The sequence below is a fragment of the Phodopus roborovskii genome, unplaced genomic scaffold (genome assembly GCF_943737965.1).
Source record: "Phodopus roborovskii unplaced genomic scaffold, PHOROB, whole genome shotgun sequence".
In the NCBI taxonomy this organism is placed as follows: Eukaryota; Metazoa; Chordata; class Mammalia; order Rodentia; family Cricetidae; genus Phodopus; species Phodopus roborovskii.
This window is the reverse complement of record NW_026125120.1, coordinates 16,741-88,829: the sequence shown is the minus strand read 5'-3', so window position 1 is coordinate 88,829 and position 72,089 is coordinate 16,741. Positions and strand designations below refer to the sequence as shown.

At 46.6% G+C, this 72,089-nt stretch overlaps 2 pseudogenes; one reads left to right on the top strand and one right to left on the bottom strand.

Annotated features, from left to right (window-relative positions):
• The first annotated feature begins 24,862 nt into the window (after positions 1 to 24,862).
• Positions 24,863 to 50,715, top strand: LOC127226040 (delta(24)-sterol reductase-like; annotated as a pseudogene).
• An 11,315-nt stretch (positions 50,716 to 62,030) lies between these two features.
• Positions 62,031 to 72,089, bottom strand: part of LOC127226046 (lymphocyte expansion molecule-like) — a 22,325-nt pseudogene continuing 12,266 nt past the window's right edge.

The following is a 72,089-nucleotide window of genomic DNA, read 5'->3' as shown; positions in this document are numbered from 1 at the left end:
ATATGGGGGACATTTGTGTCTTGGGTAGCTACGGAGTATAGCTAACTTCTGTGTTCCTGTCTGGGTGGATCCTCTGGAAAACAAAACAAAACAAAAAACAAAACAAAAAAAAAAAACAAAAAACAAAAAAAAAAAAACAAAAAAACAAAAACAAAAACAAAAAAACTGGAAAACTGGGGCTTGTTTCTAACTACCGCTAAGAACCAGAAGCTTGCCTAGTCCTAGAGACATAAGCATTCCTTCCAAGAGAGAAGCAGTTTTTCAGTCTACCCAGCCCCAAATAGATGACCTTACATTAAGAGGGGGTCCTACAACCCTAGGGTTTCCAAGGAGATGCTTATAGGAGGCCAGACAAAAGCTGCCTCCCTCACCTTCAAAGGCAAAGACAGTTCCTTTCTCATCCATCCCTCACCTGACACAGACAATGCAGGTGTAGATTTTCTTAGCCTTTATCCTTGTGCCCTTGGGGGTGAGAACTGGGAATCCAGCAGTAGTTCTTCGCTTTTTAAAAATTTTCTCTCTGTATTTGTTCTATGTATATGGATGTTTTGCATGCATGTATGCCTGTGCAAGCAGTGCGCATGAAGGCCAGAAGGGGGCATCAGATCCCCCAGACCAGAGCAGCCATGTACAAGTTGGGACTCAAACCCAGGTCCTCTGGAGGAGCAGCCATTGCTCTCTGACAGATGGTCCATTTGGTCTGTTCTATTATATCTTGTGTGCACCATAGATTAAGATCAATTGCCTTGATTATGAAAGTCCAGCAGCTGCAACATCCAAAAGGCTTTTACTGTACTACAAAATTCCAACCCCAAGGAGTAGACAGGAAGCTCACCAGGAAGTTGGCAGCTCTGTTCAGCTTCGAGTATGGATGGATGCATCCTGAGGGTAACCCATAGCTGTGACCCTGGGCTGTGCCTTTGAAAGGGTGACACCCAAATGTCTTCTTAGCAGGATTTATTGCAATCTGGTGCCAAGGTGTCCCACTGCCTTGCAACAAATGTTCAGTTGACAATACCAAGGTAGCCTCCTTGCCGCAGCCACACTGCACAGCAGGCGTTGGCTATCGGCTCCCCCAAGGCATCTCTTCCTCTATCCACTCTCTGCAGTGAAGATAAACAACACTGGTAATATAACCTTGGGCATGTCCTTTCCCTGGTCAACAACATGAGTCATGTGCAGTGTGTGTCATCTGGCAGTAGGTTGCATTCTCCCTACTGTCAGGTCAAACTGTTTATGTCCTCAGGACATCGGGAAATCAGCTGGCTGAGAGGAACTCTGTCACAGGAGACCAAACCAATGCTGAAGTTCATTGGCCAAGGCCGGTCAGGATGCCAAGTCCCCTCTCCCTCACCCTGTCCAGTTCACTCCACCTGGGGTGGTTGGTTGGGGAGGGTAAGTGTCACAGATTGCCTGGTCCCCTGCCTAAGAGCAGTGGTTCTCAACCTTCCTAACGCTATGACCCCTTTATATAGTTCCTCATGTTGTGGTGATCCCAACCATAGAATTATTTTCATTGCTACTACATGAAATGCTGCTCCTGTTACGAATCATAATGCAAACATCTGTGTTTTCTGATGGTCTTAGGAGACCCCTGTGAGAGGGTCTTTCAACCCCTGTAGGAGTTGTGACCCACAGGCTGAGAACCACTGTCTTCATGGTATCTCACCAACCACAAGTCCATCCTGAAATGCATTCACCTGCAACTCCAAAAACAAAATGTGTGTCTCTCCTCTGTGCCACTGTATGCTTCTGTGTTGATGTGGGCATCATGTAAATGCCTGCAAGTGTCATAGAGGGCTGTATCTCCAGCCGCTACACCATCCTGTTCCGCTAATGTCGTGCAGCAATGCTGGATGACTAAAGGAACTGAAGAGCAGCGAAGTCTTCTCACTTACCAGACGAAGAAACAAAGAGAAGCAACTAACTTTCTCTGGGCTGTGCAGCAGGTCCATCGCTGGTAGGGATACATGTGGCTTATTGCCACTAACACTTGTGTTGAACTGAAGCTTGGTTGCCAGTGTGGCTGTATTAAGGCATGGAGCCTTCAAGAGGAGTTAATGTCTTTCTTGCTACATTGGCCAGTTCTTGGAAGAATGGGTAAGTTTCCAGAAAGCAAGTGGGCCAGTTCTTTGGCTTTTTTTTTTTTTTTTGTTTTGTTTTGTTTTGTTTTGTTTCTGTTTGTTTGTTTTTTCAACCCACACCTGCCTGCCACACTCTCACGAGTCTCCCTCTCCATGTGATGTCACCAGCTAGATTACAATAATGATACAGTCGAGGCCCTTGCCAGTGATAGCCATCAGATCTTGGAATTCCCTGCCTACAGAACTTTGAGTTAAAGAAGCCTCTTTCCATGTAAATTACCCAGACTAGGCATTCTGTTACAGCCACAGAAAATGAACTAAGACAGGTGCAGAGTTGGGATTTGAACCCAGGCCTGCCTGAACCCAGAGTCCCATGCCCATCCATGTCTATGCCTTCCCTATGAGCACCTTCGTTATGCTCACTATCAACCCTGTCGCCACCTTCACCAGTCACTCCACATTGTGACCACCGTCATCACCAAGACTACCAACCACTAACAACCAGCACCCCATCTCTACCACCACCTCAACTGTGGGCCACCATTACCATAGCCATCACCACCTCCTCCTGTATCACCACTACCATCATAACCACAACCATTACCATTTCCCAAAGCAGAGTCGGCGGCAGCACTACGATCATCAACAGCCCTAACACCATCACTGTTGAGTGTTACAGCTTGAATGGAAAGGTATCCTGGCAGCCGGGAGCCAAGGAATACCACAAAGCCACACCACACAACAAACCTCACACAAGAGATTGATTGGGGTGAGCCAGGAGAGTGGCTGCCTCTGTCAGGGTGGAAAAGGACAGCCCCAAACTGAACAAGATACAGGGCTTATATAGAGTTTCTGGCAACTTTCCAGGCGGAACTTTCCAGGGTGGAGACTGGTGGAATTTCCAGAGATTGGGCTTCTTAGTCTATTATGATGGGGGCAGGGTCCAGCAGTTAGGGCAGTTTGAATATTCTGTGGGAGGAACCTGGCAGTTAGAGGCCCTCAGGGGGAGGAACATGGCCACTTGTGTGACCATAGCTACCACCACCTCCTCTACCATCACCAACTCCATCATAACTACAAACAGTGTTTTTCTACTCATCACTGTCACTCCATCAGCATCAGCACATCCGTCAACACCACCACCATGACCACTACCAGCTTCTCCCCCAAATAGTATCACCTTAACTACCCCCAATTAATACCCCCTACCACAATTATCATCAACACCTCCATTCTGGTGCTATCATTGTCATTGTGGTGCAAAATGCATTCCAAGGCTTTAGAATACTGATAGAAAGTTCCTTCTACTCTATAAATGCCTGTTGTTTCACTCCTCTGATGGCTACTCATATGACTTTGTGGCTGACACAGCCACAAAACCCATGGGAAGCATGTCTGGGATAATAACCTAGGACCATGTCTGTGAGGGCCACATCAAAGCAGCTGCGAACATCAGGTTGAGAACAAGCACTGAGGCAAGGTGGGTCCTCGCGTGGCCCAAAGGGTCTTCCATTGTGAGTCCCGAGGTTATAGGGAGCCAGGTTCCACCCTGCCTTTGCCTCTACATAGCTCCAAAACTCCTAGTCAGCCCCCCTAACACTTCATCTGTCAAACCAGCTGACAGTCTTATCTTTCAGGACAGTGAAGACAACGGGCACTGCACGGGGGTCAATCACAGTTACAAGACTGAGATGTCGCAAGGTTTTTTTTTTTTTGGGCCACCAGCTGGCTCCCAAATCATGAAATGGAGACTTATCAGTGTTTAATGCTCAGCCTGAGCTTAGCTCTTATTTTAGTCTATCTTTCTGTACCCTTTGCCTCAGGGCTTTTTACCTTTCTTTCCTTCTGTGTATCTTACCTTTACTGCTTTTCTTGTCTAGCTTCTGCCCCAGGCATGTCCCTCTCCTTTCCCTCATCCTCTTCATTCTTCTTATCTCTTTCAAGTCTAGATTTCTCCCCTATTTATTCTCTCTGCCTGCCAGCCCTGCCTATCCGCTTCTGCCTAGCTGTTGGCCATTCAGCTTTTTATTAGATCAATCAGGTGCCTTAGGCAGCAAGGTGAAACAGCAACACATCTTTACATAACACAAACAAATTTCAACCACCTTTATACAGTTAAAGCAATACACCATTGCACAAACAAATAGAACACATCTTTACATGGTAAAAATAATACTCCATAGCACTGAGCCTATACTACCAACTTGCCTGCCCAGAGTCCCACAAAATATGTAAAACATCTGGCCTCTAGTGCCCTGGTCTCACCATAGCGTGGGGACAATTCCTGACCAGCATAACAGAGTGACCAGGACCCAAAGAAGTGGCTAACCTGTCTGAAAGCTGGAATAGGGCAGGAGCTGCTGGTCAAAGGGACTTTGGGGAGAAAATGCAGAGGGGACTCACTATGAGGAAAAGGCAAGGTTTCCACTGGCTGGTGTGAATAGAGAGAAAAGGTGAATTGGTTCACTCTTTACTGCCTTTGAATTCCAACTCCAGCATGACTTGTGTTTGCAGGGTACCTAGCCAAGAGCTGAGGCCCTAAAAGTCTAGGTGAATGGATACATGGAAGGTGATCTTATTCACACATGGCCTTGATACCCTGCTGCACTGTGGATCGCTGAGATACATACACACACAGCATTGTAGTGTCTACATCCTCAGCACCCTGGAGGAGACAAACACACAGGCAGAATGGTTTGTTTGCGGCAGCACCCCCTTTGACAGGCACAGAAACAGAGGAGACAAATGCTGGGGGTTTGGGAGTACCTTGTTGCATGTTGGAAGGACTAGAGAACCTGCTGAGAGGCTAGGCTAACCACAAGGCCACTGGGAGTCCCCTTGAAACATCTGCCACTGGGCATTGACTGGTTAGTGTGGCAAACACTGTGACAGGCCTAGTGCTGTCTCAAAGAACCTAATGGAACCACTACGGTCACCGCCATTATCCTCCCACAGCACATCTGTGCACCTACACCCTCCTACCTGCTCCTCTAGCCGTCACATGGAGTCCAGTCAAAGTGTCAAATTCTAGTCTGTAGCTTTGAGGAAAGCTGTGAAGACAGGACATGGCCTTGTTAGGTTTTGCTTGTGGTACTACCCTTGAGCCATGAGCTCCAGCTTTGGAGCTTCCCAGATGTGGGAATGGGCTGCATGTGTGCCCACAATAGGTGTCTGCCCATGGAGAACACCGCCTTGGCTGGCCCACTCAAGGGCATGCGTAGTGAGAATTTGAACAAGGCCAGAAAAGGAGGACTCCACATGAGAAAGACCTCCAAGACTAGGATACACTGGTGTTTGATTTTATGGGTGAGAGAGCCATCGGGTTTCTAAGCAACTGTGTGACATGAGGGCAAAGGACAGCAAGAAACAATTTGGGTGGTGGGAATATCTGAGTATTGAAGTCAGACAGACCCAAAGATAGGCTTTCCACATGAGAGGGGACCCAACTACTTTCTCTAACATACCCCCCCCATCTAATAAGCCACTCCCTCGGGGAGGCAAGACAGGAGTTTTCTCTCCACAAACAAAAGCTGAAGAGTAGCACTTTACAAAAACCAGTGTGACTCTTTCCCAATTTTCCTGATTATTAAGTGACTAACCAGATTTCAAAATAGATAAACAGTGCAACCACAATCATCCCACTCAACTCTCACCACAACCCCGTGGGGATGGAGATGATCCAGTCTGGGACTTAAGTCTGGTTTAGGCTGGGTCAAAGCCCCACAGGTAGCAAGTGAAAAAACAGAGTTTGGACCCAGAACCATATGCCTATTCTCAACAGCTCAGCTAATTTTGGGGGTAGAGCTGAGATCTAACAGCATGAACAGGATGGCAGTGAGTTTTTATGGAGGGGTCGGGGATGGAAAGTAAGAAAGACAGGAAGGAGGCTGTTCAAAAAGCTAGGTGTCCTCCCATCTCTACTTCCTGGCTATTGGTGACAGTTGCCCCTTACTAACTTCTGAGTTGCTTCCACCAAAGCCTGCTGTATTCTTCTTTAGTTATTATTAGTTTTTAAATGTGTGGATGTTTTGCCTGCATGTATGTCTCTGTACCACATGCATGACTGGTTTCCTGGGAGAGAACATCAGATCCTGTGAAACTGGACTTGTCACCATCAAGTGGATGCTTGGGAATCAATGTAGGCTTCTCTAAAAGAGCTGCAAGTGCTCTACACAACTAAGCCAGCTCTCCCCCTCCCGAAGCCAGCCATAATCCATCTTTGTCACCCAGCCTGGGCACAGCACCCATCATCCCACAGCAGATCCAAGCTGGATGTACTTACTGAGTTTCTGGGAACAAAAGCCCTCACTCTTCATCTCTGTTCCTCAACAAAGGTTCTGGTACAGGACCAGGGATCCATACAACCACTGGCTCTCTGTGGTTATCAACTACCTCAAATGTCCCCAAGTCCTCATAAGTGAAAAGCCTTCTCAGAGGAGCCTTTAGCCTTGGCTCCCTTCTTATCTCTACTTCATCAAAACTGGTTTCCCATTTTTCTCGTCTCCACGGATAATTTAATCGCCCTAAGTCACCACGCACCTCTTGTCCTCCTCCTCTGGAACCTGATTAGAACATCAACCTAATGTCCTTTTAACAGGTTGTGCTCTGGCAGCCATCCAACAGGTCTACCACCTGTATCTTGTTGCTGGCACTACCTTCAATGAGAAAGTGGAATAGCTTGCCTTAGATGTGAAAGGGCAGAGACTAGAGCCAAGTTCTGTTGGCTCCAAAGCCTGGAATTTTCATTCCTCGCCACCACTAAGAAGCTAAAACTGAGTGTTCCATTCAACCAGCAAGTATTTAATAAGGCCTTCTGCAGCTTAGCCTGAAGGGTAATGTTTATGATGGCTTTGTGCATCACACACACACACACACACACACACACACACACACACACACACACACACTACAGTGCATCAAGCTCTTACTAATGGATGTTAGACTCATCCCAGTGACCTAGTGGGCTGCCCTCCAGGAATTCAGAGCTGGAATGGATATTCTTTTTATTGTTAAATTGGCATGTCATAGAGTGCATTAGTCAAGGTCCAAGTACATTAACAGAGAGAATTTGAAGAGAGAAACCTAAGCTGGGTTGAAATTGTTAACTCAGCAGCTAAAAGGTCACAAAGAAAACAATGGAGACAATCCTCCCCTTCCAAGGTCTGGAAGGTGCTGGGAAGAAGGCAGAAGTCACAAACAGGGAACTCTAAAGGAGCGCCCCAGGGCATGGCAGCCAATCCTTGGAAAAGGAGCTGTGGACCTGGTGCTGGTGCCACTGAGGCTCGAGGAAGTTCTTCAAGCCCTTGGGAATCTGAAGCCTGGATCCAGCTGCTGCCAGTGAAGCTACTACTTCACGGAAGATGCGGGCCTGCTCCTCAGCCAGACCCTCTGTTGGTGGCCATCCAGCATAATGACAGTGCAACTGGTTCACCTTCCAGATGGACACTTTCTCCTTACATGTTGCAGAAGCACATGGGGAACCTGCTCCTAGCCACTCCCACCCTCTTAGTCTTCTGCCAAGACTTTCTGGTGTCTTCACCTGGGTCATAACCAGTTGATAGAATCAAACACCTTCCTCCAGGGCCACCAGTTGCAAATCTTTCTGAGGTGGTGGCAGGCCAGAGATCGTGGAAGCTCTCCAGGTTAAGTTCTTTGTGTCACAGGGAGGTGGCGATGCCCTTGGTTGCAAGCCTCCCTAGTTAAGGCAGCCTTTCTTGGAGCCTATGTGCTCTCTCTCTTTCTCTCTCTTTCTCTTTGTCTCTGTCTCTCTCTGTGTCTGTCACTGTCTCTCTCTCTCTCTCTCTCTCTCACACACACACACACACACACACACACACACACCCTCTAATTTGCTGAGAACTTTCCAGGCTTCACTTTGGTGTCTACCCCTGAAGGTCTTTGGTCTCAGGCTAACTGACCCCTGAGGCTGGGCCAGGATTGGCTTTGCCCTTAATAGTATCCATTCCCATCCTTGGCTCTTTGTCAGTCCTCTGTCCTCCCAATTTCTCCTCCTGGGAACTCTTATCATTCCAATTGGGAATGACTGGCCAAATTCACACACACACACTCTCACACACACACACACATACACACACCAAAACAAAATGAAAATCCCACCTTTTTATATGGGAAGAAACGTTCCGGGATCACAAAGATCATAGTGTTGGTTTGCTTAAGGCCATAGGGCAGAGGCCCAGAAAAGAGATTTACCTCAAGGTCTCTAGTGTCAAGGTCAAAAGCTACTCTGCTTGAGACCTGCTCCTCCCAGAGTGCAAGGCCAACAGCAGAGCCCCACACAATACTGCAGTACTGAAAGGTCAGTGCCAAGACCACTTGGCTACAAACCAGTTTCTGCTTGCCAGACTGCACCTGGGAGGCCTTACAGGATCAGCCACAGTGACCGGCCAGTGGGCTTACTCTGAGGATGGGATATCGAGCATCCAGAGATCAATGTTCAAGGAGGAGGCCTTCAGCGTAACAGCTAGACCCTGGGGTGGGAGCAGGGGGTGGGAGCAGAGCAAAGTGGGAGACTGAAGAATCAGACGTGGTGAGGAGGCCACAGAACAGAGGGAAGGGTAGGAGGAAGGGTTACTGCTGGAATTTCTTCTTGTCCTGCTTAGATCCCACCACCTGTCTCAGCCCCAAATAAGCCCACAGGACACCATATTAATTATTAAACTGTTGGCTGATGGCTAGGACTTCTTATTGGCTATCTCTGTCTTAATTGTTAACCCATAACTACTAATCTACATATTTCTACATGACCTTGTGTTACCAGAGAGCGCCTGGTGCATCCTATCCTCTTGGTCCCTTCATGGCATCCCTTTTTTTCTCGTCCTTGTCTCTTAGCCCTGACTATCTTCCTGCGTCCTACTGGCTATTGGCCAAACACTGTTTTATTCTTCAACCAATAAGAAAAACATAAGGACATCCCCCATCATCTCCTCTTTTCTGACTAAATAAAAAGGTTTTAACCTAACATAGTAAAATTATATATAACAAAACAGTTATCAAGCAAGAACTACAGTTAACAATATTTAGTTCATTAGGTTTGCCAAAATTTATAGAAAATATCCTATCATCTATTCTATCTTTGTGAGTCTACAGTTTTATGTGTAATTTATCTATTATAATAACTAAGGAAAACAGTAACCATAACTATCTGTCTTCAACTCCATCCAAGGACCTCAGAAAAATAACATATAAACTCTAGAATTGACAGAGACATCTTGCTGCCTGGACAGTTGTAAGGAGTACAGTTTTTCCTGCCGGCCACCACTGGTCTTGTCCCGCCGCCGCGCCAGCCCCAAATAATGCACAGAGACTCTGTATTTGATATAATGCTGTTGGCCAGGTACTAGTTTCTTATTGGCTAGCTCTGCCTTAGTTATTAACCCATTTGTGTTAATCTATGTATGTCCACGTGTTCTTCTTACCGGAGCCGGCTGCCGCATACTGCTCTCTCCAGACTTTCCATCTTGACTCCTCCTTCCTACTTCCTCTTCCTCCTTGTCTCCTAGTCCCTCCTATTCTCCTTTCCTATTGGCCAATAGTGCTTTATTATTAACCAGTATGAGAAACATATACAGAATGACATCTCCCATCATCTCCTCTTTTCTGTCTAAAATAAAAAGAAGGATTTTAACCTTAGCATAGCAAAATATATAACACAACAGTTATCAAATAAGAATCACAGTTAACAATATTTAGTTCATTAACATGTAGCAAGATTAAAAGAAACTATTCTATTATCTATCTTATCTTTGTGAGTCTAAAGTCTATGTGTAACTTATCTTTAATCCTAACTAAGGAACACTAACTATAACTATCTGTCTTCAACTCCTTCAAAGACCACAGAAGGATAGTATATAAACTCTAGAGATGACAGAGACAACTCACTGCCTGGTCACCCAAAGTTCTTTTGTAATCTTCCATCTTCAGCCCATAGGCCATAGTGTGTCTGGCAGACTCTTCAGCAAAGCAGGAAACTTTAAACTGTCTTCTTGTATTGGCAGTTTGTCAGTCATTTTTCTCTGTGTTCTGCAGACTGTCTGGCAGACTCTTCCATGAAGCAGGAACTCTATAGCAATGTCCATCTTGAATCAGCAGTCACTTTTCTGTGGGTCCTGCATGTCCAGTTTATACAGCATAAATTCAAACAGTCCAGACAAGAGCAGTATCTTGTCCAAATGGCTAGTCTTCCCATACTGGAGGCAAACTGCATAATATGTTTCTTTAATGTCCATCTTCCTTTCTGACATACATGGTGTTGCCAGGAGCAGTTATGTCTCATTGTCAAGAAAAACCCTAAACATTTTAAATGCCATATTCTGTAGGTCTTTGAAAGGTTTGAAGAATTCCTATCCATCTCAAATACATGTCTGTATATCTAGAAATCTTAACTAACTTAACTATAATATCTGACTATCATAGGTACTATCTATAATCTGTATTGAATCATACATTACATTTCTAAATGAGCTATATAAACACAATACCTAAACAAAAGGAGAAATATACATCTCACAAAATTGACATTAAATTGTATCAATAAATGAAAATCCATTCCAAAACAAAGTATTCATATCTATACCATAATCCCTTTTTTACCTTTAAAAAGATATTGGTTGTGATCATTAACCATTTATAACCAACCCCATATAAATGAAAACAAACATTTATAAACAATATTTGGGAATTTGGGCGTCGTTCTTTCCAAACTACTTCCTGCTGGTAGGGGCGCTGTCATGGGGGATCCTAAGAAGATGAAGAAATCCTGGCTGTGGTCTGCGAGGCTGCTTTGAATGTTGAATGTTGGATCACCAGCGACTCTGTTTCAGGGGGCCTGGCTTGATCAAGCCACATTAGTCTGGAAGGAATCCACAGCTTTTCATTTTCTGTGGAAACAAAAATAGAAATCCTTTTCCCCAGTAACTTGTCCTTGAACTTAAATGTCGGAGTCAAAGCATTTTTAAAATATATAAACTGAATTAATCCAGCAGCATTTCCTTTATCAGTTGTTGTTATTTTCTCAGCAGTCAAACAATGCAGAGACAACACAACAGCATACAGTAACCAGATTCTCTCTGAGCTTTTCATCTTTACGTGGCTTTATTATTACTCTTTATTTTACTTTTTATTTTTTTATTTTTTGAGACAGGGTTTCTCTGTGTAACTCTTATCTGTCCTGGAATTCACTCTGCATACCAGGTTTACTTTGAAATCACAGAGATCTGCTTGCCTCTGTCTCTTGAGTGCTGGGATTAAAGACGTGTGCCACCACACCCAGCTCCTCTCTGTCTTTTTAAAACCATTTTATTTCTTTTCTCTCCCAAGCCTACATATTTTTTTTTTAAAACACACTGTAAACTTTTAGCACCTTTTCTTAATGTGAATCTGTCTTTACTGTAAATCTTTATCTTTTCTGGCCATGAGTCTTTATCTGTTAAACAACAACATTGTTAAAATGAAAGTCTTTGTTGTTTCTGCTGCGGTTATCAAAGATGGTGGCTGGTACATTTACCGCCAGCAATGAAAGCTGTGGTCACTGCCCTGGTCAACACTGCTGTCCAGCAGGCATGCTGCCAGCTTGGAGATGTGGTCGCTGCCATCGCCATCTCTCATACTCACCAATAAATTGTTAGCAGTGCTTTTTTAAAGCCCTGCAGTTTTTTGCCACTTATGCTGAGTCAGGAAACCTCTCTTAAAGGAGCCGCGCAAATATCTGTTTGCTCTCCCAAAGCAGAGTTCAACCAAGAAAAATACTGCTACCAAGAAACCTTGCTTGTCTCTGTTCTTTTGTTTCTAAAACCCTTTTTTTAAGCTTTTCTTAAATTTTAAGTGGAAGTTCTTAATAGCCACGTGGGCGCCATTTGTAAGGTGTACTGTTTTTCCTGCCGGCCACCACTGGTCTTGTCCCGCCGCCGCGCAGCCCCAAATAATGCACAGAGACTCTGTATTTGATATAATGCTGTTGGCCAGGTACTAGTTTCTTATTGGCTAGCTCTGCCTTAGTTATTAACCCATTTGTGTTAATCTATGTATGTCCACGTGTTCTTCTTACTGGAGCCGGCTGCCGCATACTGCTCTCTCCAGACTTTCCATCTTGACTCCTCCTTCCTACTTCCTCTTCCTCCTTGTCTCCTAGTCCCTCCTATCCTCCTTTCCTATTGGCCAACAGTGCCTTATTTATTAACCAGTATGAGAAACATATACAGAATGACATCTCCCATCAGACAGTCACCCAACATTCTTCTGTAAAGTTGGAGCATACATCTTCAGCCTACAGGCCCAGCGTATCTGGTAGACTTCTCAGCAAAACAGGAAATTGTAAACTGTTCACTTGTATTGGCAGTTTGTCAGTCATTTGTCTCTGTGTCCTGCAGAATGTCTGGCAGACTCTTCCATGAAGCAGGAACCCATCAGCAATGTCCCATCTTGTTGTTTCAAGGTCAGCAGTCACTTTCCTGTGGTCCCTGCATGTACGCATACAGTCAAACAGTCCAGACAAGAGTAGTTCCCTGCCCAAATGGCTATTTCTGCCATGTTGAAGGCAAACTCCATAATGACTTTCTTCAGCCATCTTCCTTTCTAACATAATTGGTGTTGCCAGGAACAGTTGTGTCTCATTGTCATGAAAAACCCTAAACCATTTTAAATGCCATATTCTGAAGGTCTTTGAAAGGTTTGAAGACTATCTATCCATCTCAAATATATCTCTGTATATCTAGAAAACCTAAGTTTTGTCTATTATAGGTTATTAGCTATAATCTGTATTTAATTATACATTATATTTTTAAGTGAGCTGCATAAACATGATTACTAAACAAGTTGAGAAATATATATAACAAAATTGACCTTAAATTTGTATTGATAAACCAAAACCCATACCAATGTATTTATTTCTATATCATATTTCCTTTTTTTCTTTATAAAAAGAGATTGACTGTGTTCATTAACCATTATAACCAACCCTATTTAAATGAAAACAAACATTTATAAACAATATTTAGGAATTTGAGCGTTGCTCTTTCTAAACTGCTTCCTACTGTTTGGGGGGTGCTGTCAATACCATGGGAACCCTTAGAAAACTCAGAAACCCGGCCAAATCCTGGCTATAGTGGTCTGAAAGGCTGCATTGTCCAAGCTGTTTTGGATGTTGGATCACCTGGGCCACTGCTTCAGTGGGTCTTGCTTGATCAAACCACATTAGTCTGGAAGGAATCCACAGCTTTTCATTTGCTGTGGGGACAAAAACAAAACCCCTTTTTCAAAATAACCTGTCCTTAGTCTTAAATTTTGAAGTCAAAGCATTTTTAAAATACATAAGTTGGATTAATCCAGCAGTATTTATGATCAAATGTCTTTTAGCAGCTGTTTCTCTTTTCTCAGCAATCAAACAATTCAAAGACAACACAATAACACACCGCTCCAGGCTCTGTGTACTTTCCATCTTTACATGGCTTTTTTTTTTTTTTTTTTTTTTTTTGTTTCTCTACTTCTTTTCCTGTTATTATTTCATTTTTTTGAGACAGAGTTTCTCTGTGTACTTTTGCCTGTCCTGGAATTTACTCTGTAGAACAGGCTGACCTTGAAATCACAGATCTGCTTGCCTCTGCCTCCCTAGTGCTGGGATTAAAGGCATGTGCCACCACATCCAGCCTCTTTATTTTCTTTTGAGCCACTTTATCCTTTTTCTTTTTTCTCTCAAGCCTATGTATATTTTTTTTAACACATTGTAAACCCATTAGAGGTTTATCTTCATCTGAATCTGTCTTTACTATATATCTCTCTTTTTCTGACCACATGAGTCTTGTCTATTATAGGTTATTAGCTATAATCTGTATTTAATTATACATTATATTTTTAAATGAGCTGCATAAACATGATTACTAAACAGGATGTCTATTCTTTTAGAATCCCTTTTAAAGTTTTTGTCAGGTTTTACATGGAAACTCATGCAACCCACAATGCTGGTGCCATTTTGTTTGCTGGAGGTTTCCTGTCCCACCAGATCCCTCCACCACTTCAGCCCCAAATAAGCACAGATGTTTCCTGTTCTGACCATTCATCCCCAATGAACTGAGTCAGATGCTTAATATTACTTACGGATGCTCAGCTGATAGCTCAGGCTTATTACTAACTAGCTCTCACACTTTAAGTTAACCTATATTCCTTATTTATGCTCTGCCACATAGTGGCACCTTTATTGACATGGTATCTCCTGTTCCCTCAGCATCTGGCTAGCGTCTCCTCATTCCACCCTTCCTTGTCCCCCCCATCCTTAGTTTGGTCATCCCACCTATACCTCCTGCCTCCCTACTGACCAATCAGCATTTTATTTTACCAATTCAAGTGACAAATCTTTACAGTGTACAAGAGGATTATTCCACATTGGGGTGGGATTCATAAAAGAGAGTGCTGGCTCAGCCACCAGGTAGGAAGACTACAAAAGCCATTAGATGCGGTCACTCTAAAGCCACAGGTGATGTAGAACTGGCAGGGGAGATAGAGATAGAGAGAGAGAGAGAGAGATAGAGAGAGAGAGACCTGGAACCAAAGGAAGAGAGCAATGTGTAGAGGAGTGGAGAGATGGAGGCAAGCAGCATGAGCAAGGTCCCCCCTCTAGAGAAACAAAATGCAGAGGACAAGGCAGGGTGGGGCAGGAGGCAGGCTTTGTTGCAGCAAGGGCTCTTCTGAAGACAGGGTCCTGATAGAGAAGGGAAGGCAAACAGAAACAGGAACTGTCAGTCAGTCCCATCTTGCAGCAGGATCAAACACCCAGTCAGCAGAGAGCTCTGGTTTCCTTTAAAGAATCTCCCTAGAGGTTGCCCTTGTGTGTCAGGCCATTTACCAAGTGAGCATCAATGGTCTAATTAAGATGCCTGTCCACACATCATTCCTCATGTCTGTCTTCTTAAAAACTAGCTCAGCAGTATCCTTGAGCCAATGAGGAGGGCCAGGCTCAATTCTGGGAAAGGTACTGACTAGCTCAACATGTCTGATGAAGATAAGCAAATCAGTCTATTGTGAGCATAGACATACCCTAAAATGCAGAGAGTGACAGCTGCACAACTCCACACCTATAATAAAGTTAATTGAATTAGACAAATTGTATGGGTGAATTTTGTGATACAAACATTCTATCTCAATAAAAGTTTTCGTTTTTGTTTTTTAAGGTCTGGAGAGATGGCTCAGGAGTTGAGAACACTTGTTCCTCCAGCAGAGGACCAGGTTTAGTTCCTACCACCCATTAGGCGGCTTACAACTAGCTGTACTCCAGTTCCAGAGATCTGACTCCTTCATAGCACACTGTACACATACAATGCACAAAGCTTTCCTCACCTCGTGGCCATATTGGCCAACGAGAATCAAGAGGAGGGAGAGTTGAGAAGTGGTGTGGAGAAAGACTTTTACTAAACTATTAATATCCAATAATCTCCAGCTCTGCCGACTGCTTACACCCAGCGTTGACAGCATAGTTCTGGCTGTAAGACCAGGGCTGGGCTGGGTTTCATTACTGTGGACCAAAATTCAAAAACCCCAGCACCTGGAAGCCCATCGAACACATGGTGAGTGCAGCAAATGCTTGTTGAAATGATGGAAAGAAAGGTGCAGGTGGAAGAGAGATTTCTCATATCATAATTTAAGAAAATGTGTATAAAAAATGACTAAGCAGAGACGCCTTAGCCGGAAGTGACAGACCTGCCCCGTGCGCCTTTGCATGTCTGTAAATATTGTTCTAAGCACTGTGAGGCACAAAAATGCCCATGCTGAAAGTCACTGGTCTCAGCGAAGCATGTCACATGGGAGAAGGGAAGAAAATGAGCTGGGAACCAGGCTCCGAGCAAGGACCTTGGATTCCTTGGCCTCATTTTGTCTCCACAGATACTATGACGAGGGAACTTATCATCCCAGCTTGCTGATGAGGACATCCAGTCTTAAGGGTATGATAAGCTCATAAGGGGGGAGACTCAGAATTTGAGCCTGCGTCTTTCTAATGGTAAAAGCTAAGCTCTTTTCATAACTTCATGATAAGGCAAAGTATAAAGATAGAGGGGATAAAGAGGATCTGTTGGCCACATCTCCTTGGAAGTGGCAGAAAAAGTAATGGGTACGAACATGAGCCTCAGGCAAACAAATCTGACTGAATCTTTTGAACAATAATTAATGATGTGACCCGGAGTGTGCTGCCACTTTCTCTAGGTCTCGATTTCCTCCTGCACACAATAGTGATAATAACAGTGTCCCTCTCATCAGGCTGCTACGAACACGAAACGAATTAGCGCTTATGAAGCACTTAGCAAAGGGCCCAGTGCACAGCAAGTACCCCACAGAGATCTGTTGCCACTACTGACCGCGCACACTCAGTAATTATACTTATCACGTAGATCGGGCAGGTCTGGGCCCATGCGTGCGACAGCAGCTCCAGTCTTCCATCCTGTTACACCCCCCCCCATCTGCTTCTGTCCTGAGGCTACTGCAGTGCTCTCCTTACCTAGTTCCTACCACCAGCTTCTCTCTCTTTTACGAGATAATATTTTTCTTACTCATGGTGGGGGGAAATGTATAGAAAGCCCTTGGGGTTAAAAATTGGAGGAGGTGAGGAGGAGTGGCTTTTGGGATAAAGAGAGCACAGATGAGCTATGCATGAAGACAGGGCTGGACAGAGTCCAGCTGACACCAGAGTACACATCTCACAGCAGTGGGAGGAATTGGGCTGCTGGTACACAGACCTTAGAAGGGCAAGAAAGAAACTTGAGACTTCATTTGAGGATAGTGTTTTAGCGGCAGGTTTTAGGAAGATTAGCCTGGCCACATATGGAGGCTGGCTTGCAAAGAGAGAAATGGGGTCAGAGAGTAAGTTATCAGTGTGCTGAAGATGCCACGGGCACACAGGCAGGTATCCAGTGAGGGTAAAGGAGGGTGTTTAGGTTGCTGTAACAAGCGTGTATCTGTACCTGCTTATCTATGCAACAATTACATAACTGAGACTACACAGGCCATAGCGCTAACAGACCTTCATTGCGTGGTTGTACTCTACCTGACGCTACTACGTGCCTGTCTTAGTAAGGGTTCCTAATGCTGCGACAAAGACCATGACCAAAAAGCAACTTGGGGGAAGAAAGGATTTGTTTCAACTAACGGTTTGTTCTGTGTCACAGTCCCTCAAGGAGGAGAGGCAAGGCAAGGACTCAAGGCAGGAACGTAGAGGCGGGACTGAAGCGGTAGCCATGGACAGGCACTGTTTACTGCCTTTCTCAGTGTGCTTTCTTACAGCATCCAGTACCCCCTGTCCAGGGGGTACATTGCCCACACGGAGTGGAGACTTCCCCCATCAATCATCAGTCAAGAAAATGTCCCACACACATGTGTACAGCTCAGTCTGATGACAGCATTTTCTCAATTGGAATCCCCTCCTCCCCAGTGATTCTTTCTTGTGTCAAGCAACATAAAACTAGCTACCTCATAAGCACTAACTTATTTTGTGCTCATATCAGTCTTATTACAGGGGTGCTACTAAAACCCCCACTTTACAGAAGTGGAAACTAAGACCTGGAGAGTTTGGCAACTAACTCAAAGTCACATCTCACATTGTTAATAACACCATTGACATGAATTAACCAGGATTCGTGTCAGCCCAGAGTCCATGTTGTCCCACTTATGCTAAACACTCAATTCTGCAGTGAGCTTCCCAGCTCAGACTTGCCTAGATTAGTGATCTTTTGATAGAAATTCCAGGGCAGTCTGCAATCACGGAAATAGAAGACGGCCCTGAGGTACCACAGGGATGAGTGTAGAATCCAGGCTCACTCAAAACAAGGGACATTGGGTGTGAGTTTGTTTTGTATCTGTAACTCAGAGCTTATAGATCCATCTTCCAGGCCTGGTACAAAGAATTCAAGAGCCTATAGAAAATCTCCATACAAAGCCAATAAATAATAATTAATGGCAGTATAAATATATTGTTAGTAAGAGGGCAGCCCCCGGCTGAGGAGGTGAGTAAAGATCAAGCCAGATTAGGAGCAGTTTAGTACTGGCTGTGTTTAGTGCTGGGTGTGAAGAGCCGTACTAGTCATCTTCAAATGAATACAGTATTGTAGGTGGCGGCGACAGAGAAGACCCAGTGTAGCTCAGGACAGCAGAACTCATACGAAGGAGATTATAGAAGATTCCCATCACTGGACATAACACTTGTCAGAGCAGGTTTCTTTGGGAGGTGATGGAACACTGTCACTCAAGATTTTCCAGGGGAGGCTTGTGAGATGCATGAGAAGAAAGGGGCTGCAGTAGCCACCCTCAAGCTCAGGCATGCTGGAGTTACCTATAGGACTTAAAGCCTGGCTTTGTGCCCAGGATCTTGGCTTCATCCTGCTGGGGGCAGAGTCAGGGTGTCTGTGTCTGTGGTTGGTTCTCAGGTAGTGCTGCTGGCCCAGAGTCTGCAGCCTGAGAACCTCTGTACAGCAGCTCCTAAGTGCAGGGTCATTTGGTTAGCCTCGACAAGCCTTCCAGAAATTGTAGGGGACTGGAAAGAAAATATGAGTTGTCCCAGGTCTTTCATCTTGGTGAATGTATTTAAAAGAAGAATGGCATGTATCCTATTACTGTAAGTACCCTCCTTTCCCGATGTTTCCTTTCTTTTATGAAAAGATGATGATAGGTTTTGTTTGTTTGATTAGTTTTTATTCTTATGTTTTTCCAAGACAGGGTTTCTCTGTATGGGCCTGGATATTCTGTAACTCACTCTGTAAATCAGGCTGGCCTTGAACTTACAGATCTGCCTGCCTTAGCCTCTCAAGTGTTTGGATTAAAGGTGTGCACCACCGCCACCTTCTGGTGCAGATGGTAGTTATTTTGTTTAGTGTTTAGGGGAGGGCTGAGGGCTTCTTTTCCCTTTGGTTTTGTTTATTTTATTTTAGAGTCAAAGTCTTACGTAGCCCTGGCTGGCATACAACTTGTTATGTAGACAAGGATGACTTCAAACTCAGAAAGATGCATCCATTCCCTTCCTTGTCTGTGCTAGGGCTAAAGTCTTCAGCCACCATGCCCAGCACAGCACTTAGTGTCTTCCCATGGTGAAACAATCATCAGACAGCCACATGCTAGTCCAGAATTTACAACAAACAAACAAGGCTTCACAGAAACCCTGGAAACACTGTTTTTCAGTATGTGGGTATCTGCACTGAGCAGTTTCCAGAAGACCCTCAAGTGGTTTTTATTTTATTCTTTGTAGTAGTGGGAATTGAACCTAGGCCCTTGAGTGTTCTAGCTCAGTGTCCGACCACTGAGATATACCTCCACCCCTCCAGTGTCTTTCTAAAAGGTATTACTTTTCATTTTTGTGGGAATGAGTGCTTACACTGAACATATCAGGCCTTTTATGAATGCTTCTGTATCATTATGTACATCTATTACTATAAACTGCTCTCAAACCTTCAGCCATGCCCTCAAGGAGGATACTTACAGAAGAACACTCTGTACCTCATTAGAGCAGGAGGCTGCTGTCTTGTTTCATGGGTAACTATTATGCTGTATCTGCAGTTCATGCTCAACCCATTAGCTGTCTCTTCTCCTTGTGCAAATAGATTCTCCATCCTCGCCTGCAGAATGCCAAGCCACCAAGCACATTAAATCATTATTGTCAATGTACACATCCATTTAAATCAATGGGCTGTGACCTGGGTACCATGCTACTTACATGTATCAAGGAATGAGGGCATAGGTTTAATAAGTGCAGAGATTTGCCTCTTCTGGTAGGAATTTGATAATGTCAGCATTGTCCTGAACTTAGAGGATGAGGAAGAACATATCTATGGCAACTACTAATGATACACCATCAAGCCGACTCACAATATCCAGCAGAAAATTCCTGGGAAAGTTGAGTCAGAGTTCTTGTTTGGGCTTTTTCTCTGTGGCCAAGCTTCCCAGGACTGAACTTCCAGCTTCTCCTCCACTGTCAGTGTTTTAAGATCATGGGATAAACAGTGGTACCTCTGTTGGAAGTGCCTTATCTTCCAGCTGTTCTCAAGGATCATGTTTTTATTCTAGGGTTGTTTGATCCTTCTTTTCACGCATCACAAAGTTAGGAGGCAACCCATCCCCAGACTAGGGACCTAGATGGACAGTTTGAGACAAATATTCTTGATTCTGAAATGTGGGGTATGGGGACAATCCTACTTCTAGAGCCAGCTTCTCAGGGAGCTCCAACAGCACATGACAATTTACTAGTAGAATGTGCCTTACAACAAGGTAACAAGGTGCCCATTCCTCTTGTCTTGGCCAGTCAGACACAAAGCAAGCACTTTCTATATTTGGGGGGAACAGATTATTATCTTATGTGATTATGAGTAGGTGTGTGCCATTCCCAGCATTTTTGGTGAAGGTTATATTTGTCCTAAGTTTTGTCATGCTACCAGTGGTTCGGCTTTGTAACTTGGCCTCATGCCTCCTCCATTGATCCATGAGTGGTCTTTGGACAGACTGAGTCCCTTCCACTTAGGGCCCAGCTCAACTTGTAGGAAGCTGAAACTGAATGTACAATGTGATGGATGATCTCAATTGCCAAAATGATAAGATCTGGAATCAGCTAAGCGTCTCTGGACATGCCTGTGGGGGATATTATCTTAACTGGGCTGGAAATACCCATCCACTGTGGGTGGTACCATTCCCAGAGCTAGGATGCTGGTATAAAAAAGGAGACCTAGAACCGAGCATGAGCATTCACTGCTGGGATTATAGGCGTGTACCACCATGCCCAGCCCTTCTCCTTTTTCTTTTTGAGACAGGCTTCTTGTGTAGTCTTGACTGTCCTGGAACTCATTCTGTAGACCAGGCTGACTTCAAACTCACAGAGATCCACCTGACTGTGCCCCCAAGTGCTTGCTTGTATTAAAGGAGTTTGCTACCAACACTTGACTCTTCCTCTCCTCTTCTAGTCTCCTCAGCCTTCTTCCTCTTTCTCTGTAAGACATAGATGAAGATGGTGGCGTTCTCTACATAGTTCTGAGATAGAGCTGTTGGTGGTGATCTGGGTTAGCAAACCAGTAAGTATTTGGAAATTAGGGAAAATATTAAACTCTCACCAGTAATTGGTGTTATAGTTAAATCAATACTGACCTTGAATATAGAAGGAGAAAGAAGAGGGAGAGAAGGAGGAGGTCAGGGAGGAAGAGAACTAATGTAATTAGTGTTCTTACTAAGGGGCTGGGGATATAGCTCGATGGTAGAGTACATGCCTAGCACACAAAAGCCCTATGTTTGATTTTCATAACCAAAAAGAAAAAAGGAAGGAAGGAAGGAAGGATGGAAGGAAGGGGGAGAGAGAAAGAGAGAGGGAGGAAAGGGGATCTAAGTTATGAAGGGAGGTCATTGCTGGAGGGTTAGAGTCAAGTGAGCTGTAACAGTCCAAAGTACAATTTAGCAAGTGTTCTTATGTGACTAGTCTTCAAGCCACACATCAAGGAAGCCCCATTCAAATGCCACGGGAACTGATAGTTCACCTAACCAAGGGAGAAGGCAAGTGCTGGAGAGATCCAGACCATGAGAACAATACTCCAGCTTGACCATTTGCCAGAATAAGACAATAGCAAATTTCTTAACTTCTCAGAGTCTGAATGTCTCCATTTACTTAGAACAACCCCTTGAGCTGGTTGTAAAGACCAAATGATCTGAGAAATTGTACTGTATACATATATCCAAGAAATACCAGGACTCTGGTATTTATTAAACTAGTTAATTGGGGGGAAGGGGTGGGGAACTGCATTGATTAGGCTGTATTTATTAGGAAAAGAAACAAAGAATTGCTTGTTAGGAAGAGTGTTATGTGGTGTTGTTCTTAATTTCTGGTTAACCTGTGAAGTTGATACCCAAAGCGCCTACTCCCATATTCTGGTTGACCCTGTTTACATGCTTCGTCAACTCTGTAACTAATGTAAAGTTATGAGGAGATGCCTGCTTAAGGCACTCACTTTGGCTCTAGGAAAAAATAATAATTGGCTCAAGGTTATTTCTTCTATGATGTCATTTCTATGACCTTTGGGGTCTCTCCGTGTGTGACTGCAATCAGAGAGGTAATGCCAGGAGCTCATGGAAAGGAGACTATAATTTCAAAGAGGCAGCAGGAAGGCGGTTTTGGGGTGTCAGGAACTTTCTGTACTCTCCTTGTGTGATAATTGTGGGAAGCCTAACATGCTAAGGTAAGCTGTCTTACTGCACATTCACTTAAAGCATGGATTAACAGCCACAGCCAAGCTGGGGTTTGGGGGGGAGGTGACTGTTTTTGTTTAGACAGCAACCCAAAGGGTTAGCGCTTTAGAGGGAGAAAGAAAGAATCACAAGCTCAAGGAGGCAAGCAGGAAGGAGAGTAACGTAAGCAACTGCTCTGAGGACAAGAACATTGTTTTTATTTGACAGCTGTTCCCAAAAACGAATTTTTAAAGTCTACTTTTATGGGCTTCCTTCCTCTCTTCCCAAGGATAAAACTATCCTAATTAATAATTTTCAGGTTATCCTACAAAATGCTCAACGCTAGTTAATTTGTAAGTTAAACTTGCTGTCCAGACTACAGTATACCTGAACTTTTCTCAGAACACCTAACTTTCAAAGTGCTGTATTGACTTGAACCCCTGCTTCGGACAAGTCCAGGGTGAGACACTGTCACACACTCTCTCCTCTGACAGCCTCTCTGGACTGTAGCTTCTAGGTATACAGCATCACACAAACCTGCCTTTTTTTTAATTTTCTAGGAACTACCTTTAAAACATGAAATAGGATATGGTTCACTCAGTAAAGAGCTTGTCATGCAAGCATGAGGACCCGAGTTCAAGTCCCCAGCATCCATCTCAAAAGCCAAGCGTTGGGGGCAGGAGAGATGGCTCAGCAGTCAATCCCAGAACCCACATGGCAGCTCTGGACTGTAACTCCTGTTCCAGGGGATTTAACACCTTCTTCTGACCTTCACAAGATCCTGTACTTGTGGCACACATGAACTCATGCAAGCATGCACATATAAACATGTACACACAAAAATTTTAAAATACTTTTTCCCAAAGCTCAGTGTGTCTGTGTGCACCTGAAATCCCAGTGCTGGCAAGGCAAACAGGTAGATGACTTGCTGGCCCACCAGCCTAGCCAGCTCCAGGTTCAGAGCTTGTCGCTGCCTCAAAAAGGAAGATGAAGAGTAGTTGAGAATGACAGTCAACATTGGACTCTGGTCTACACACACACACACACACACACACACAAGCATGAACTTTATACCTGCACACACACACACACACACAGAAGCATGAACTTTATACCTGCACACACTAAGAAATAAAACAATTTAAAATGTTAATATTAACCCAAAATAATGCTATTACTTTGACAAAAATTAATATGAGTATTATGAATATGTGTTACACATTTAAAGGACAGTTAAATTTAGACAAGCTACTGATAGCTCTTCAACAGCTGTCATAGTTGGGAAAGACAGTTCAGGCCTGGGCTGCTCCCTTTCAAAGCAAACACCCCCTCACTTTGAACTTTAATTGCAATTGGCTCTCCAAACTCCCACCTACATTCTTCATTTATCCATTGGTCAATACACTGGTATGTCTACAATGTCCTGATCATTATGCTACAAACGTGAAATACAAAAGTGATGTATTAACAAGGTGTTGTTTGCCCCAAAGATTAACCTGTAGGAGTGAGAGCCACACAAAGGGACAATTATACAAAAATGGAAAGACTGTGAGCCTCTGAAGGAGGTACATAAATGTGGCTTTAGAGGTGGCACCGAGGGACCTCCAGGCTGTGTACTGTTTTAGCCCAGGATGGGGAAGGGCATTCTAGAGACAAGATTCACCAAAGGCATCGCCATAAAGAATGACAGGGTAGGGGGCAAAGGTGAAAAGGGAGGGAATCAGGAAAAGACGTACAAGGCAGAGAAGGGCCTGGTATGTGACAACGGGTTTGAAAAAGATTCTCCAAAGCTTCCTTCTGTTGGGGGAAAATGCAGATGCCACTAGGCTTAAGCTTTTGGCGAGGTCAGAGTCTGTTCATAGCCTGGGCCTGACTGCTCTGCAAAGCCAGGACCATGCACTCGTTCTCACTCTTACTCCGGGGCTGCGGTGTCCTTGAAGCCCTTTTTTTCTGTCTCCAGGCCTCCATCCACTTTGGCCTCAGCATGGAAGAATGCCACCGTCACCTCTGTGCTTTTAAATTGCTCGACAGGTGGAATTCATGCCCCATCGTGTTTAAAATGGGGATCCCAACTACCCACGGGCCAGAACTCCTAAGGGGGTACTTCAAATGCATTTATGGTAAACGCCTTGAAAATTGAAAAGATGTGTCTTATGCATATGGAGTAACAGGACCTGCCCAGGTCAAGGCCAGGGGACTTTCCTGCCAGGGCTGCTGGGTGGTTGTCTGGAGCGCCTCCCACCCTTGGGAGGTAACCCAAAGCACAACTGCTTGACCTGTGTCCGCCGGAGGCGCCACCTAAGGGGACAGAGATCAGGGTGGCCCTGCAGCCTTCAGGGCGGAAACCCTGCGTCCCGCCAACCCAGCCGCAGGCCGACCCTACGAGCGCCCCCAGCCCGGGTCAGCCCCTCCTCGCGTGCCGGCTAGGAAAAGAGGGTGGAGCAACCTTGCTCTTGCAGCCAATAAACGCAGCGGTTCCCCTGGTCCGATCCCCGGCGCGGCTCACCATTGGTCGTCGCCTGGGTCTCGGCCCACCGAACCTTGGCGACCCAAGCCAATCGCGAGGCGGCGGGCCCGACTTACAGGCTCCCCGGGCGGCGGCGGCAGCAGCCTCTGAGCCGGCGGGTCGTGCAGCAGGCTGCCGTGACCCGCGGCGCGAGCCCGCACCCTTCTGCGCGCCGCGCCGCGACACCATGGAGCCCGCCGTGTCGCTGGCCGTGTGCGCACTGCTGTTTCTGCTCTGGGTGCGAGTGAAGGGACTGGAGTTCGTGCTCATCCACCAGCGCTGGGTATTCGTGTGCCTCTTCCTGCTGCCGCTCTCGCTCATCTTCGACATCTACTACTACGTGCGTGCCTGGGTGGTGTTCAAGCTGAGCAGCGCGCCGCGCCTGCACGAGCAGCGCGTGCGGGACATCCAGAAGCAGGTGAGCGGTGCGGGGCGCGGCTATGCGCCGGGCTAGCGGTCCGCTGGGCGGCGGAGTGGTGTGCCGGGCCTGAAGAGAGGGTGTGGGAGGAGGATCGCGAAGGACCCCGCGTGTGATGGGGGAAGGGACTGCCCAGGGGATGAAATGGAACCAGCAAAAGCACTGGGACAAACAGCAGAACCTTGCTCGGAGGCTTATGGAGTGTCCGCTAGGTGTAGGGCATACGCAGTACCTGGAAAACGAGGGACTCCAAACCTTCGAGTGGTCGGCCGCAGTCAGGTAACTCATCAGGCCCTGCATTCCAGAGCAGGAATGGCCTCAGGGCGGTGGTGCTGGGGAGATGATTCGAGTGGAGAGATTGGTTGAGCAAAGGTAGGGAAGCTGAGGAGCCCTGGTACTGAGAGGAAGGTTAGAAAGTCAGTTGGGAAAGGAGCATTATGGCAGGGAAGAGGTGAAAGTTTGTTTTGCGGACCGAGGTGCTTTGGACGCCTTTAGAATAAAGGACTAAAGAGAGAAGGTGGGATCCAGCCCCCAACCACATGAGTAGCCTCAGACTCTGCTCAGTGCAGGCACTCTGTACCCAGAGGTAGTTGTCCTTCTCCCAGTAAGTAGATGATGAGTTCGCATAGACTAGCGACACCTAGACTGAGACTTCTTCACAGTGAAGCCTTCTTCCCCCCATCCATCCAGGACTGGCATGGGCTCCCTCTGCCCCTCCTTATAATTCTCTAACTGGCATCAGCTTCAGAGAGCATCTGCTTGCTGCTGCCGCCCTCATGGTAGCCACCCTCTTGTTCTATTTACTTCATGCTGTATGCTGCAGGCTGAGCCTGAAGGTGCAGGCAGACTGACCTCCAGACCTGAAGAAGTTTGAGAAGAGTGTGCAGAGGGTGCTGTGGTCAGAAACGCTTTGCACTGCCACCCTGGGCTTTGGAGCTCACAGTCGAAGCCCCACAGTTCTGCTGACCTCCCCCCGCCACCTGCTCTTTCCCTTCCTAGATCTTTCTGTGGGTTCAGATTCCGCATTCACCTGCTGAATGCCCTGGTCAGGTTGTGAGCTCCTGAAGACAATAGCCCTGTTATCTGACAGCTCCCCTTGGGGCCAGAGTATATTAGTGAGTGCTTGTTAACATAAACTAAATGGAAGGATATGCCGTGAACAGGAAACAGTGGACAACAGGCCATTCCTTGTGCCCTTTCATGTCTGGGATTTACAGTCCACGGTCACCTGATTGATGTCTGGGACCCATTTCACTAAAATTAGGTTCAAGTTGTGAGTCTTGCAGGAGAACATGACTGGTAAATAGGGCAGAGGCTCAACATTGGCTTGGGATAAAGAGCCTGAACTTTCGACTCCCTTAACCCCATCCTTTCCATCCCATCCCATGGTTCTGGCTTGGTTGCCTCATACCTGGCTTCTTACCATCGCTGCCTGAGTTGTTACCTACTTACTAGACCCTTCCTGTCTCTCTTGAGAATTTGACAAAGGATGTTTATGGGGGCTTTGCTTCTTTACCCCAAATCCAATCGATGTTCCAGGCTTGATAGTGTCTACCTGTGTGACCTACTGTCCTGCAGCACCCTACTCCAGTCATTCACATTCCCTTTCCACAGAGTCAGGCAGAGCTGGGTGGTCATGGAATTCACCTTTTGTCTTTTCTCCGCCCACTCATAGTGGTGCCCTTCTGCCAGACTGCAAGCCCTTCCCATCCTGAGCCCTCTGTCCAACACCTCCAGGGCAGCTTCCCCAGAAGTCTGACCCTTGACAGGACTCGTGCAAAACTTTGAAGCTGCCTTGAGTAAAAAGAAGGCGCATGCGCTGTGTCCCGAAAGATCCAGCAGTACAGCTGGCTGAGATGTGACTAAATCCAGGACCCTCTCTCCCGTTTATCTCCATCTTGCCTCTTGGCTCTTTTTTCCCCTGAGTTGACTTCATCCTCATGGGATGCTATTTTCCTGTGGAGCGTCCCACGGTTTCTGGTTTAGATTCAGTCACTGTTGGCCCTACCTCAGTAAAGAGAGCATGCCCTTCCTGGAACCAGACTCAGTGGTTTGACTCCTGGGATCACAGTCCTGTTCCTAAAACTGTCCAGTGGCCCGCGCCATGGAATCAGCCTCACCTGGGTGGAGGGAAGAGGAATTCTAGAAGCAGATGAAGAGGAAATGGACCGGTCCTTGGATGCCTTAACCACAGCCATGCAGTGTGCCTGCCTTGTCTGCCTGCTGGGACAAGATACTTCTTTATTCCTCCCCAGCGTGCCGTCCTCTGCACCTTGCCTTCTCTGGCATGGAGGTTTTACCAAAGTCTTACTGCCCATTGGCTGGCTGCTCCTGGCCAGAGTGGTACATGAGTTAGCATGTGTGGATGCTGGCAACAGGGTCTGGCACAGAATATGCTGCCTAAGTACCTCTACGGACTAAGCCCATCTGTCTTCCCTGCTCTGTGGCTGTCCAGTCCTGGCTATGAATCTGCCAATCATGGGTTGTATGATCTTAGACAAGTTATTTATCCTTCCTTGTGCAGTAGCAACACATTTGTCTCTTCTGTTGGTCCTGTGAGCCATGGAGACTCTACAGAGTAAGGCTCTTCTCAGGGTTTCACCACCCTCCCCAAAAGTGCCCGAGTAAAGGCATCTTTCCCAGCTCCCTTCTGAAGGAGGGCCTGTGAGCTGCTCTGGGGTCCCAGATGGAGTCGGCTGAGTCTCAGCTTCTGGTTGCAGGTACGAGAATGGAAGGAACAGGGCAGCAAGACCTTCATGTGCACGGGCGTCCTGGCTGGCTCACCGTCTCACTGCGGGTTGGGAAATACAAGAAGACACACAAGAACATCATGATCAATCTGATGGACATTCTGGAAGTGGACACCAAGAAGCAGGTGAGAGGGCTGGGGTTGGAATTCAGTGGTAGAGCATTCACAGAGCCCTGGGTTCAATTCCCAGTACTGCCTCTCCCCCAAAGGGGGGGGGGGGTGGAGAAACAACCAAGTGAGCACGTGCTGTATCCTGGCTCTGGGAGCAGGTGGACACCCTTAGTGTGAGCGACTCACGGGGAAATGAGTTCCGTCAAGGATATCCCAGAGTGGACAGGACCAAGGCCGTCAGTAAAGTCTCTATGTAGACAGAGTTCTTCTGTCCCATACTTGTTCTCAAATAAACACATGGAGGCTTATATTAATTATAAATGCCCTGCCAATAGCTCAGGTTGTTACTAGCTAGCTCTACCTGCCACTGTTGTCCTCCAAAGCATCACAGCCACTGGGAGGAAAGACTGGCCATAGACAATCATGCAAGTCCTTGAGAACTCCAAGGAATCTTTTGATCGTTTTAGTTCTATAAAAAATTAGGGATGGAGAAATCATAGGCAAACGTGAATGACAAAAGAGAACCTTCTTTCCTCCCTTCCTCATAAGAAAGTATGCTGGTGGAAAAAGGGTGTGTGTGTGGGAGAGGCAGTCGGGAAAGGGGAACTTGCCCAGAAATATGTACTCTTTGGCCCATCTACTAATTCTCCTTTTTTAATGCTTCTGGGCACTTTAGTGAAGACAACATGTCATCATTCTCCTTCTCAAAATATACCTTAAGGAAAAGGGAATTAAGCTTATGTGTATGTAATCAAAGATCCCCAATACACAGATTTTGATTATATTTTCATTTCTAATAGAACAATGCAATATCCAGCAACAAGAGAGCCATTGGATATAATGTGTCCACTTGATGGCATTTCATCACTGTGAGACCCTGGCCAGAGTACATGTACTCCTATGCCTTCTCTAAGACAGCTTTATTGATGTGTACCTGGCATACAATAAACTGTATCTATTTAAGCTGTGCAATTGGGTAATAAATTTTGACAGCATTGCACCAGAGACACCATTATTAAAACACAGAGCTTACCTGACAGCCTTAAAAGTTTGCTCATAGCTCTTACTAATTCTTTCCCTTAAACCACCTCCCTACCTGTTCCACCCACAGCCTTGGGTTAACAGTGTTCTGCTTCTGTTGTTATAAATGAATGCCAGACTTTGGAGATTAATGAAAGGACTCATTTAGTGCATACTTTTTTTGGTCTGGGTTCCCTAGTGATTATTTTTAAAAATGCATTCATATTGAAGCATGTGTGCCTGGCATGGACTGTCTGTCTGCTAAATGATATCCTTTGCATGGATAGATCCATTTGTTTAGCCCCCTTTAGCTGTGGGCGGACATCCAGGCTATTTCCACTTTGGCCAGGAACATTTCTATGCGGGTTTTCTATAACCTGCAAGGTCTTTCTTTGGAACTGGAGAGCTTACACAGTTTTTGCAAAGGACCAGAGTACAGTCCCCATCACCCACCTACAACTCCAGCTCCAGGGGAACCACTGGAGACTTCTAAGCTCTACAGACACACACATGTGCACATAATTATTTTTTAAAAAAAAAAATCAAAGGAAATTAAAATGGGGGCCCAAGAGGTAGCTCATCGGTTAAGCTTGTGTGCTGTTCCTGTAAAGGACCCAAGTTTGGTTCCTGGCATCCACATCAGAGGGTTCACAACCACCTGTAGCTCCAGGACTAGGGACCCAAAGCATCTGGCCTACAAGAGTATCTGCACACATGTACCCAGATACATACATACACATAGTTTAAAATAATACAAAGAAATCTAAAAAAAAAAATAAATCTTTTGTGATGTTTTTTGGTACGATTTTCATAATTCTTGGATTTAGAACTTGTTAGTTTTTTTTTTTCACTGAATGTAGAAATTTTGGGGGCATTATTATTTTTTTTTCCTGCCTTCTCCATTTTCTCCTTTGGAGACTGCTACCATGGGTGTGTTAGGCCTCTTCAGATTGTTTAAGTTATTTCTCCTGTTTTACTGTAGATGGTTTCCATTGCCCTATATGTCAGTCCACTGATTTTTCTTCTGTAATTCCTAGTTTGCTGTTAGCCCAGTCCACTGTATCTTTCATTCCAGACACCAGGTCTTGCTAATATTTTTTTGTAGTTTATTTATGTATGTATGTGTGAGGACGTGTGTGTGCACGCGCGCACACTGCTGCGCGTGCATGCACATGCTGAGGCATGCATGTGGAGATCAGAGAATAATTTTTGAAAGTCAATTATTTTCCCTGAATTTCTGGAGATTAAACTCAGGTCTTCAGGCTTGCAAGTTTTCTTATCCACAGAGCCATCTTACTGGCCCTCAAATGTCACTATTTGAATATAGAGAATTAAGGTGGTGCCCCTGATTGCTCTTCTGTTGTCTGTCAGTTCTAGATCTGTTTGGCTTGCTTGATTTTTCTCTTCATTATGGGCCGTAGTTTCCTGCCTCTGTGCATGCCTGTAACTGCTGACTGGACAGTTGTGACATTCGGACCTTTTCCTGGTGGGTGTTGCATATTGGCATTCTTACATATCTTGAGATTGTGTTTCCAAGAGGCAGCTAAATTCCTTGGGAACAATTTGATCCTGTTGGGTCTTGATTCTCTTAGGTGGGACCAGAGCACCATTTAATCTGGATTAATTGTTATCCTGATACTGAGTCAAGACATTCTAAGGACTCTGTCTAAGGCTCCATGAGTCAAGTTTTCCAGGCTGGCTTATGAGAATAAATGTTATGCCTTGCCCTAGGTGACCTTCTGGTGCCTTGACCTGTAATCTTTCTGATGATTCTGTTCCCTGGCCTTAGCCTCAGGAGATAGCTGTACACGTGTATATATACCTGTTTGAATGTGCCGTGATGCCCTTTGCAATTCTTCCAAGTATTCCCTCTCTGGGCAGCACTGTTCTGATGCTCTTGCTGCAAACTCTTTTCTGATTGGTCCTCTGGAACTCTGGTTTAGCAAATCCTAATGATACAGGCCCTGCCGTGGTCTCTCTCCTCCCTGCTCATTCTGGACAGATGAGGGTAATCTCAAAGCTTGCTTTGTTTGTTCCCCGTTTCTCAGGAATTGTTACCTGATTAATCAGGAAGTGCAGAGCAAACAACTTACAAAACTAAGAAACAACAGAAGCAGCTGGCTGCCTAGGCAGTCACCCAAGGGGCCTCTGCAACTTTGGGGCATCCATCTTTGCCCTACAGGCCTGGGATATCTGACAGACCTTTCTGTGAAGCAGGAATTTTGAAAGACTGTCCTACCTTGTCTTAGCAAAATTCAGCAGTCGCCTTCTTTTGTGTCCTACTCATCCAAATTGGACAGCATACTGTCAGCAAAGCAGCGGCAGTTTCTTGCCCAGTAGCTAGCTTTGCCACAACAAAAGCAAACTCTGTGTGGAGGTTCTCCAGTGCCCAACATCCTTTTTGAAGTGAATTGGTGCTGCCAGGAGCAGATGAGTCTAACAATCATGAAAAGCCTTAGGTTATTAAAACATCTTAAATGCCATATTCTGTAGGTCTCTGAAGTGTTTGAAGACCATCTATCTCCCTAAAATATTTGTTTAACCTTGAAAACATATCTAACATGACTACAAGTTTAATTATTATAGATGACTAACTACTAATCTGAATTTTTAATTATACATGACATTTTTAAATGAGCTGCACAGGTATAATACCTTAAACAAGAGTAGAAACATATATACAATATAACAAAAAAAAACCTTAAATTTGTATCAATATATAAACGTATCTTAAACAAGAGTAGAAGCATTAGAATATGTTCTAACAAAATAACCTTTAATTTGTATCAATATATAAAAATACATATCAAAGTAAAATATTTTAAATTTAATAGTTGCTTTTTAGTTTAGATTCAATAATCTACCTTTATCCTATCCTTTCTATATCCCCACCCCTTTTTTTTCCCAGAAAAAGATCCTTGAATCCAACCTCCCTTGCTTAGTTTCCTCCCTCCTGTAACCAGTAACAATTTGTAACCAACCCCCCTAAACGATGACAGACACTCACAACCTACTGAACAACCAAAAACCATCACCCCCCCTCTTGGGTGTGTGGGCATCGTATTAGTAAAATTACTTCCTGTTGCCTGGGGAAGACAGCATCTTAGGGGATCCTGAGATAATAATGGTCAAGTCCTAGGAGAGCGCTAGCTGTATTATTTTTGTTTAGTTTCTGTGTGATGAGAAAGTATAGGCAGAGTTTATCTAAAGTCTTGGCTAAACAGTCTGTGAGGATGGACCCTCTCTGTTAACTGACTTGAAATTGTTGTACAGTTTGTAGTTCAAAGCTGATCTTTGGGAGTGTTTGTCAGGTTAGTGGTATTGCTGAAATCCAGGTGGAATTGTCACTGTAGGGCCTCATCATCCTTTTAGAGACTTCAAAGATCACTGTTCAGAATGATTAGGGTTCACTGCAGAAAACGTAAACATTTTAAATGTCATGTGCAGCAGATCTCAGAGATGTTAGAGGACCATAATCTAATAAGTATATCTGGGGTTCGCAACTAATTCCTAGTTACCTGATTCAGACGCAAGCCCGAAATCATGTACAGGAAACTAGGTGAAGCTATTTTTCTAGAATTAGTACTCTATATGACCATTAGTATTATGACAGGAAGTTCAGTAATATGGTAATTACTACATAGTAATCTTATAAATTCAGAGATAATAGAATAGTCCCTTTGGTTTTCTTCTGTCCCATGTCAGGTGACTCTTCTGACATGAGACAGAGATTTTGGATTTTCCTTTAACAGTCATGCTTGGGTTTAGAGATGGAGAGATCCATGCTCCGACTCTAGAGCCCACTTTGATTTTTAACTGAATTGGGACCACAAACAGACCATTTGCCTGTAGAGAACAGTGGAAACAAATATTTGGAAATGTTTACGAAATTTTATCCTGCTACAAATGTGCTGTACCATTAGGACATTTTATTTTCTCTGGATGAATCTCCCTTCTTTTGTCCAGCGGTCTTCAGATTCCTTAGTTGGATGCTTTTATTCTCCTGGAAAGACAAAAACAAACCCTGCACCAACCCTACCTTTGGCAAGTTCCTTTTTTTTTTTTTTTTTTTTTTTTTTTGTCAGGTTGTATCTTTGTTAAGACAAAGTCGTTTTTGGCTACTGAAAAAGTATTATCTCTTAATAATAATTAAAAAATATTTTTTCCAAATCTGATCAATGGAAAGGCATTGTTAGTGTAATTAATTTAGTTTGGATTGAATGACCAAGCTGTTTGAGGAGCTATTACCTCTCCTATCAAGAGGTCTCTCCTGTTCGAATCTAACCTTTATCAATCTTGATGGTATTCATAGTGTTTCTTCTTCTGTGGCAGCAAAAGCAATACATTTCCACATAGTATACAAATATCCCACAGCAAGTTGCATGTCTTCTGTAACTGCTCTCTACCATATATATCCAGGCAGGGCTGCTCACTTGAACCCAGAGCTTGTCCATTTGGCAGGTCTGACTAGCCAACTTACTCTAAGGAGCCCCCGTCTCTAGCTCTCATGCCCTGGGCAGGTTGTCACATCCACATGGTGCTCGGAGTCTAAACTTCTGTCCTAGCACTTGTGGTTTCCACTGAGTGGTCTCCCCAATCTCTATGCTAATTTCTTTTTCACATATATGGATGTTTTGCCTACATATGTGTTTTTGTATTACTTGCATGCTTGGTGCCTGGCGAGAGAAATCACCTTTTGAACTGGAGTCACAGATTGTCGTGAGCTGCTATGCAGGTGCCAGTAACCAAACCCAGGTCCTTTGGAAGAGTACCAGTCCTCCCAACTGCTGGACCATCTATCCAGCCCCCGCTAGTATTAAATTTTTAGTAGTCAAACAGGTGTATATGTGTGGGTTTGTACTTGTGTATACGTATTAAACTTACAAAAGAGCGGCATAGACGCATGGACAAGCGAGGCAGATCTGCCTCCTCCTTGTCATTGATTGCTGAGTGAAGAGCTAGTGTGGATGACTGCGGTTTTCTTCCTCATTTTTGCTATAGTTCCCAAATTAATATTTCTCCTATAAGCTAGAAAAAATAACTAAGCATTTGCTGTGTTTGATTCTGTTTGTTTGGGGTTTGTTTTTGTTTGGTTTTTGACAAGATCTTGCTAACTGGCCTCAAACTTGTGGCAGTTCTCCTGCCTCAGCTTCCCAAGTGCTGGGATTACAAGTGTGTGCAGCCATACCCAACACTTAGGAGATCTTCAAGAGGATGGCACTCAGTACTAGCTGACTCAGAACCAGAGGTCATAGTCACCAAAATTAAGTTCAGTCTAGTATTCTAGAGAGAGCCATAACGGCTGTATCTCTGAGGGCGTGGTAAGGCTGAGATGTCACCCTGTGTGCAGGCATTATCGTTGAGTTTGCTGTTTCCCTCAGTCCTAGCCTCTCCCTTGTCCCATCCACAGATTGTTCGAGTGGAACCCTTGGTGTCTATGGGTCAGGTGACGGCTTTGCTGAACTCCATTGGCTGGACCCTGCCTGTGTTGCCCGAGCTCGATGACCTCACAGTGGGTGAGTACTCCTTGTTCACGGCAGGAGGGCTGGGTGGTTCCAGTATCACAGGGGAGGAACGTCGACCTCCTCCGTGTAGCACATCTACTCTGTGATGGCTACTTTTCTGTTTGGGCTAGAAATGGCCTTGCTCCATTTCTGAGCAGTTCAGATATTCCAATCCCATCTGCTTCCTCATGACTGTCCATTGCTCCGGTTCTGCCGGTGTCACACAGAATAGGTTTGGTTCTTCTCCCTGTAGGGTCTGTGACCACCAAAGTGCTTGTTCAGGGACAGCACCTTCCCAAAGGTCACACACCCTGCCACCCAGTAACCTCCTTTCATGAAAGCTCCTCCTATAGTGGATGCACACACAGACCATCCTCAAGGGCACCTTCTCACGCCTACTCTCCAAATTGGTTGATGGGGAACATCCTAATTTAGCAGCTCCATGTCTGCCAGCCCCACCCTGCACACCACAGATTTCCCTGCTGACATGCATGTCCCTGCAGGGGGCCTGATCATGGGCACAGGCATCGAGTCGTCGTCGCACAAGTACGGCCTGTTCCAACACATCTGCACCGCATACGAGCTGATCCTGGCAGATGGCAGCTTTGTGCGCTGCACTCCGGTAAGTTCAGAGATGGGGAAGACTGGTGTCAGGGAGGTGGCTGTCCTTGGGCGCTTCATTTTAAATACATCTGTTGGGATGTACAGCCCCTTACATGCATTTAGGCACTGTTAAGGGTGCTTCATGCATGTTATTTCCTCCAACAAACTGTGAGGTGAATGAATACTCTAGTTACCATGAGTCAGATGGGAAACTCAAGTACAGAGAGGCTAATGACCTGCCCAAGGTCACACAGAAAGTAAATCTTGCACAGCTAGAAATTAAACCTGGGTCACTGGATTCAAGGTGGGTACATCAGAGCCACCACAGCTTTGGCCTCACAGAAGAGAGCCCAAGGTCTAGGATAAATACACTGTACTCAGCCAAGAAGTGTGTCACATTGGTCCAGTACATCTTCCTATGCACTCACCTGAGGAGAGACAGGAGATGAAGGCTTCTCTGAGGCTGCGTTCGTCCTTTGACAGCCGTATGAGCCGGAGGGGGGAAGGTGCTGTGTCGGCTCCTGGTGTGGAGTCAGGGTGCAGTTTTGGGACCTGGACACCCCGGGGAAGGGATTGGTTGACAGAGTTCTGCTGTAGCAGAGGCTCCCACTGTGTGCCACAGAACTTATTTGTCTGGTCCCCTGTCCCCATGCTCCCTGTCCTGCCTACCACCTAGGCAATGCAGGTTAGTAGAGCTGGTACACCACTGGCCTATTGGTAAACCAGCCCAAGGCTGGATTGTTTTTGGAAAAATGCTCTTAGAGATGTAAAGACTCTAATTTACCATGGCCAGTGGACAAGGCAGTGTCTGTGTGGGACAGAGAGATCAGGTGTTCAGGGCTGAGCAGGGCTATAGGAGAGCCACTGCTTCTGGAGTTGGGAGACCCTGCCTGAGCTCTGCTGCTACAGCTGACTTCCCTGTGAACCTTGACTGAGGGCAGGCCACATGCTCCTTAACCCTCAGAAGCCAGCAGTGCCCCGCCAGGCTCTGAAATAAGGCGAAGTGAACCAAGAGAGGCATTGTTGCTTTTAGTGCCAGCTGTGGGTGGCAGGGACATTTCTACATTTTTCATGCCTCTTGACTGCCCTGACTGCAGTAGGGATCTAGCTCATTTAGCTTACACTGGTGCCTCTGCTTGCCCCTTAGTTCTTCCTCCCTCTGAGCTTTGGTCATGACCTTCCCAGGTAGCATGTGGTTCAGGGGTTAGGCCTCAGTAAAAAGGTGTCAGATTCTGTTTAGCTGAGCATCCCTGATACAGGCATCAGTAGGAGGTTAAATATGAAATAGAAACTGCAGAGGGAAAATTGAGTACTGATTATAATGTACATTATAATGTGCATTGCTCAGGATAGCAACTGCAAGAATCCGGCACAGGCTCTATGTCCTTGGCCATGTCTAGAGGTCACGCTCTCATCACGTGCCAATTCTGTCTCACAGTCTGAAAACTCAGACCTTTTCTATGCTGTGCCCTGGTCCTGTGGGACCCTGGGTTTCCTGGTGGCTGCTGAGATCCGTATTATCCCTGCCAAGAAGTACGTCAAGCTGCGGTTTGAGCCAGTTCGGGGCTTGGAGGCCATCTGTGAAAAATTCACCCATGAGTCCCAGCGGTTGGAGAACCACTTCGTGGAAGGGTTGCTGTACTCCCTTGATGAAGCTGTCATCATGACAGGGGTCATGACGGATGACGTAGAGCCCAGTAAGGTAGGCCAGGGACAAAGGTGGGCTGGGGCTGGACCTGTTCTACACTGCTTCCTATGGCAGCCCTTCAGGGTGCAGGGAACAGGCTCCTTCAGAGCTGTGTTAGGGACCACAGGAGTCCCGTGTCCTCCACTCATGCCACCTGCCTCTATGTGCTTCCCTTGTGGTAGATAAAACCTAATGTCTAATGACAGCCTGTGTCATAGATGCTCCAAGGGCTAATTTGAATTAGGATGGCAGAAGCAAGATTGAGCAATTACCTTGAAACTCCCTCCAAACCAAATGGGCACACCCTCAGCTTTCACCGTACAATGTTTAATGTTTTATTCATGTATTTTAATTATATGTGACAAATGTGTGATGTTTTAATCTTTATTTATTTTTCAGTCAGGGTTACATACTAGCTCAGGCTATCCTGGAACTCACTGAGTAGCCCAGACTAACCTCCAACTAATAGCTATCTTCTTGCCTCAATCTCTTGAGTATAAGTTCTAGAATTACAGGTGTGACCCAACTATGTAATATATATGACGTTTTTGCTTCTGGTTTGTTGTTGTTGTTTTGTCTGTCTGTCCATATTCAGACAGGGTCTTACTATTATTATGTAGCCCTGGCTGGTCTGGAACTTACTGTGTATACTAGACTGGCCTCAAACTCTGAGAACCTCCTGCCTCTGCCTCCCAAGTGCAAGATTAAAGGGGTGTGCCACCATGCCTGGCCACCAAGTAACTTTTTTTTCTAGATAAGGTTTCTCCTCGTAGCTTTTGGGGCCTGTCCTGAAATCCCTCTGTAGACCAGGCTGGTCTCAAACTCAGAGATCTGCCTTCCTCTACTTCCCAGGTGCTGGGATTAAAGGCATTTACCACCACTGCCTGGCATGACCAAGTAATTTTTACTAGTAGGATTTTCCCCCCTCCATTCAGAAAGGATCTGTGTTCACTGTAAGAGACCTGAAAGTAGGAACAAGTAAAAGACCCCATGTACACTTGTGACCCAAAGCTAACTGTTCCTCATCTCTCCCCCCCCACCCCTTAATGTACATAAAACCTTTTTCAAGTTTTTAAATGATAAACTAGTATGGCAATGTTGAATATATAAGAAAGTTAAGGGGCATTTCTTCACACACACACACACACACACACACAAAGTTAAGGGGCATTTCTTCACACACACACACACACACACACACACACACACACACACACACACGGTAACCCCTTCCACAGCATTTCTCAGTATACCTTATCCTACTCCCCACCACTTGGTTGAATGTAAGTCCTTGGCCTGATTTAAGACTCTCTTGTCCTTTCGTACCAACAATTTTATGAATGAAACAGAATCCTGAGCCCAGGTGTAAACACCCTAAATATGGGTGAGTGGAGCCACACAGCCCTCAATGGATTAGTGGTGTTCATGCCTGCATCCAGTAACAGGTGGCTGAAGGCCTTTCCCCCTACATTCCTGCCAACCGTAGTGAGAGTATCACACTTTGATTTTTGCCAATCTGATAAGGTTAAAAATAGTTCGTCTTTATTTTGTAGCTCTCTTGTTACTTGCACAGTTGAACACATCTTTGCAAAGTTTTCTAGTTTGTCTGCCTTTATCTGTGCTCACCTCTTCAAATTTGTCTTGTCTGGTGGGTAAGCATTGTCTTGTGCTCTGCTGCCTCGGGTGATTTCATGTTTTCAGAGCAGTGCATTGAGCAAATGCCCTGTCTGTTGCTTATAAAAAAACAAAACAAAACAAACAAAAAACACTGTCCACAGATGGAAATTTAAGTTGCTTCTAGTTTTATTTGTCCTGCTTTGTTTTGATTAGTGGAGCAGAGAGGACTTGAAGAATGTCTTAAAGTAGAATTATTACATCAAAGTACAGGCATCTCTTAAGGCTCTTGATCTATACCTGCAAACGTAAAATGTTTTAAAATTGGGGACCTCAGAGCTGCTGTTAAGAGTACTGCCTGCTCTTCCAACAGTCCTGAGTCCAATTTCCAGCAACCATCTGTAATGAGATCTGGTGTTCTTTTCTGGCCTGCGGGCATGCATGCAGGCAGAACACTGTATACATAATAAATCTTTAAAAAGTAATAAAATAAAATTGGAAGCCTCGAGATGGCTCAGTGGATATGGGTACTTCCCACCAACGCTAAACTTGATCCCTGGGACCCACATGGCAAAGGAAAAGAGTTAACTCCCACAAGTTGTTTTACACACACACACACTAAAGAAATTTTGTTTTTGCTTTGCTTACTTGGAAATGTGGTCTAGAGGGTTAGCCCAGTGGTAGGGTACTTAGCTACTGTGTATGAGGCCCTGGTCTCAGTAAACTACAATAATTGAAAAGGACTCACAAACTGTGTAAAACAATCCTCTCTGCATATTAGGAAATGAGGCCCAGTGAGGGACAGACTCCTGGGGAGGCCCAGTGAGCATAGAAGGTTTTCATTCTGGTCTCTGACTCCTGGGTCATGTGGGTCCCCGAATCCCAGCTTCTAGAGATTAGCACCATGTGTCCACAGCATTGAACCCTGGTGGGACACATGTTGGAAGAGGGCATCCAGGAGCAGCCGTGGAGTCTAAGTGCTCTGGTTCTCCCTGGCCTTGAGCCTAGTCATTGTGAGTGCCCCACCCCTAATCACCTGTCAAGGGCATCTGGTCCAGAGGTGTTCTAGCTTGTCCTGGCAATTCCTTAGAGGTGTCTACAGTGTGAAGTTGAGGGGAGGGGCCAAGGGGAGAAACCACCTGCCCTATGAAAATAACTTTACCATGGATTAGATGCCATCAAAGATGGCACTAAGAAAGGATTTGTTAGGCTTTTAACACAGGTCTGGTGTTTCCTGACAAGAGAATGAAGGCCCCAGGACCCTGCCAGGAGCTCCTCCAGGCCAAGTGGGAGAAAAGCACAGAGGCCAAATTCTTGGCTTTTGTAGTAGTAAGCAAGGCCGAGACATCACTAGTTAGCTGAGCTGGGACAGGAGAGTAGTAGATGCTGTTAGATGTGCCAAGCGGCCCAGGTTAGAAGCCAGCCAAGCACTGTGATGGGTCTTCTGGTGGCTCCATCCAGGGGTGAGGCTCCCTGTGAGCATGTAACCCACTTTACAGCCAGGCAAGGGCTGCTCTCTGCGGATACGTAAAGGCCGGTATGAGCTTCTACAGCCGTCTGGCCTTCCCAGCTGCCATGCGTCCCAAGTGGCAGTTAGGGTGTCTTTTATTTATTTATTTTTTTGTTTCGGGGCTTCTCTAGTTCAGTGGTTCCCTAAAACCTTGGACCTAGGCACCCCAAGTTTCAACTTAATTACACAGTCGATGCCACTGCCGGGCAGGTGGCCAGGCCTCCGCTGCCTTAGATCAGATTGCTCCATCTGCTGCCGAGTTTCGGTCCCCTTCACTATCCACAGGGGAAGCCAGTGTGGGCAAGCAGGCTCTGTGCAGAACTGTCTAGCCCACTGTGGCTCCCACGTTCCTCCCCCACAGAGTGCCTGATATGGAGAAGGCTCCACGAGAGGGTGGTACCCAGAGAAGTGGCAGGTACTGGCAACAGAGGAGAGGCTGACAACCAGTGGGAGGGCAGGGAACTGATGCTGTGGCCCTCTGCAGGGCGGACCCATGCTAGGTGTGTCCTGTGTTACGTTGACCTGCACAGCCATCCAGTCAGCAGTATCAGTATCTTGCCAAATAGAAAGTGAGGCAAACAGGCTAAAGGATCAGCTGCATGGCTTGTACATGGGAAGAACAGATTGGCACACAGTGTGTACAGTATGATATGGCCCTGATTTTCAGTTTGGTTTTTATTTTGGGTTTTTTGGTTTTAGTTTAGTTTGTTTGTTTGTCTGTTTTGAGAGAGAGAGGGAATAAAGCCCTGAAATTAATGTGTATGTGTGTGTGTTTATTGTTAATTCACTTATGCAGGAAACAGAGTTAGGGAGTGGCCTCTACCAATTCACACATCTAAAATATAGCTAGGCAACATCTGGCCCAGCGTCCCCAGCCCTAGAACATTCTCTCTTCCCAAGAGAACCTGCCTAGGAATTCACTTCAGAGGAGAGAGCACTGGGGTCTGAGCAACTAAGTCATCTTGGAGTGAGGCAGATCTAGACCTGAAACTCTGAGAGCTATAAGACAACAGTTCAGTGTGTCATTTAGGCATTGGAGGACAGAGCCTGGAGCCAGAACATGTAGCCTGTGAGCTTCCCTCCAGGGGAGGGAGACTCTAGGGAAAGAACCCAGAGGACTGGAACCACGGGTTCCAGTGAGAGGGATCCACACTGGCTCGGTGAGGGCAGCAGGAAGCTAACCTGTGCAGAGCCCTGAATTACCACGGACCCCATGAACATTGACTTGTGTTCTAATCAGGACACCAGCTGGGATGGGCCACTAAATTTCCTAGACTGTCAGAGCCCTGTGCACAGCACTAAGGTCACTCCAAGTGTCTGCTCTCTGCTGGAGAGTGAGTGCCTGCTGTGCCCAGGCCGCCTGGCTCTGAACTCTCTAAGGCCACAACTGACATGTCAGAGCTTGGAAAAGGCCAAGGGTATCGAACAGCAGCCGGATCACTGTTGCTCCCCAGTGGCTCCCTTGTGATCTGACACTCTCTGATCACAATGCCCTCTTGTCATTTCAGCTGAATAGCATTGGCAGCTACTACAAGCCATGGTTCTTCAAGCACGTGGAGAACTACCTGAAGACAAACCGTGAGGGCCTTGAGTACATTCCCCTGAGGCACTACTACCACCGCCACACGCGCAGCATCTTCTGGGAGCTCCAGGTGAGGCGTGGCTCTCTCGGGCCCTGGCTCCTGGGGGGGGAGACAGCGCGCCATTCACCTTGTGGCCACAGTTAGTTCTCTGTCCCTTTGGTGAAGGAATGGTCTTGTCCTCACAGTCCAGCAGAGCAGTTACTGTGTTTTGGGTTAGGCACAGCCACCTGCAGTAAGAAGTTGGCTTTCACCGCTGACACAGAGTGAGGCCATACTTTGGGGAAGGCAGGCCCGCTTTATCTTTCAGGGAGGCATTATCCTTGCTGAACAGGGATTCTAGCTCTGTGTGGGGAGAGAACAGGCCCTGGAAAAGCTGTGCAAAGCAAAGGGGGAAGGGTTGTGCAAAGGGGTAAGAGTCAAGTTTAGCCTTGAGGTGAGCATAAGTCTACCATTGTGTGTAGGGGTGAGTGGACGAGTAGATGGCACATGAGGTGGGTCCTGGACTTGAGGAGGACCAGCCACACAGGCCCTCCAGGAGAATCCCCAAGCAGAGGAATGGCCAGTGGTGAGCCAGGAGACTTAACTAGTGTCTGGTGCCTAGTTCAGGGAGCTCAGCACACACGTGATGCTGTGTGGCTTCCAACTCCATGGAGTCCCAGGTGTTGTCTTTGTACCTAAGGAAACCTCATACCCCCTGAGCAAGTAAACAGTTTTCACATTCTTTAGGGACATACTCATGCATACACACAGATGAGAAATGGAATTGCTGAATGATGGTAATTCTGTGTCTAACTGGTGGAGGTTCTGCCCTAATGTTTCCCACGGTGGTTATACTGTTTTCATTTCACCTGGCAATGTTCCAGTTTTTCCTCCTGGCTAATACTCTCTGATCTGTAAGTTATTGTTACTGTTATAGTGTCCTGGGATTGGCAGTGGTATCACAGTGGGGTTTGCTTGTAGTTCCTTACTGGTTTTTGTTTTGTTTTTAATGTTTTTGTTTGTTTGTTTTGGTTTGGTTTTGGTTTTTAGTTTTTCAAGACAGGGTTTCTCTGTGGCTGTAGAGGCTGCCCTGGAACTAGCTCTTGTAGACCAGGCTGGTCATGAACGCAGAGAGATCCGCCTGCCTCTGCCTCCCAAGTGCTGGGATTAAAGGCGTGGGCTACCAAGGAACACCCAGCTCTTCGTGATTTTTCAAGTTAGGAATTCTCTCTGTGAAGCCTTGGCTGTCCTTGAGCATTTTGTCAAGTGCTTGTGAGCCATTTGTGGGGTCTTTTGTTTATTTTTAGTTCATCCATCCATTCATTCATTCATTCGTTTTGTGTGTGTGTGTGTGTGACACACATGTACTATGATCTAAGTATGGAAGCAAGAGGACAACTTCCAAGAATCAGTTCTCTCCCTCCACTTCATGGGTCCCAAGTGTCGAACTCAGATCATCCTTCATCCACTGAGCAATCTCACTCACTAGCCCCTTTGTCCATTTTTCCCTGGGCTGTTTGTGCTTGCTGTTGAGTTGTATGTGTTCTTCACACACACTCTGGATGCTAAACCATTAGCAGACACACGATTTGCAAATATTTATCCTGTCCTGCTTTTCACAATTTTGGCAGTGTCTGTTGATGTACATGTTTTCCATGTCAATGAAGTCCAACTTATCTACTTTGTTCGTTGTCATATTTAAGAATTTACGAACAAATTTGAGACCAGGAAGACCCTTGCTCTCCATCCCCCGATCCATGCCTGCCTCCAGGAGCTTCAAGGATGTTGCTCCTTCATTTAGGTTGAACACTTTGTACCTAGTGTGTGAGGCGGAGGTTAGTTGCGATCTCTTGGACCTCATTGTCCTGTTGTCCCTGCAGGCTACCTATGTCTGAAACACAGCAAGGTTGCCGAGCTAGAGCCAGGGTGCAGAACGAGGCCACACAGAAGCCAGAGGCTGGCCTGGGTCACATGGCTCCTTGTAGGTCAAGTCAGAACTTAATGCTTTTTTTCTAGGTGTGAGAGGAAGCCAGTGGGCACTTTCAGTAGGAAAGTGGTGTGTCCTACTTTTTTTATTTTTAAAGAATATCTTTATTCTTTAAGCTGGAAGGAGAGTGGGTGGGGGTAGGTTGGGGGCTAAGCGATCATGGGGAAAAGAGATGAAACATTACTGTTTGTCTGGGAGGCAGCAGAGGAGAAAAGCACCGTGAGTGGCGTTGACAGTTGAGCCGATCTACAGGTTTTCCAGACAGATTGGCATGAGTTCAGTTTGGAGACCCAAGAGCTAGGTGAAGGAGGCCCCTAACTACCATGGGAAGCGGGGGGAGGGGGGCATGGCAAGGGACACTAGAAAGTCTGCCCGGAGCATATCTGTTGAACGTGCTTCTTGAGCACACAAGTGGACCCTTGAGTTGCTACCCAGTCAACTATGTGTGTGAGGACCAGAGGGTCTCAACAAGGTTAAGACCATGTGTATAAATATAGGCATCCGTGGCAGGGAAATAGTGTTGAGTTTGGGGGTTTTGTTTGAGTTTGGTTGTTTTGTTTTTGAGATAAGGTCTCATGTAGCCCATGCAGGTCTTTATGTCTCTGAGACTAGTCTTGAACTTCCTGACTCCACCAGCCACCATCACCACCCCATACTCCCTACTCCCTACCCCGCCAAATGCAGAGCTTGTGGGCTTATTCCACCTGGCCTTTTTTTATTTAAAGCCATGATTAGTAGGAGCATGAAAATGCCCAGTCCTGGGTCCCTTACAGTCCCAGGGAGAGGAACCATCAGAAGAGAAGGCTCCTTAGCCAGAGCCTGGGGGAACCTCCAGGAAAGTGTCCATTGCTAAGTGAGATGAAGGGATAGAAATCAGCTTTGGATAGCAGCTAAAACCCAGAAGACTGAGTTTAAAGGAATGGGATTGTGAATCGGGTGTTGGTGATGCACACCTTTAATCCCAGCACTCAAGAGGCAGAGGCAGGCTGATCTCTGGGAGTTTGAGACCAGCCTGGTCTACAAAGCTACACAGAGAAACCCTGTCTAGAAAAATCAAAACAAAAAGAGAGAGAGAGAATAGGATTGTGGAAACCAATCTCAGAGGCCACTTAAAGGGACAAATGGGGGGGGGGCGCACGGGGACAGAAGCCGGAGTGAGGACAGGACTAAGAGAATCTTGTTTCTCTGTTTTTAGAAGCAAAGGTGACATCATTGTTATATGTCCTGGGGCTGATGGGGAGAGTGACAGTATATGTTTATACTGGGGTGGCTTCTTGGCTCAGCTGAGAAAGTGGCCTCGTGGTGGTAGCTTGTGTAGGAGGGAACAGTTGCATGAAGTTGGGGGCAGTTGGGACGTGGGAAGTTGAGGGAGTTCCCTTCTGGTTGTCTGTAATTTCTCGATAAAATCAAAAGTAGGAATTTCAGCCAGGGCATGGTGACAGCTTGAGAGGGGGACATGTGAATTGTCCCTTAGAGAATAGGAAGTTCATTGGCTGGGATGGGGCAGGGGCTTCAGCTTCCTGAGACTGGTGACCATGAACTCGTGGCTAGGCCAGCATATGGCTGTGGGTTTTCACACTGTGACGGTGGATGCCAGGTTGGTAGAGTGGGCCACCTCTAGGGTAGGGTGGACAGAAGGAACTGTGGAATAGATGTAGACACTGATGGTCTGGAGCTTGAGAAACATTCTTAAAGGACCAAGTAGGTGGTACTTATACTCCAGCAACTGAGTTCTGATGCAACAGAGCACCGCGGTGATGCAATCCGCAGTGAGTGAGTGTGTGTGGCATGAGTGGCTCCGGGAAAAGATGCACCGGGACTGGTTTGGCTCCGGAGATTAGGTCGTCATGGTGACAAGTGTTGTCAGCTATTCTGAGAGATGACATGAGAGCAGCCGCTGAGCTCAGTGAAAGATAAGACTGCTGGAAGATAAAGGCAGGCGGAGGAGCTGGGGTACCAAAGTGTGAGTGGACCGTGTTTGTGGGTATTAAACTCACCAAATGTGAGTGCAGATGCGGGTGACAGTGGTCCCAGACTCGGTGCTGTAGAGCTGCAGTGCACAAGGCTGAATGAGAGCTCAGTGGTTCAGAACCAGGGAGGGAGTCTGTGAGGGTGAGGGCACACAGGGCCCAGGCCTCAGTAATGAGAGCCGTGAATGTGGCTTCCCCCATGCAGTGTGCCTTTCATGTCCCGGTTTGCTCCAGCCAAGGTGCCCTATCTCCTAAGGGGGTAAAGAGATTTTTAACTGCTTCACAGACTGCTCAAAATGAAGCTTGTCATGTTGCCGTGCAGCTAAGTGAACACCGTCCTAAGCCACCTCCATTTATAGGCAGGAACTGGAAGAACAGGTGTTTTAAGCCATGTTTGCTTACCTGCAGTTTATTTACTCTTGGGACTTAGAAATTTGAGGCAATACGGAAACAGGACCGGGCAGCTGCAGAAGCCCAGCTGTCCCTTACGGGAAGGCAGAGTTGGCCTTCAGAATGCTGTTCCCTTTGAGGTCAATGGACAATCTGACACACCTCTGCCCCTAGCCCAGGCTCATTGCTCTCCTCCTGGCCTGTGTGAGGCAACTCCCTTCTGCCAACAGTGGTTTCTAAGGAGGAACCTACTTCCATGAGCGGGTGGAGCACCAGGTAGGGGGAGTTACAGAAGTTATGGAAGCTGAGACCTTTCTGATAAATACACACAATCTCAATGTAGGTTTTCCCACCAATAAATATACCTTCCTTCCCATTGGCTGCCTTCACTCCACTTTCCTCCCTGAAGAAAAAAGGTCTTTGAAAGAACAACCTGGTCAACCTACATTCTGGGTGATGAGTCAGAACACCCGGGCCTAGCCTGGCTGGCTCAAGCACTTCCCTCCCCCCTCCCTCCATCCCCCCATCAGGCAGCACCAGGTTCAGGGCCAGCTAGGTAACCTGTGGAGCCCAGTGCACGAAACAGATCTAGAGTGCCACTGAAAGTACTAAAATGTAGACAGCCTTTTCCTTTGTCCTGTCATAAATATTTGCATAATAAGTAAAAAAAATCCCATTCTGAGTTATTAGCATGGATTTTACCATTCATCTTTTAAATATAAGAGCACTTTCTGGGGTTCAGTGATCAGGACTAGGACTGGGACTCAGTGATTGGGGCTGGGGCCGGGCTATGTGATGGGATGCTTGCTTAGCACACCGTAAGTTCAATCCCTAGCACAGTGGGGTTGGGGGCGTGGGAGGACCCACTGTCTTGACAATATTTTGACCTAGAAAGATGGTTCCATGGGTAAAGAATTTACTGTTCAAGAGTAAGGACCCCATATTTGAATCCCCAGAACCCACATAAAGCTAGGCATGATGGCCCACATCTATAAAACCAGAGCTGCTAATGGGAGATTGTGCAGGAGGATGTCTGGGAGTTTTCCAGACAGCTAGCTTGGCACGCAGGGCAGCACACAACCAAAGAGACAACTCGGACAAGGCGGAAGGCAAGGAGTTGTCATGTGACCTCCACAGACCTGCATTTGCATGCACACACACGTAAATGTACAAGGCTATTTTACTTTTGGTTCATGAACATTCCATTTTGACCTTCATCGCTCTGTTAAGAAAGGCCTGAGAACCTAGGGCAGGCCTGGGTGGCCATTGTCATAGCATTTGTTAGCCACTGTGTGGGGGTGGTTAACATGGGTAAGAAAGGAGCTGCTGGGATCCTTGGTCATCCCTAGGGCTCTGCAGCCAGTTACCGGAGTAGAGGTAGCCAGTAGCTGGCCAGATGCAAGCAACAGCCGAGGTGGCAGGAGCCTGAGGCCGAAGCATCTTGAGGGAGAGTGCTGGGAAAAAGTGACCTCAGCACATTGGCAGGACAGGACAGGAGTGAAGCCAGGACCGTGGACCCCAGGTCACTAAGGGGTCAGAGGATGGATTGTAAGGGGTGGCAGAGGCAGGAAAGAAGAGTGGTGTTTAAACATTGGCCCTCTGAGGCCGACAGTTTGGTTCATACAAACCAGTGGACCTGAGAAGGATGACACATAGTCTCCCCAGAGCTGGAAACAGGTATCTCACTGTGTCTCGCTGTTCACCTGTCAGGGAAACTGCAGAGATCTGGAAGTGTGAGAGCGCATTGCTGGCAAGCTTGCAAGGAGCCATGTTCACCTCTAGTTTCAGAATACAAAATAATGCGAGTGTCTGAAGTAGGATCCCTTAAAGATACCCACAGCGTTTAATCTAGAGTTGTCTGTGTCTAGGAACTTAACAGTAAATGTGCATAGTGATGGGCAAAGACTTACGCAGAGGAGCTTCACTGATAATCTTGGAGTAATCTAAATGCCCGTCCATGTAGCCTTGCTTAAATAAATGGCTCTGCATCCGGGCAACAAAGTGAAGTGGTGTACACAGTCTGTGGGAAGGGCTGGAGAGGTCTGTTGGGGAGATATTCAGTCTCTCCAAGTACTCTTCTGTCCTAGTCAGACAGAAGCCAGAGACACATATAGATGAGCAGATGTGGCCTCGGTGGCTGACTCTATGGCCTCGCTCAGGCTGTGTGGGTCTGGTAGACTGGACATCAGATGGCTAAGCACCCTCGTAGGAAAGCTCTGACTCCAGGGGTGTGTGAATGTGATACAGAGCTTTCAGCAGTTGGCACATGTTGCTGCTTTGGGCTCCTATGCCAGGGGACCTTCAGAAGCTGCCTCCGACTCTGTCCCAGTTCTGTACTATACCCACTGCTCCCAGGAGAGTGAGCATCTCAGGACAGGAACCATGTCTGGAATGGAATGCCTTGTCGCTGACAGCCCCCTTGCCATCAAAACTTCAGAGGCTGCGGTACTCTGCACACCGGTGTCTTAGGAAAGTAGCAAGGCCTAGAGCTAGGAAGACGATTGTGAACTAGGGAGTCTCTGCATGGCTAAGTGAAAGGGTGGGGGAAGCAGCAGCACCCAGAGCATGAGGAGGAAAGATGGTATCTGCCTACCAGGGTTTCCAGGGAGACCAAGAGGAGCAAGAGAATGAATGGTTGGCTGTGTGGAAGCCAACCAACTCCTTGTAGAGTTAGACTCCACCCACCTGGGGAGCGCGTCCTTACTGCATGCCCTTAGGAATACTGCTCAAGCTCTCTAGGTATCCCATCCTCACTGGACAGCCTTCATTTAGCAAATGCTTATAGGCTGCCAACCACGCTGACCTTAATCTTGAGAACAGGAATGGTAGCCATGGTATCGTGTTCCTGGCACCGGTCACAATATCTCTATTTGCCTCACGTGTCACTTTTCACAGATAAGGAAGCCGAGCCTAGAGAAGTTACATGACTATCCCAAAGCCACTATAGTTGGTAAATGTGTGAAATGAGGGTCTGACCCAGATCCACCCGGTAAAGATCCTCTTTGTGTCTCATGAGGGGCTCGCACCCTGGAGTACTTGTCCCGAGTGGATCAAGGACCTGACTGAGACTTCCTCTTTCTTCCCATCCCCCATCTCTGTCTTTTAGGATATCATCCCTTTTGGCAACAACCCCATATTCCGCTACCTCTTTGGCTGGATGGTGCCCCCTAAGATCTCCCTCCTGAAGCTGACGCAGGGCGAAACTCTCCGTAAGCTGTATGAGCAACACCATGTGGTACAGGACATGCTGGTGCCCATGAAATGCCTGCCCCAGGCCCTGCACACTTTCCAAAATGACATCCACGTAAGCAGGGTGGTCAGGCGGGGCATGGGTCCATGGGACCTACATCTTCTCCCCTAGAACCACGTCACCCACCCTTGTGTATCTGCCCACAGGGCCTCAGTTTCTCCGACTATAAAATGACACTCTTGGCTCGCTCAGCCAGGGCAGCAAGGAAAAGGGGCCATGGTGCCTGACAGGCTGCTCTAGAGTAGCTCCATGAGGTAGAATAGGAGTATCTCACAGGGCTGGAGGGGAAGCCAGAGCTGAGAGCAGCTGGGAGCCTCTAGTGAGGCTGCAGACTCTTAAGTCTCCCTTTGTGGGCTGTGGGTGGGCCAATCCTGTGTCTGCTACCTGCTGGAAAAAGGCAGACCAATCCACTTCCCTGGCCCCTCAGGTCTACCCCATCTGGCTGTGCCCATTCATCCTGCCCAGCCAACCAGGACTGGTGCACCCCAAGGGAGATGAGGCTGAGCTCTACGTGGACATCGGGGCATATGGGGAGCCGCGTGTGAAGCACTTCGAGGCCAGGTCCTGCATGAGACAGCTGGAGAAGTTTGTCCGGAGTGTGCACGGGTGAGTGGCCTAGGGTTTAGGGACACAGGGGCCCTCTCACCCACCTTGTCCATCATCACACCCTTACCCCCTTCCCTCCCATGCAGGTTCCAGATGTTATATGCCGATTGCTATATGAACCGCGAGGAGTTCTGGGAAATGTTTGATGGTTCCCTTTACCACAAACTGCGCAAGCAGCTCGGCTGCCAGGACGCCTTCCCTGAGGTGTATGACAAGATCTGCAAGGCGGCAAGGCACTGAGCGGGGCACCTGGGGAGCCAGATGCATGGGAATGGACTTGCTCTCCCTCGCTCAGCCTCTCTGCTTTCCCAGACTTCAGAAAGAAACCCCTCCAGAAATCCCCAAGGCAGCCTGACGGCCTCCAGGGCGCTCAGGCAAGTGGAAGCACATGGGATTTGGAGTCAGATGGTCCTAAGTCCCGGTCCCAGAATAGTCACTCATTAGCCGTGCGACACTGACTCTGGGCTAGTCACTCGGCCCCTCTGTGCCCATGTTCATCTGTGTAAGGAGGTAAAATACCTACCTGTGGGATGTCATCTCCATAAAGGGCCGGTTGTGTGGGAGGAGGCTTCCCAAGCGGAAGCCACTACCACTGCTTCCCATTCAACCTCACACCTGACCCATGCTTTGGATTCAGCCCTGAGCCTGGGAAGATGCCCCACGTGTCATCTGGCAGGATGAAGGTTGCCTTGAAGTTGCACCTGCATTGTCTGCTTCAGCCACAAGAGCCCTTCGTGGGGGCAAAGGAGGTTCCTCCTTCCCCTGGACCTCTGCGGGGACCACATGACGGGCAGGCAAGCCCAGGATGTGCTGTGCCAAAGCTAGGTCCAGTCCAAAGTTCTCTCTGCCATCTTTGGGCCATCCTGCCCCTTCTTCCTGTGTGCTCAGGCCCGAGAGCTACCCCAGCCATCATTGAGCCCATTCAGGGCTGTTCCTGGAAAAGACATCTCAAGATGGGAAGCCTGGCCTCCTGGGCTTTTCTTTTCCTTGAATCCCACCATCCGGACCTCCTCTAGAATCCCGAGTCATGGTGGGGCCACATGCTCATGACTGTGTCACATGGGGGTGGGTCCCACACTGAGAAAGGGGTATCCGCCCTGTGCTACTGTGGGGACCCTCCCTGGGGTTGGAAAGAAAGCATCCAGGGTCACTCATTTCCCCCATTTTGTTCCTCCCGCCCCCAGCTCTAGTTAATTTCCAGTGCCTTACAAATCCCTAAGCTCAGAGAAAGTTAGCTCCATTTCCGTTCCAGAGGGGGGAGGGGCCTCCAAGGTCCTTCTGCCTTGTTAGTGAAGCGTGGTTGGTTGTACAGCCCCACCTTCAGAACCGCCTGGCCCAGCTGAAAACCCAGAGTCCGAGGGGGAATCAAGTCCTACAACAGAAGCCAGAATTCAAGAGCTGAGCTGGTCACGGTCCCCGCCCGATAAGCTGCAGTTTTCTCATGTCACATTGAAACGTAAGAGCTCCTGAAGCCTTTCTGTGTTAGACAGTAGAAAGCCTAGTGTTTGTCCGAAGTTGGGGGAAAGTAAACAGTCCAGGCGACAGTTAGGGACTGTCCATCATCTAAAGTCCTCCCTCCCAGCACCAAGCCAGCTCCCGTGTCGTTTTTCTTCTGGCAGGTGCCGGAACCCTTAGAGTCGTGCTTTAGTTGAAGGATGCTCACTGATGCCGCTGAGGGCTTCACATGCTGCGCAGGGCCACCGTGGTACTGTGAAGGCTCTTGCACTCGTGGCAGTTGGAAGGCAGAGGGGCCACCTCGCCCATTTGGGCCTGTGAAGGAAAGTCTCCACTTTGCTGCCTATACAGCATGGATACTTGGCATGGGCTCTCCCTGGTGGGTCCGTGTGCATCCTTGTCCTCGCTGACTGATGACTCTGCTTGCTGCAGGTGAATGGTCAATCCGAGCTAGGTTAGTTAGTGTGATACCTACAGCACCATCATTCCACCAGTCAAACCTCCATCCCAAAGACTGTGGCAGTGATGCCAGCAGCGTGTCAACCCTAAATAATCAAAATCCGGCCCTCCACAGACACTCCCCAGGACCTGGGAAGGGGAGAGGTTGTGAGTCACAGCCTCGGGATAGTGTTTGGCTCCGATATCTTAACCTGAAAAGTGGTTGTCTTCCAAGCATGGTGCACTGGGTCCCAGCATTTCCACATAGCCAGTCCTATCGTCATCCAGCCATGCAGTGACTTGCTGCTGCGGGACCATGCATGTGGGAAGTCAAAGCAAACCTCTCCCCTCCATGACCGGTTTCTTGGCTGCATGAAAGTTTTCTGTAAAATCAGAGTTGTAGCCACTGTCTGGCTAGAAAGCTGAATTGGCTGTTACTGGAAGGGAGGAGAGGGGATGGGGATGTGTGTGGCAGTGTGTTGTGTGATTTTTTTTTTTTTTTTTTTTTTTTTAATTTGGTCATGGGGACCAAGGAGAAGGCATGAGTCCCCCTTATCAGGCTCTTGCAGCCTCAGGCACTGTGCCTACTCTCCAGAACACATGTCCCTGTGGCTGTGGGGCCACCGCTTCTGTAAAAATAAAGTATGGCCTGGAAGTTAGTCTTTGTCATTTTTTTTGCTCAGAAGGTCACAGTATGGACTCAGCAGCAGGTGGTGCCCCTCAGCTCTGATGTCCTGTCTGAAAGCAAACGCCCACAGACACCAGCCAAAAGAATGCACGCAGGCAGGGGAAACTGGTGGCAAACGTGTTTCTGCCCTTGCAATGGAGAAGCCATGGCAAGAGTCCCAGTAAGAGGATGGCAGGTCGGTGGGCACTGTCCTCAGGCACTAGACACGTCAGCAGGGGGTCTGGCTGCTGCCCTGGCTTTGTCGCTTTCATCTAAAAGCTGGAGGGAAACCACTTCCCCTCCAGCCAAGCAGAATGCTACCCTCCCCAGCCTTCCCTGCAGCCAGCTGTGTCCTCAGGAACAGAAGTCTGTCAGCCCTGGCTATTGCCCCACAGTAGCTGGATGCAAAGCCAGAGCGGCAGGGCTTGGGAAGGCCTCAGCTGGAAAGAGGCTGGGTCTCTGCTCCCTGCGGAACTGCCCACCAGCTCCAGACTGACACTGGAAACAAGTAATGAACTTTTGTTACCATTGAGCCCCGTGGATGTACGGCTATTGCTTGAGCAGTTTGGCTCATCCTGGCTGCCTCCAGAGCTGTGAAGCTTAAACGCCCAGTCGAGGAGCCAAGTTTTTACTAAATAAAGTTTTGCACCAATGAACACACGATGGGCATTTTACTAGAACATGTGTGATGGCTGAACTTTATTCTGAAGTTCTCTTCAAGGAACCCATTAGGAAATCCCTCCTCCAGCTTTACAGGTTGTATTTTAAATCTTTAATGTTCCTTCTGCTGGTCAGCTTTCTTCCACTATAGCAAAATAAACTGAGATAATCGACGGATAAAGGTGAAAGGTTTGTTTCAGTTCCCATTTTCAGAGCTCCAGTTCCATGCTCAGTTGGGTCTGTGGTGAGATACCATGTCCTCCTAATGGGTAGGTGTGGCAGAGAAAATGGTCGCAAACCAGGGAGCAAAGAGAATTAGAGGAGGGGCTGTGGGTCCCTCGGTCTCCTTTATACAGACATGTCTCCAGCGATCCAAAGGCCTCCTCCCTAACCCTTCCCAATAGAACCAAGTCTGACACATAAGCCTTTGGAGACATTCCAATCTCCAATATACCATTAAATAGAGCTTATGCATTGCAGCCCTGGACATCACCCAACATTTGGGTGAGTGTGCACCACATGGTGTCTTACTCAGTTCTCAGTCTTATAGCAAAGGTTGGGCGAGGTTACTTAGGGTTACTATTGCTGTAACAAAACACCATGACCAAAACAACTTGAGAAAAAGGTTTGTTTTACTCTTCCAGTGGTTCTCCACCTTCCCAATACTGGGACCCCTTAATACAGTTCCTCATGTTGTGGTGGACCCCAGCTATAAAATTATTTTTGTTGCTACTTCATAACTAATTTTGCTACTGTTATAAATCATAATGTAAATATCTGTATTTTCAGATGGTCTAAGGCAGCCCCTGTGAAAGGGTATTTGATGCCCTCAAGGGATCATAACCCGTGTGTTGAGAACCAATGATACGGCAGTTCATCAAAAGCAATGAGGGTAGAAACTCAAGCAGGGCAGGAACCTGGAGGCAGGAGCTGATGCAGAGGCCATGGAGGATGCTGCTTACTGACTTGTTCATCATGGCCTGCTCAGCCTGATTTCTTAAAGAACCCAGGACCACCAGCCCAGGGTAGTATACCCCAAATGGCCTCCCATCAGTCATTAAGAAAATGCCTTACAGTTTGATCTTACGGAGGGATTATTTCAGTTGAGGTTCCCTCCTCTCAGATAACTTTAGCTTTTGTCAAGTTGACATAAAGTTATCCAGCACAGGGGGTCATCTCCATTCCACAGATGAGGAAGGTGAGGATCAGAAAAGGTCAGCATGGAGGCTGACAAGGGTGCAAGCTGTCTAGTAACAGTGTCTCAGGAGTCATCACCATCCCAGGAGCAGAGAAAGGCCTTGGCCTAGTCAGAGAGGCAGAGTCACTGTAGAACCTGGTTGAGGAGCCTGCTGGCAGACAGAGTCATTCTCTGAGATGTTGAAAGTGTGTAGGGACACAGTATTCAAACAGCTGAATCCTGCTCTGCCCATCACTCTGATCCAAGGATCCTGTCTAGGCTGATACTGTGATAGCTGGGCTCAGAGCTTGCTGGTAAGTTGGACCAGGGACTCTAGGTAGTCATTCTGGCCAGGGTTGCTTCTCATGCCCCAGTTCTAGTTGTGGGCTTGAAGCCAAGGACCATGCACTGGGACCTGGAAGAGACAGCCAGAGAAGAAACAAAGGGCCTATCTACTAGGTCACATGTCAGAATGTGTAAAAGGAAGACATTCAGGCCAGCAGCTGCTCACTGCTAACCTCCTGGAAGCCAAGAGTGGGAACTCTCGTGGTGCATGTCCTTGGAACTCCTAGGAGTTCCACAAATCAAATCTGACTCTTCTGAGGAAGGAGTATGAACAGTGTCAGGAGAGGGGACAGTGGCAGGCTGGGGCAATACAAAAGCCATTGTCATATCTGACTCTTGGACCACTAACTCAGTGGCATGGATAGCCTAATCATTCATTCCACCCTGAAACCCGGCAAGCTATGAAAATCAAGCTTGCTGATACTGGTGAAACTAGAGAGAGAGAAAGAGATGCTTATTCCAAAATGTTGACTCAGAAGGCTGTGGAGGCAGCACTGGCCTAAGGTCTATAGACCCAGGAGAGCTAGTGGTGTGGCTTGTTTTGAAATCTGTCTTCTGGCCATGATTTGACCTTAGCTATCATAATATCAGATCATCTGGGGTTACCTGTGAGAGCCCTCCTCAATATTGGGCCTATTAGCATTCCCTTGAAGAAAGAAGCAGGCATCATCAGAACCTAACCTATGACTCCCCATGTCTCCTCCCAGCTTCCTGTGGTCTTGTGAGGCACAGGGGTGCCAGTGAGCTTTTCAGAGTCCCCATATTGGCATGGAATTTTCTGTGACATTGCTGCCTTTGAGTTACCCTCCTCCTATAAGTATGTAGCCCTCCACCTATGCTCCTGGTAGGAACCCTAATAGGCTTATTCAATTTACAAGTTGGGCTTGAATAGGATAGTTTGCTTGGTCTGTTGATATCCTGCCTGTAGCAAACTGGTGTTTCTTTGCATCTCTCCCAGAAAAGTAATAACAGTTTTGGTTGAAAGATAACAGCCTGGAGACCCAGGAAGAAACTAATGCTTCCATTCTAAAACAAAGTGGGAAAAGATGATAGATGTCCCTGCTCCTGTCACTGGGCAGGAGGAGTGTCCTCACTCAGTCTGCAACACTCCGGGCTTTTCCTGACTGGCCAAGACCCAACTACACACATTAAATAAGACAGGATTGCCTCATGTCTCTCAGAAATACCCTTACAAATGACCCGGCAATGCTTACTCAAATACCTGGGTGCCCCATGATGCAGACAAGTTGACACATGAAATTAACTGTCACATGCACATCATCTGTCAGACATTTCCTAACACACCATGTATCAGATGTCTTCAGCACAAACCTGAATGCAAGGTAAGCAGGAGGTGGCCCCATACCCCTAGGTCCAGGACAGCCCCTCTAAAGAGATCTGTATCCCTGGAAGCCCCCCAGTACTCTACAACCCATCCATCCTCAGTTTGGTTAAAACTCCTTTCTCCAGATGAGTCTGCAGGGACTGGTAAGGGCTGAGCAACAGACAAATGGAAGAGGAGGAATGTAGAGAGCCACCAGTGCCATTCCTGAAGATGGCGCCGGTTTCCTGTCCATAAGCCAGCAAGGCGCCGATGCGCAATCCACGTCATGGGGTGACCGTTACAGGCGTTGTGGGCTGCACCTGTCAGTAATGGACACGACTCCTCTAAGCATATATAAGCAGAGCCCTTTTTCCTCCTCGGGGTCTTCCCTCAACTTGCTGTAATGAGCAGCGCAATAAACATAGCTGCAGAAGAATCCTGTTGTTGAGCATCGTTCTTGCAGGCAAGGCGATAGCGTTCAACAAGTGGTGCGGAGACCCGGGAACCTGACATCAGCGGCACAAGGGGACCCTTCAGTCAGCTGGAGAGGATTCAGAACTGTGGCAGACAGGTAACAAAATAAGGTAAGTTCTGATAGATATGCTATCAGGAAAGCATGTCAGAAGCAGAACGTGAAGAAAAGTTGGGTGTGCACAAAAAGAAAAAGGCTAGCAAAGAGAAAGTGAAAGAGCCCCGAGAGACTGATCTAAATAAATAAAGAAATAAATAATAAAATAGAAAAGAAACAGAATAATAAAAAAGCCACAGATGGAGAGAATCTGGATACTGTGTGGTATTATATTGTCTTTGTATTGTTTGACTGCTGAGGAAACAACTGTTAAAGGAAATGTTGCTGGATTAATTCAATTTATATATTTTAAAAATGTTTGACTCCAAAATTTAAGTTCAAGGACAAGTTACTGGGGAAAAGGATTTCTATTTTTGTTTCCACAGAAAATAAAAAGCTGTGGATTCCTTCCAGACTACTGTGGTTTGAGCAAGCCAGGCCCCCTGAAATAACTACTGCTTTTGCAATAGCGCAGGTGAAAGCTCTTAATCGCCACATGGTGAAACCATTTTGAAGAGTAATGCCAGCTGGATTAGAGGTTGATGTCCTAGAGCCCAGGAGAGGGGTAACTCAACTATTCCCCAGCAACCCAGGTGGGCTCCTTATTGTAATCAAAACCCAGCTCAACGTGGAGCCTCTAATCCTTTTGATCATTGATTAGCAATAGCACCTTTGCAAGCTCTAGTGAGAGAATGCTATATTGTACACCTGAAGTATGCTTCTATTCTTTATGTTGGGATGGAGGAAAATTTCCTTTGGCCCTTGTGACCAGAATGCCCAGGTATGTTCCCGTTCCGGTAGAGAGCCGAGCATCATGACCCTCTTTAGACAGAGAAGAGATTTTGGAATCACTACTGCTATCGTGGTTGCCATTACAGCTGAAGTAGTGGGAGCCACCAAAGCTGCCATTGCCATGCATTCCACTGTTGACTACAACTGCCTTAAATAACCTGTCAGCGAAAGTAGCCACTGCTTAAAAGGTGGTATTATGGTCCTAAATCAACAAATTGATCTAGTTCAGGAACAGACTGACACTTTGTGGCAGCACAAATAGGATGGGAATGGAAGATGACGGGGCTTATGTGTGACCTCTGTGCCATATCAAAAGTCAAAAGCATGCCTCACTATGGGGCAATATTTGGAATGGAAAGCCATATGGCATGATCTTAGCCAATCACAGGCCTCCATTGATTCACGATTAAAAGGAGGATTGATGGTAGTCAATCAGAGAATTGATTTGGTGCAGGAACAAATTGACACACTCTGGCAGCTAGCCCAACTGGGCTGTGAATGGAAATATTCCAGTTTATGTGTCACCAGTGTACAATATGAAAATTATACAAGAGCTGCAAACCTTTCTAAACAACTTTTTCAGTATCTTTTAGGTGAATGGACAGGAGAATTTGATAGCCTGATGGACCAACTCCAAATGGCCATCGTCCATGTGAATTCCACCCTCGTGGACGCCTCTCTATCAGAAGGATCGTTCTCCTGGATCTCCACCGCTTTTTCCCACTTTAAGGAGTGGGTGGGTGTAATGGGGTTTGGCCTGCTGTTATGTGGTGGGGTGGTGCTCCTGCTCTGGTTGGTGTGTAAGCTACGTGCTCAACAGACATGTGACAAAGTGGTTATCGCTCAAGCCCTAGCTGCTATGGAGATAGGCTCCTCTCCCACTGTGTGGCTAAGCATGTTAAAAAATGGACATTAATTGTCCAATAGGACAGCCCTTGCACCCTGAGTCTTCTATGACATTGCACCAGGTTAGGGTGTCCATTTTTTACCAGAAACAGCCCTAACATTCTGCGGGGTTTTTTCCCATTGCACGCAGACAGGTGCTTCTTTAGTTTAGCCTACTGTAATAAATTCTTCACGCTCAGGTTGTTTGGCTTAGCACTGCACTCTGGGTTGACTCTGGCCATGAGCAGCTCCAAGAAGGGCAAGTCTGGTTGCATGTGGGTTGGTGTCCAAGGCCCCACCTCCGGGGGAAAAGATGCCAGACGGGTATGGCACTGATTTGGCTGACTACCAGGATTCAGGGTCATTACAATGTCCATCTCGTTACTGGAGATCAGACCACTACCCTTGCCTGTTGCGTTATAAAACAAAAAAGGTGGAGATGTAGAGAGCCACCAGTGCCATTCCCGAAGATGGCGCCAGTTTCCTGTCCATAAGCCAGCAAGGCACCAATGCGCAATCCACGTCATGGGGTGACTGTTACGAGCGTTGCGGGCTGCATCTGTCAGTAACGGACACGACTCCTCTGAGCATATATAAGCAGAGCCCTTTTTCCTCCTTGGGGTCTTCCCTCAACTTGCTGTAATGAGCCGCGCAATAAACATAGCTGCATATCGTTCTTGCAGGCAAGGCGATAGCGCTCAACAGAGGAACTCCCAGAGCCAAGCTGGATATAGTGCCTTCAGAGTAAAGGACTACAGCAGGAGCCAGGCTTGCTTAGGCTTGGGCAATCACTAAGCAGCTCACAGTGACAAGGACCAAAGATCCAAACTCTGAATGAAAGGGTCCCCAGGTATGGTGGAATATGCCCGGCGGTCCTTGCTACTCTGGGTACTGAAGAGGACAGCTGCTCAAGCACATGGGTTTAAGGCTACCCCGAGCAACATAACAAGACGGTTTCAAAACAAAAACAACTGTCTTGGGACTGAGGCTTTAGTTTAGTGGTAGTGCAACTTGGGGAGAAAAGGGTTTATTTCATTCACACTGCCAGTTTATCATCTAAAGCAGTCAGAGCAGGAACTCAAGCAGGACAGGACCCTGGAGGAAGGAGCTGATGCAGAGGCCATGGAGGATCAGCTTGATTTTTTTTTTTTTTCCTTTTTACAGAGATGGTCTCTCTTCATCCCTAGCTGTCCTGGAACTCACTCTGTAGACCAGACTGGCCTCAAACTCACAGAGATCCATCGTCTCTACCACCCAAGCACTGTGATTAAAGGTATGTGCCACCACACCTGGCTTCAGCCTGTTTTCTTATAGAACTCAGGACTACCAGAGGAGACACCTCACAATGGGCTGGGTCCTCCCCAAATTGATCACTAATTTTGAAAATGCCGACATGATTGGCTACAGCCCTGTCTTATGGAGGCATTTTCTCAGTTGAGGTCCCCTCTTCTCAGATGACTCTAGCACATGTCAAGTTGAAACAAAAACTAGCCAGCATAGGGACAGTAGTGGCTTTGCATGAACAACGTGCTGGATTTCAGCCCCAGTGACCCTGTGGACTTCCAGAGAGAGCACTGTAGTGTTCATAGTGGTCAACCGTCACCCCCGGTTGGTGTTTAGTAAAGAAAAGGTGCTGGGCATCCTCTGTGAAGGTGCTCCAGTCTGTACTTCAATTTCTGTTCACACAAGCAGCCATACCAGTCATACTCAGTCCTTCCAAACCCAGCTCACTTTGGCATTGCCGGTGCCCGCCTGGCCCTCTGCACTAGTTCATCAAGCTCATTACCAGGGTTTGGATTGGGACTGCCTTCACATGATGCCCACTCATTATATCAGGGGTGGTCCACACCGTGGGGTCTGGAAAAAATGTCTTGAAAGGGGCAATTTCTCCCTGCTCAGGACTTTCTACAAGCTAGCAGGATTCCACACCCAAGTGATGAAAATTGCTGGGCAATTAGAGAGCTACTAGAAACTGATGCAACTTGTGTAAGATTTATGTGCCTGACATTCATTCACCTAGAATTGATGGCTACTAAATGTTTATATGTCACTGACTATGAAGTTTTTTGTTCCCCCAAAACAAATCATTAAGGAAAAGGTCAGCATATAATCAACATGGAGATGCTTGGAGTTTAGGGGGCAAAGCCAGGACCCAGCCTCAAGGCCACCTCCACACTGTCCTTCTCTAAGGTTGCTGGAGGCTTCAGAAGGGTCCAGAGTACAAACCTCATCTCTCAGCCTTTGCTCAAGGCCCTGTCTAGGTGGAGGGCAAAAGGCACAAGAAGCCTCACACTAGCTTTACACCCAAAGGAGCCTTTTACAATCAGAGATAGGTGTAGCTATTGCTGGAGGGAAAGAGTGGATGGTCTCCAGCCTGAGGTGCTGAATCCAGGAGGTGAACAACATGACCTGCTGGGATGTCAGAAAAACTATCAGTGTTCACCTTGGTACATCCATCCATTCCTAGAGGCCATCCAACCCTGAGCTAAGGACCTGAGTACAAGTAGTCTACTAGGAGGTAAAGAGACACCACAGGGAAAGTGAGGAGTAATGACAGCCACTAGCGAACGCTCTCCGTCAACTTGCCCAGTGGACAACTAGAGTCAGTCACTCACACTGGGAAAACAAAAGCCTGTGTAAAACACACCAGTTCTGCCTGAGCGCTGAGAAGCTGGGGATTTTGATATACCAGCTTCCACCCAGGAGGGCAGCTTCTGCGGGTGTGGTGTCCCTGGGACTTTACTTTTCTTAAAGCCTGCCCTAGCCGTCAGACAAGCCTATAAGAGGTGGAAATCCTACAGCTCACGTGACTCTCCTAACGCAAGCTCATCGGTTACCTCTGGGCAAAGAGTTTAAATGAACTTCTCGCCCACAAAGGCAAGGATTTCAAATCTGCCTGCTTTTTCTATGGAGATGGCAACTTCCAGGATTATAATAGCTGGCAAAAATATTTTTTAATGTACTCATTCTATAAGGTAGTCTTTTTTAAAGCCTTTATTTTTGTTTTATGTGAGTCCCAGAACCCACATAAAAGCTGGATGACTCTAACCCCAATAGGCAGGGTGGAGGGAGGGTTTCCTAGCTATTGCAGAAGGCATCATAAATTTCCAGTTTGTGACACTGCATTTCCAGTCTGTGGAAAGTTATTTATTGGATAGACTGATCTTATCTCCTGTTATCTTGCTAAATTAGCTGTCAGGCCAGTTTGAAGAGTCAGTGGATCAGCTTCTACATAGAGGATTTTATCATCTCTGTGAATGGAGACAGGTTTTCTCCTCACAACAGCCGCTTTCACACAAATGAGGAAGCAACTGTTGAGACAAAACCCACTCTGAACAGAGTGTCTACTATGCTTTATTATGTGAATTCTGTGGCTGAGTCTGCTGGGTCCCAGCACTCACTTCTCCGGGGACAGCCCTCTCTCCCCCCACCACACTCAACTCTCCTTGATGTAAACAGTGAGGGAAGTATCTCAGGATGTTGTCGCTCACCCCACAGACCCACCTCTGACGATACCTGTGGGCCCACAGTGCTGATGTGGGGTGCAGAGGCTCTTTCAATTGCCGGGCACTGCCTGGAAGTCAGCGGTCTCCTCCTTGCATGAGGCCCTGTTGAGCTTCCAGAAGCATCCTAGCACGGAGATGGAGTGTTCCTGCAGGAGCCTAGACTGCCACATAGCAAATGTTCCACTCCCATCTCCTCTAGGACAACAATGAGCTGGTACCCACGCTCTGGCTTTATAATGGGAGGGTTTCCAGGGAGTCACCCACATTCCCCTCTTCTACCCCACCTGCTGCCTGCCTCCCAAATTCATGTCACCAGCTGACTGGAAGGCTCAGGACAACAGATCTCTTGTAACACAAGATACCTGGCCCCCCACTGTCCCAGCAGATACTGTGACTTTGGGCCACAGGGCTGCAGCAAAGATGAGCCTCCCTGGTCTCTCCCCTCTCCCCGACATTCTCCAAAACCCTGCTTCCTCTGCCGTCCTCCCGTCCCAAGATTTCTCTTCAGGCCTTGGGCCATCTGGTCACATCGGGCTGTCCTTCTCCTGTGGCTTTAAGGAGTAGGATCTGAATTGTAATCCACAGTTGGAGGGCACCTGCCCTTTGTAAAGGTGTAATCCGTTCCCTGTGAAAAGAGAGAAAGAAAAACATGGGCATGATCCCTTGCAAGGCAAGAGTCCCTCATCCTGGAGGGTGCCTACAGGAGGTAGGTAGTTGCCCTATCAGCTGCACTTCACAGGGGAATCCTACATGGTCGGGAGACCAAGATTCATGACCTCCAGAAAGGGCCCCTTTCTAAGGAAGGGATCTCTACTTTGTACCCATTTTGTCGCAATCAGAATGTCTTATAAGAATCCCAAGGGAAAAAAACACATGAAGGACAACTAGACTAGCCAGAACTGGTGAGGCCCAGCTTCATTAAGAGACCCTGCCTCAATTAATAAAGCAGAGAGTGATGGAGGAAAACTCCAGATGTGAGCTTGAGGCCTCTACACACATATAAATACATGGACATGGGCGTCCACACATACACACACACACACACACACACACACACACACACACACACACCCACACACGAATATGCTTTATGCACATGGAAAACAGACACAGGGAAAAAATAGAGCAAACCGGGTGTGGTGGCACATGCTACCTCAGCACTTGGGATATACAGGTGTGAAGATCAGGAAATCAAGGCCAAGTTCACACAGTGAACTTGGAGGCCAGTCTGAGCTACATGAGACCCTAGCTACTAAGAAAAGAAAAGGGGAAAACTCAGCCACTTATGTATGGTGGCTCATGCCTGGAATCTCAGTACTTGGGAGCTGAGGCAAGGGGATCACCATCAGTTTGAGGCCAGCCTGGGCTACATAGTGAGTTTCCAGGTTGGGCTACAGAGTGAGCCCTCTCAAAATCGAACAAATGACCAAAGCCATAGCACCTGGAAGATAATAAAGCCCTGCCCTTAGGAGAGAAACTAAGGCTAGCAAGAGGAGGGCAAGCCAGCATGAGGTCACCTAAGGCCAGGGTCAGGGCCAGGACTCAGAGCCCCTGAGCTTCCAACCTCAGTCCCTTGCTCCTTCCACCTTTTGGACACTGAGCCAGGAGTGGGACACCTGCCCCTGTTCAGGACCAGATCTCCGTCCTGCAAGCTGCTTGGAAATGGCTCCCTTATAGGAACCCCCTGGCTACTGTGACCATCCTGTTTTCCCCACTAACAGGTGGGGTCTCCATGGAGACAGGGCTGTGTTGTTACATGCTTTTGTTCCCAAGCCTCAATAATGACTTGGAACAGAGTGGATATGTCACATATATTAGTCAAAGGATGAAGGAGGGAGGGAAGGAGGGGAGGGGGGAGAGAGGGAAGGAGGGAGGGCTCACCAGAGTAAAGGGGCCTCCCCCTGCAGCCCAGTGGGTCCCCTGCCGCCCAGTGGGTCTGTGTCTGGTGTCTCTGAACTCCTCCCCATAGCCTCATCTCTCATCTAGATTTTAACACAGAGTCCTTCTCTCTTGTCCCTCCCCTCTGCGTCTACCCACTTAACATGCCATGGAGGAGCTTCTCAAACACAAGCGGTGACTTCCCATTAAAACCCTTCCGAGCACCTGGGAGGAAATATTTGCTTGTATTTGTAAATGCAATGTCTAAGAAAGGCCTTGTTCCAATAATATTTAAAGAATTCAAAACGTGGGAGCTGGAGAGATGGCTCAGAGCTGAGTGCAGAGAACCCACATCCAGTTGCCAGGACTCACATGGGGAGGCTCACAACCATCAGCTAACTCCTCCGCCCCCAGTGATCTGAAGCCTGCGGATCCCTGTGGGCCCTGCACTCCAGTGCATAGCTGCACCCATGTGCACATGCCCACAGGCACAGGAACATAGGCAAAAGTTAAAAATAAAGACAGAGAATCCTCCAAACATAAGAGTGTAAGCAACCTGCTCTTTAAAATTAATAAAAAGTGAAGAGGCGAGAAAATGTTCAACATCTGTCACGGAGAGATGCAAATTCAAACCATGGTGAAACAATTAGAATAACAAAATTCAAAATGTGACATTAACGCTGATGTGGTAGGGCTGGGCTGTCTAGCATATACAAGACACAGGGTTCAATCCTCAGCACCAAACAAAATACAGAAACAAAAACACCAGGGTGTGAAGCAAGTAACCCCTCACACATTGCCCGTGAAATAAAAACAGTACCACATCCCCAAATACTTAGGGGGCTTCTTAGACCGCTGTACATGTGCTTACTAAATGATCTAAAAAATCCTGTTCTGGGCTAGTCACAAGAAAAGACATGAAAACCTGACTATACAGAGAGCCATATAAGCTCTTTAAGCCAGCTTTCATAAAGGTTGAGATCTGAACAAAAGGCAGCCTCTCTCCACACACTGGAAACATTACACATCAAAGGAACAATCTGCCTCTACAACATGGGCAACCCCAAGAGCACTCTGTAGAGCAAAAGGGAAAGATATGTCCATGCATGGTTGATTCTGTTTGGGAATGGAAAACACATTATTCATTGGCATGGGCACAGTGCATTGAGGCGGCATGAAGGAACTTCCTTGCTTGTGGTTTCACAAGTGTGTGCATCTGTCAAACCCAGAAACCAGGAGCTGAGGAGACGGCTCGGTGATTGCCAGCACCCACATAAGAAGGTAGGTGCGCATGCACTTGTAATCCCAGTGCTGCAGAGGAGGAGAGCAAACAGATCTCTGGGGCTTGCTAGCCAGTCAGCCTAGCCTAGTGGGTGAGCTCCAGACCAATGGCAGATCCCAAATAAGGTGGACAGTATTCCTGAGAAATGACACCTGAAGTTGCCAAAATTTCTACATGTTCTTTTTTTTCATAATAAAACACCATATGCAAAATAAAAACAAAAAAAAAAAAATTAGAGGTAAATTTCTGCCAAGTAAAACCAGAAGCTCCTCAAGTGTTTCTTTCCTGGTGTAACAAGATGCTGTTCCATTTCATTAATGAATGTGTTGGTTCATCGCTTAACAAGTGTTCGTGAGTTCCCCCTCTGGGTATCAGCAAGACACTGGGGCAATAGAACAGAGACACTCTGTTTAATTTCACTGTGGGCATGTGAGGAAGCCACAGTACCACTGGGTTGCATGCACCACCCTAAGATGCACAAGAGACTAAGGATAAAGAGACACTGTCCAGAAAATCAGAGAAACTTTTGTATTTACACCGAGCTGTGGCTGATAAATAGGTGTTTCCCAGATAAACATTAGAACAGTCACGTACAGTCAATGGCCTTAGGATTAGGCCAGCAAGGGAGATACCAGGCTGGCACTAGTCCACATGGCCAGAGAGTGGGCCAGCTAGAGTTTCTTTTTCTTTGTTTTATTTTTGTTTTTGAAACATTTCTTACTATCAGCCTTGTATGGCCTGGGCTTGATATGTAGACAAGGCTGGCCTCAAATTTAGATATCCAGCTTCCCATTGCTGGGATTAACGGTGTACACCACTACACCCAAACAGTTTTAAAATCCTAGTTAAGGGCCTTTAATCCCAACACTTGAGGCACAGGTGGGCAGATATCTGTGAGTTTGAGGCCAGCCCGGTCTATAGAGTTAGTTCCAAGCCAGTCAGTGCTACATAGAAGATTCTATCCCCCAAACTGAAATGGTGTGGGGAATTCACCAGGCAAGACTACTCAGACACAGGTTCGAGCCAATAGAAAGTATATTAGCCAGCAATTGACTACACTGGATGTTCAGGACCCAAGTGCAGTCCTGAGCCTTCCACAACTTGGGCTGACACATCTCAGTTAGCAGGAACAGTTATCCAGAAGCAGAACTACAGAAACCAAACATCAAGGTCAGTAGATTTATGGACTTTGATGGATTCGGTCTTTGTTCTCATTTTTGCAGGTGGTGCTGCCTACATGAGGGGTTCCAAGGCCTGAATGGTACTTTATCATGGAGTCAGTTATACTGAGGTCTAGGGGCCTATAACAAATAAAATAAAATGTCCTAGTCAAAAGATCCAGAAAGGTAGCCAGAAGGAGGTCTGCTGTCCAACTAACACACTTACAAAGGACCTACTATACACACAGTAGAACAAAAACCACTCCTTCCCATACAGAACTTAAACCAGAGGTTATCTGACTGGGAGCCCGACACATGGTGGGCTGAGATCTGGACCTGAGACAGAAAGATTCAATGGCCTCACACATTTTACATCTCTCACACATGCTCTCCTCACCTGGATTAGAGACAGCATACTGGTAAAGGACATGTCTCACCCTTGGTCTCATTATAACTTGGCCCAGAAAGCAAAAATATTGCACAAGATCAGAGTCAGAGGCACACATTATGTTTCCTGCATTGTCTCTGCTCTCCCTGTGGGACTTGGCAAAACCCCTTCATGCGCCTCTTTAAACTGTGCTTACTCGAGTTATAAGACAGGAAAATGTCAGACCAACCACTTCTACAGCACCTCTGCTATCTGTGACCTTACACATTTCACAACCACAAGCACATAGGACCACAGCCACCATCCTGGAAAAATGGCAGACATCACATAAAAGTGTAATAAAGGTCCAGTGAGAATCCCTCCTCTATCCAAGTCTCTATTCATTTTTACTATGTATTCCTGCTGTTTATTTCTTAAATCAAAATGGGGGGTGTACAACTGCATGTTGAGACCAGAAGAGGGTATCAGATCTACTGGAGCTGGGGTTGCAGAAGATTGTGAGCCATTCTACATGAATGCTGGGAGCCAAACTCCAGTCCTCTTCAAGAACAGCAAGTGTTCCTAACTACTAAGCCATATCTTCAACATTTTTTTTTTCTTTAAGGATTTATGCCTTTTTTAAATCACGTGTAAATGTGTGTCTGTGTGGGATTATGTGCATATGTGAGTGCAGTGCCCAAGGAGCCCAGGAGAGGGCAGCAGACTCCCCTAACCCCCCCTCCACCCCTGAGCTAGAGTTACACATTGTCATAAGCTAGAGTTACACATTGTCATAAGCTACCCAATGTGGGTGATGGGGAACCAAACTTGGATCCTCTGCAATTACACCTGCTCTTAACTGCAGAGCCATCCCTTCAGCCCCTCACCCTCCTGCTGCTTACTAAAAACAGTCACAGCTGAGGGTCTTCCTGGGTCAGGTGCTTTGACTGTATTTCACAGGTTTGTATCTACAGTTTTCATTGGAATTATTTTCTTTTCTAATTTTTTTTTTTTTTGGAATTATTTTCTAAACAGTTCAAAATTTCAAACTTGATTGTTCTCTTAGACTTAAGAGCTATTTAGAGGTATGTTTGCTTGTTTGTTTTTAAACAGGGTCCAACTATGTAGCCCCTGGTTAACCTGAAACTTGTATGTAGTCCAGACTAACCTTGAATTTATAGAGATTTCCCTGCCTCTTCCAGAATTAGAGATGTGTCACCACACGCAGGAAAAGAGGATTTTCTTGACAAGCAAGGGTTAGGAGGGGGTAGGAGAAGGTGGGGGAAGGGTAATAGCTTGAGCAATGACACATGAAATCCCATGACTAAGATCATTGTTTGTACACTAACAGAAAATGTGATTTAAAAAGAAGTGTGCTTTTCAACTTCCATGCCCCTGGTTTGAGGAATTGTCCTTTTGGTGTTGAATTCTTGCTTTGTCATATTATGTTTAGCAAAATGAACTTATTTTTTCCATGAATGACACTTTAGCTTGGACCCTTTCTGAGATTTCCTAGACAGTTATAAATGTCTCTTAAGCTATCTGAAACTACAGGGGTAAAATTTGTCCATGTGAAGCCTCCAAGTGAGTATTATTCGTTCTTCTCTGTTACATTTCCAGGCAGAGCTGCTGAGAATTCCCATTACAGTGTGGGACTTGATCACTTATTTGAGGTATGTGAACGCTCATGACTATTATAACTTCATCATGGATTTTACTTTTATCGTGATTAAATATTCTAGTGGAGTGTGGTGGCACGCTCAAGTACTCTCAGACCTTGGGAGGCTAAAGTAGAAGGATTGTGAGTTTGGGGCTGGTGTACCTGTGAACACAGAGCCTTGGTTCCCAAGAGTAAATCTTCAGGCTTCAGCAAGCTGAGCTCCAGCATTTATCTCTTTCTGCTTCCTGACTGGGGACACAAGATGACCTTGAACTTTTGATCCTCTTGCCTCAGCCTCTTCCTCAATGTTGGGATTACAGGTATACACAGCCCATGTGAAACATATTTTTGTTGTTGTCTTATAAAAATTTGTTTTTATTTTATATGTGTGAGTGTTTTAACTACGTGTATGTACACCATGTGTGTGCCTGATGCCCATGGAGTCCCCGAGCAGGTGTTAGATCCCATTGAACTGGAGCTACAGATGGTTATTAGCCACCATGTGGGTGCTAGGAACAAAAACTAGGTCCTCTGCAAGAGCAGTAAGTGCTGTTAACTGCTGAGCCATCTCTGCAGCCCAATGAGCCATGTTGTAAAAACTGGATTAAATGGAAATTGAATGATTGACTATTGATTCTAGCATCTTGTCCCTTCACTTACATGGAAGAACTTGGACAACCGGGCTTAGAAGCCCCAAGAAAGCTTTCTCTGGCCAAGGCCAAGAACAATGATCTAGCAACGACACTAGAGGACACACCCAACAAGAACCCCGATACTTACTCTTCTGTGGCAGCATCAATTACCAGGAAGTACAGATAGATCTCCTGAGGAGCTTTGGTGGGATAGGCTTGCCAAGCCGGGATAAGAAGACACTGTGGGAAATCTCCAACAGAAGATTGAAGCCAAAACAGAACAAAAAGTATTGGGCAAAAAGAGGGACCATATAGCAGACAAATGCATCTTCCTATTTTTCAAGGGTGAGAAAGCAGCGCTTCCATAAAATAAGGGTGTGTTGCCGTGAACAGAAACATCCAGAAAGCGAAAATGTGGAGGTTAACAGAGGAATGACACGCACAGTAGGCGAGGGACTAATTCCACTCACCTGAAAACAGAAGCCCCGGAACATGACAGAGCAGGCTTCACAAGTGACCACTTTGGTAACAGAATCTGGAACCTCTCACACCTCCTGCCCTCCTCCTGTAGGGGCACAGACCTCCAGTCCCAGGAGTCTGAGCCAAGTCAGGGCTACCTAAACAATGCCACAGGAGCCCCAGGGAGAATCTTCTCAGGAGACAATCCGACACCCACAGGGAACCTCTAAGTGGCATTTACAAGTCCTAATTAAGCACCACATCATGTCCATAAGGTACAAATTATTGTCTTTTTACAGACTGGACAGCTGAGGATTGGAGGAAAAGGGTCAGTCCAGCCTGGGGATGACATTGAAAAAAGGAAGTCTGAAGCTGTGTTCTCTTTATTTCAGGAATTCTTGTCCACTCTATTTGCAGACTTTTGGGTTTGGCTATAAAATAATCTCTATCCCACTTGAGAGGCAGATACACGAGGACCAGGTGTTCAGGATCACCCTCAGCTAGAAAATGAGTCTGAGATTAACTCAACTATAGGAAATCTTATCTCAACTATAACAACAAAACAAATAAAGAGCATACACACACACCACAAAAAAAAAAAAATGATAAAAGTCAAACAATTCAGAAACAAACTATGTTTCAAAAGAACCCGATAGCCTTTCTCTCTCTAGATGTAACTGAGTTCTGAAGTTTGGTGCTCTAACCAGTGAGATGGCTCAGCAGGTAAAGGCGCTTGCTGCTAAGTCTGGAGACCTGAGTTCAATCCCCAGGACCCACGTGGGAGAAGGAGAGAACTGACTTCCATTTACATGCCATAACACACACATGTCCCCACAAATGCACAGATAAACAAACAAACAGTTTTCTGCTCGTTTTTAATATTCTGCTTTCAAGCATATGTCAATGCATCTTTTAATTAAATTTTTTAAACTTTTTGTTCAGGTTTGTTTTCCAGATAGGACCTTACTATGGAGTTTGACTGTCCTGGAACTTACTATGTATACCAGGCTGGTCTCCAGTTCACAAAGATCCTCCAGCCTCTGCCTCCCAAATGCTGGGATTAAAGGCGTGCACCACCACCTGACTTTGGAAGTTGCCTTCTTAACTTGACACTTTTAAAATTAACTGTCTTCAGAATTTTTCATCAACACATAGATCATTCAAATTGTGATGATTTTTTTCTTCTTGGCCAATGTTTATATTTCTTACTTCTTTCTTGTCTCACTACTTATCCTAGAACCTTCAGAGAAATCTTGAGAAATGGCTCTGGGGAGATTGCCTGGCAAGGGTGAAGACCAGAGCCCGAAACCCCAGAACCCACATGAGTGAATGCCTGGGTGGGAATGTGTGGACAGTTTGCAATTTCAGCCTAAAAGGGCAGAGAGACACGGGAAGCCAGAGCAAGCTGGCTAGCAAGAATATTCATATCTATGAGCTCCGAGTTTAACTGAAAGACCTTAATAGTTTGAATGAAAACGGCCCCAGAAGTTCGTAGGGACTGACACTGTTGGGAGATGTGGCCTGGTTGGAGTATGCACCATGGAAGTGTGTCACTGGGGGTGGGTTCTGAGGTCTCAGAAGCTCAGGCCAGGCCTCAGTCTCTTCCTGCTGACTTGTAGATCCAGATGCAGAATTCTCAGCTCCTCCTCAGCACCATGTCTGCCTGCGTGTCCACATGTTTTCTGCCATGCTGATAAGGGGCTAAATCTCTAAACTATAAGCCAGCCCCAGTTGAGTTCCTTTATAAGAGTTGCTATGGTCAGGGCTGGAGGGATGACTCAGAGGTTAAGAGCACTGGCTGCTCTTCCAGAGGTCCCGAGTTCAATCCCAGAAACCACAGGGTAGCTCACAACCATCTATAATGAGATCTGGTGCTCCCTTCTGGTGTGCAGGCATACATGCAGACAGAACACTGTATACTGTATACATAATAAACGAATTAAAAAAAGAGTTGCTATGGTGAGGTGGCTCTTCACAACAACAGAGCCCTAAGACAGCTACCTCAGGAGTAAGGTAGAAAAGAAGACTGATGAGAATGTGTCCCTGCACCCTACACCCATCCTCCAGCCTCCACATGCGTGCACACACGTGCACTAACACGGACCCCTACACATGCTCTCATATGTGCATGTACCCCTATACCCCTACATATATGCACATACAGGTGCAGAAACACCCCACCCCCACATGTGTGCACACACATGTACATGCACACCCATCCCCATATGCATGAGTACACACATGTGAACCCATACCCATATTTTCACATATGTGCACATGTGTGTGTAACCCACCCACACATGCACTCACATCACTACATGCATATACATACTTAAGCACTCGCACCCAGGCCCCCCACATGCATGCACACACATGTGCATACCCCACCCTCATATATATACACATGTACTTGTGACTTATACACACACATACACGATGAACACATATGGGCATGCACACCCCTTCCACATGCAAACGCACACACACACAAAGCCCTCTGAGCATCCAGACATGACTCTTCCTAGGCTCCAAAATCCTCCCGTGGGATTTTGGCATGGGAGAACAGTTGCTAACCTAGAAGAAGGCTGGCTTCTAGCCCTCAATCTGCTGTTCACCAGCTGTGTGCCTTGGGGCAACTGGTCCCCTTTCGATATGTGTAAATAAGGGTAAGCACCTTGGCCAGAGAGGTGACAAGTGCTTCGATACACTAAAAAATATTAGTGTTCCTTAATGAAAGATGCTCAACTGTTAAGAGAGACTTGCTGCTCTTGCAGAGGGTACAGTTCCCAGTGCCCACATGGTAGCTCACAACATCTGGAACTTGAGTTCCAAGCAATCTGATGCCCTCTTCAGACTTCACAGGTACCAGACGTGCACGTGCAACACATACATCCATGCAAAACATTCACACACATAAAATTATTCTTTTTATTTTAAAATTGCAGGTGATATGTACATTTATCACTACTCCCACCTGAGATCCACCAAAATATGTTTAAAGGAATCCTTAACAAATAGGCAAACTATAGAGAAAGGGAAGGCTTGAGAGGACCCAGGGTTTTGGGAGTTAATGTGTCTG